This window comes from Octopus sinensis, linkage group LG5 (genome assembly GCF_006345805.1).
Source record: "Octopus sinensis linkage group LG5, ASM634580v1, whole genome shotgun sequence".
In the NCBI taxonomy this organism is placed as follows: Eukaryota; Metazoa; Mollusca; class Cephalopoda; order Octopoda; family Octopodidae; genus Octopus; species Octopus sinensis.
The window spans coordinates 87,614,357-87,683,291 of NC_043001.1; the positions used below are offsets into that span (position 1 = coordinate 87,614,357).

The following is a 68,935-nucleotide window of genomic DNA, read 5'->3' on the forward strand; positions in this document are numbered from 1 at the left end:
TGCAACATATCAGTTACTGGGAAAGACTGAAAGTATTAAAACTCTTCTCCCTAGAGTGAAGGCGGGAGAGATATGTGGTGATATACATCTGGAAAATCCCGGAGGGTCTTGTCCCAAACTTTGGCATTGAATGTTACCCCAACCACAGAACGGGGCGCCACTGCATGGTGCCAAAGATTCCAACATCACCATCAAAATACAGGACCAGATACTGCAACAACTTGGGTTTCAGAGGACCACAGCTCTTCAACATCCTCCCTAAATGCCTGAGAAACCTGCATGGTGTGGATGTGGGCTTCTTTAAAACTAAACTGGATCTCTTCTTGTCGGGGGTCCCAGATGAACCTACCTCTCGGCAGGAGACACAGATGCCAGCAGCGGCATCGAACTCCCTTGTTGACCAAGTGCCACGTATCAGAGGTGGATTCACATACTAGTGTAGCTCATTCAGCGGTGGTGCTCCAGCATGGCCGCAGCCTTCGGGCTGAAACATTTTTAAGGATTTATATGAATATATATATATATATGCTAGCATGGAAAGTGGACGTTAAATGATGATGATGATGATGCTATATTATTTTTATTTTTATGTTTTGGTTTATGTTTTTCATTGTTTGATTTGCCTAATAGTAGTGGTTTTATCTCTAATTTAATTATATATATATATATATATATATATATCAAATGTGAGGATAGAATTCTTTTCGAAAAAAAATTATTTTCTCGAAAAAAATCTTATCAATGGCCAGCATATTAAAAAATACCTTTAACGGTTAAATTTATAAACAATTCATAAATGAGGGCAAATATATATATATATTGAATATATATATATATATATATATATATATATGAAAATATATATATATATATATATATATATGAATATATATATATATATATATAATATATATATATGAATATATATATATGCCCTCAGCCATGCAGAGAGCCACGATCACAAGTTATGCAGATGATACAAAAGTTTCACAGGTAATACAGAACCCTGAAGACACTATGCACCTGCAATGTGAGCTGGACAAAATATACAAGTGGGCTGAAAAGAATACCATGCAGTTCAATGCTGAAAAGTTTCAAGCTTTATGCTATCAGCATGCAAAACTAAATGCAATACCCAATAAATACACTGAACCTGGAGGGATTGCAATCTCAGAGGCACAATCAGTGTGAGACCTGGGTATTTACATGATTAATGATGCAACCTTTCATAAATTGGCAATGAAATGTAGGCAGCTGACTGGATGAATTCTTAGAACTTTTAGAGCAAGAGACCAGGAAACCATGATGGTCCTCTGGAGGACACTTGTCCTAAGCTACTTTGACTATTGCTCTCAGCTATGGTCACCAACCAGTGTCAAATTAATCACAGAACTTGAGGCGATCCAACAAAGCTACAGGAAGATAGCCTCTGTGCAGCATATAAGCTATTGGGAAAGACTCAAGAGATTAAGACTCTATTCCTTAGAGCGTAGGTGAGAAAGATATGCCATAATATACATCTGGAAGACCCTGGAAGGACTTGTCCCAAATTTTGGCGTCGAGAGTTACACATATACTAGAACTGGGCGCCACTGCATAGTGCCAACGACTCCAAATTTGCCATCAAGATGTAAGACAAGATACTGTGATAGCCTGGGCTTCAGAGGTCCACAGCTCCTCAATATCCTCCCGAAGGACCTGCATGGGTTGGATGCAGATGTCTTTAAAATAAAACTGGATCTCTTCCTGTCAGGTGTCCAAGATGAACCAACTTCACGGCAGGAGGTGCAGATGAGGGCACCTCATATATATATATATATACATATGTGTGTATATATATATATATATATTCATATGTATATTATATATATATATATATATATACACACACACACTCACATATATATATGAATATTTATATATATATATATATATATATATATATATAATATATATATATATGAAATCAGAATCAAAATCGAAATCGATCAACATTAATGGAAATTGTAGCTGTGATACCAGTGCCGGTGGCACGTAAGCGAACCATCCGAACGTGGCCGTTGCCAGCGCCGCCCCGACGGGACACCGTGCCGGTGTCACGTAAAAAGCACCATCCGATCGTGGCCGTTGCCAGCGTCACCTGGCCCCCGTGCCGGTGGCACGTAAAAAGCACCCACTACACTCACGGAGTGGTTGGCGTTAGGAAGGGCATCCAGCTGTAGAAACATTGCCAGATAAGACTGGGCCTGGTGCAGCCTTCTGGCTTCCCAGACCCCAGTTGAACCGTCTAACCCATGATAGCATGGAAAGCGGACGCTAAATGATAATGATGATGATGATATGAATATACATGAATATATATTCATATATATATATATATATATATTATATATATATATATGTCCATATATATATGAATATACATGAATTATATATTCATATATATATATATGAATATATGTATATATTCATATATGTATGTAGGTATATATATATATATATATATATATATATATATATAATTGCTCCAGCATTGCCACAGCATTTAGACTGAAACAAAAGAAATAAATATTACATATATATGTACACACATGTCTGTATGTGTGTGCGTATATATATATATGCACATATACATATATATATATACATATATATATGCATATATATATACATATATATATGCATATATATATACACATATATATACATATATATATATATACACATATATATATATATATACATATATACATATATATATATATATAATATACATATATATATATATATACATATATATATATATATATATACATATATATATATACATATATATATACATATACATATATATATACATATATATATACATATATATATATATATATATATATACATATATATACATATATATATATATACATATATATATATATACATATAATATATATATACAATATATATATACATATATATATATATATATATATATATACATATATATATACATATATATATATAACATATATATATATATACATATATATATATCATATATATATACATATATATAATATATATATACATATATATATACATATATATATACATAATATATACATATATATATACATATATATATACTTATACATATATAAATTTATACATATATATATATATATATACATATATATACATACACACACACATATACATTATATTATATTTGCGCACATATTCAGACTGAATCATACGTACTTGTAAAATAAAAATATATATTATTTACAACATTACATCTCTCCCGTTTCCATTCCCATATTGACAGTGTTCGAGTTACGGTATATGCATGCTAGAAACTCCGACTTCTTTACACTGCATATATATAAAAAAAATTAACTATGAAATGATTAAAAATAAACCCAATTAAGTGTGACTGCATACATACATACATACATATATATACACGCACAAAGGAACTTCGCATTGTAAGTTACCGTTTCGTTCAGCTAGCGAGAATTAAAAAGCTGATGTTTTTAAAAACTTGTTAAAAATCTCTTAAAGATATATTAAAAGCTACATTTTAAGCCATTCCGTATCTCTCCATATGTAAATCGTATATCTATATTTGTATGTATATATATATATATTGTTTACGAATGAATTTTGTATTTTTTGTGGTCAGTTAGATCTTTTTTTTTTACCTAAAAATTTTAATAAGTGTGTGTATGTACATATTTGTTTGTCTTTGTGTATGTGTGCATATGTGCGTATGCGTAAATGTTTGTATGTATATAATTGTTTCACTTGACTTTAGTAGAGTGGAGAATTGTATGGTTCCAAGTTTTCATCACTGACCACTTACCTCTCAGAGATTTCAGACCAGCCTGGCTAATTCCATGTTTACTGAGGAATAAAATAAGTGCATCGGTGTTAAAGTGTTTCACTTGCTGTACACTGACACCAACAGAGGCCATGGTCAGTGCAAGAGTGGAAGCTAGTTCATTCACAGCTGACTTACAATAAATATCTGCAAGATTTTTTTTTAATCTTTTTTCATTACTCCCGTGCTTGGTTCCAAATGATTACACTCAGCAACGGTTTGTAAATTATTTATATTTTTAAAAACATTCTTGTACTGACCAACCTAATATTTCCACCACCACCATCACAACACATTAATTTGTCTCCCATAGTGCAAACATGACCCTAATTTAGAAAAAGGAACACCTATTGTTGTTGTTGATGTTAAAACTTGTCCTACATTAAATATTTCACAGTGTCGATATACTCTTACTCTCACTTCTGATTTTTAACCAACGAAATAACCCGATTCCTTCCACCTCTTTTGCCTTTTTCTTGACCTGTTAAAAATAAATTTCTCATTACTTTCTTCTTCTCCCCTCCCCCCTCTCTTGCTTTCTTTTTCATCTATTTTAATATTTTTCTTTCTAGTAAATTTCTCCTCTGCATTCTCTTTCTTTCCCCTTCTCCCCCTTTATTCTTCTCTTACTCTTATTTCCGCCTCCTTCTTTCCCTCCTTTCTCTTTCTCCCCCCTCTCTTCCTATATCCTCATAATACTCTATTCTCTCTTTTCCCCCTCCCTTCTCTGACCACCAATATTCAGTTACCCTTTTTACTCCTCTTCACTTTCTCTCTCTCTCTTTTTCTAAGATCATTAAATTTTGTTCAAGGATAAAATGACTAATCTTTTATTTCCCTACTGCTGTGAGTGACGTAGTGGAAGGAGATGATAAAAGTAACAGGATGAAAGAGAAGAGAGGGGGATAGAAGAGAGGGGAAAGAGAGAGATATGGAATTTGAGTGAAAGAATAGAAAGAGAAAGAAATACGAACGAGAAAGAATTGTATGTAAATGAGAGAGAGAAAGAGAACGTGTGGATAATAGAGTGAAAGAGTAACTTTCAGTCAGAGTGGCTGATTGAACAGGAATTCAGATGTAATGGGGAAGACAGAAAGAGAGAGTGATAAAGTAAAGATAATGAATGCGTGGTAAACAGAGGAGAAGGCAGAGTGTATGAGTGAGACGGGGAGACAAAGAATGTGTGAGGAGAAGACAGAGTAAATAAGTATACTAGAGAGGGGGGAAAGCATAGCTGGAGTGACGAAAGAAAGGAGGTATGAGTGCTAAGTGATGTGAGGAGAAGGTTGAGTGTAACGCCATCATTGATAGTGAGAGAGGGAGAGAAAGAGAGACAGAGAGACAGATGGAGTGTGGTCATTAAATTTCTGTTAAAATTAGAACAAGAGATCTGTGTTTAAGTGTGTGTGTCTATGGAAGAGTAGGATGGGAGCCTATCAAAAATGACAGCCACTGCTGCTGATAGTATATCGCTACTATTACTGCTGCGTGAACAGCAGAAGAAACAATTATTTTCATTACTTTATTACCACTACTACTGTGTTGCAGATCATTACTACTCCATTCTTTACATTCTTCTTTGACTCACGTATATTTTATTCGTCTAATCATTTTAAAATTTATTCTCTCTCTCCATCTGTCTATTTGCCCTCCACTCTTCATTAGCTTCCTTATATCCCTTATTAAACTGTGTATTTATCTATCATTTATCTGTTTTTCTTTCTATCTATCGATTCTTCCATCTATGTATACAGCCATCTCTCACTCTGTATCTAATTTCCGTCTCTACAGACATCTGACTATATGCGGGTGCCTATGATAAGTGCTAGTATGTATCATATATGTAATAGCTAGTTCAAACTGCAAGAATCTCGCTCTTATCTCTACAGGGAATATCAATCAGCACAATAAATATCTTTATTTTTTTTCTTTTTATGTACGTATCAGTCTATTAAAATGTTTTGACAGCAGTACATTTTAACTGTTCACTCATAAGAGTAGCTGTTACATTTGACAGATAAATGAAAACCATCGTTATTTTTGTCCATTTATTTCTTGAATAGCAGAATACATTTTAGGCATTGCCTACATATATATGTGTGTAAAATGTTATTTAACCGCAGTTAGTCATGATCCAAGTGTTCCATATTTGACCATCACGTCCTTTTTTTTTTTTTTTTTTTCACAGACTTTGTATGTTTTAATTCCATACTCTTTCTCGGTTTAAGAACGTAGAATGTAGAGGGATACATTCTTGATTGGTGTTTCAAAACTGCAATTTCTTTGGATGTGTGGCAAGACGGATCAATGTTTACAATATTACTCAGAAAAAAAAATAGAGCAGCCCGAAGTCGTTGTTGACAAACAACAGCAGTATACACGTCATTGATTGGTTGAAATTTACCGAAATACGACAACTTTAGCAAAAAATGACTTCCAAAACACTGTTCAAACAGAAAAGATCCCAGAATTTTCTCAACAATGCCTAGAGTAAAAGATGTTTTATGTGACACATTCTACCAATATACGAAGTTCGAAAGTGTTTAGTTTCAAAAAAATTATTTTTTAAATCTGACGGTCAAAAGGTAAAGATCCCCAAATTTTGAATAACAAAAATTAAATATCACAAGGGGACATCTGGATTTTAGAAATGATTCGGTGGGGCATGGCCAAAAATCGGTTGGGAACCACTGCCTTAAAGCCTAACTCCTAACCCTAAAAATTAACCCTAACTAGTATGCACTGTAAAAACATATGGTTATGTGGATGCATTGCGACCTCTGTATTTAAGTAGTGTCGAAAATATTTTGGAGTACTATGTTTGCGCTATCAGAATTTACGATTTTGCAAATAACTTTTAGAACATACTGTTTCAGTATTATCCCAAAGAGGTGTTATTTGAGGGAGATTTTTGTTGCTATTTCTTAAAGATCCAGCAACCAAGTGGACGTTGCTTTGTGCGACAACTACGTAAGTCGTTGTTGTTTAGCTTTGTTTTAAGGAATCTGTATCCAAATTGCAACCTTCTCATTATTGTTATCATGGCTGTTCAAATTCTACCGAGGTCAATTTTGCCTTTCTTCCTTTCGGCGTGAATGAAATAAAAACCAGTTGAACACGGAGGTTGATTTGATCAACTAATGTCTTCCCCAAAATTTTAGGCATTGCATCTTTAGTAGAAAGGATTGTTATTATTGCGTTGTGTCTGAGGAGAGTCTTTATTATCTTAATGCCTTATTATCTAACACATTCACCAGTTCAATTTCCATTCATTTATTTATATTGTTGTATTTAGGAATGGTCATTTTGCCATTTTAGCCAATAAAAACACACGCACTATATATTTGGTGTTACTTTGCTTCAGCGTTATTCATTTTTTACATTAATCTTAATCTTATTTCGACCAGAGTTCTTTCGTCACACTCCTGTGACCTCATCAGTGGTCCTTTGCTTTCTTCTTTCTTATTTGTGTGTCTCTACTTACTAACGGTCAGCCATTTTGTATTCCTATTGTATATCTGTTTCAACACATGATTTTACATCAAAAATCCTGCAAAACAAAATATATAAACGTATTATTTATATTCTTTTCTTCCAAAATTTCCGTTGCTTTTGCAACCTTAACGATGGATGTTCACTCAGTCCATTGTCACCGAGGTCAACTTTGGCTTTCATCCTGCCAGGATCAATAAAAGTAAGTACCAATCAAGTACTAGAGTCGCTGTAATCGATTATTTCCACCACCTCAATAACTACTGGCCCTGTAGCAAAATTTGACACTTATTATTACAATGATTCTGTTTCTGCTACATATGGCAGACTGGCTAGAGCATCTCAAAAAGAGAATAATCTTCAACACAGCACATGAGCCAGCTTTCATCATCATCATCATCATCATTTAACGTCCATTCTCCATGCTAGCATGGGTTGGACGGTTCGACTGGGGATCTGGGAAGCCAGAAGGTTGCACCAGGCTCCAGTCTGATCTGGCAGTGTTTCTACAGCTGGATGCCCTTCCTAACACCAACCACTCCGTGAGTGTAGTGGGTGCTTTTTACGTGCCACCAGCACAGGTGCTAGGCGAGGCTGGCAACAACCACATTTCGATGGTGCTTTTTACGTGCCACTGGCATGGAAGCCAGTCTAGGTGGCGCTGGCATCAGCCACGTTCGGATGGTGCTTTTTACGTGCCACCAGCACAGGGATCACAACTGCAGTTTCCATTGATATTCAGATGCAAAATGATAATCATCATCAAATGGACAGGATTTGCAAGCAAATATCTCATTTAAATAGTTGTGAGATTCCAACTGTAACAACAATTCAAACAAACAGGATACTGAAAAACCAAGCCAAATATGTGCTTGCTGCAGGAGAAAATATGAAAGAATGCTTCAATTCATGTTCTGATATTTGGAGACAGTTATCTTTTGGAATAAACAGGATGGGGTGGAAAATCGGGTATTGTTTAGCGGTAACTATAAAATTTTTTTAATTTTCTAGGTTGTCAATCTGAGGACAGTGCAGTGGATTCAGAAAAAGTCGGAAGAGTCTAAAGGTGATTACAAAGTACAGCAGCTCGGAAATCTCACTTTGATCATTCTGATAAGATAAGAACTGAATTTGTTGGTGAGATCCAGGCCATGATTGACAACGATCCTTCAAAGTCAGTCAGGTCCATCGCCAGGTCATGGGAGTGTCTGAGTTTCTTATCAGGCAGGTAGTGCATAAAAACATTTGGTATTCTTTATACGAAATGAGAAAGGGCCAATTTTTATCCCAAGTCATGAAGGACAAGAGGAAAAACCAGACAATGAAGCTTTTGAACAAGCTCAAGAATACCATCCAAATGAACATGCTTTGGTTTTTCTCAGATGAAAAAAATTTCTGGCAAGATCAGATGGTAAACACACAGAACAACTGTTGGCTAGCCGTGTCCTCAAAACATGTACTGAGAATGATAAAAATCAAACATCCAGTCAACATCATGGTGTTTGGAGTGATCACTAGTGATGGCAACGTTATGTCTCCATTCATCTTCCCACACGGCCTCACACACAATATGGAGGCCTACATCAAATGCCTGAAGGAGGTAGTGCTGCCCTGAGTGAAGAGGGTGGATGCTGGAAGACCCTATGTCTAAGAACAGGATTCTGCACCATGCCACACAAGCAGGAGAACCCAATCATGGCTATCAGACAATTTCTGTGACCACATCATCCCTAACATCTGGCCACCTAACTCTCTAGACTGCAACCACCTTGATTATTATGTGTGGGGCGCAGTTGAGTGAGAGACCAACAAACATCCTTTTATACCAAAGATGAACTGAAGGAAATGATTATGGCACTATTGACCAACTTAAATAAAGAGAACACCCAGGTTCAAGCCAAAGGCGATTTTATTGAATAAATTTACACTTTAATATTTCAAGATATTTTTATGTAATTTTGGTAAATAAATCTGTTAAAATGAGATGTCAGTGTTATTTCCAAATTTGAAAATTGCTGCCCTTATGGGGAAATTTGAAACTATTACTAATACTGTTCTGAAGTTGCTGTTCCTGTGGCAAAATTTGATATGGTTACCCGTACTGCCATGAAGTGGTGGCTTCAGTGGCAAACTGTGAGGCTGTCACAAGTAGTGTTATGGAACTGCCAGCCCTGTGGCAAAATCTGCAACCGCTGCTGTACTTTTATAGAACTGCTACCCCTGTGACGAAATCTGCGACTAGTAATGTAGTGTTATGGAAGGGCTGTCCCTCTGGCGAATCTGCAACCGGTAATGTAGTGTTATGGAAGGGCTGCCCCTCTGGCAAAATCTACAACTGGTAATGAAGTGTTATAGAAGGGCTGCTCCTCTGGTGAAATCTGCAACCATTAATGTAGTGTTATGGATTTGAGCTGCCCCTCTGGCGAAATCTGCGACTGTTAATGTAGTGTTATGGGTTGGCACTGCCTCTCTGGCGAATCTCAGACATGTCATCTAATGTTATGGGTTGCTCCTGCCCCTCTGGTGAATCTCGGACATGTCATGTAATGTTATGGGTTGGGTCTGTCAACTCTGGTGAATCCGTAATATGTCATGTAATGTTATGGATTGGCCCTGCCCCTCTGGCGAATCTCACACATGTCATGTAATGTTATGGGCGGGCCCTGCTCCTCTGGCGAATCCTTGGCATGTCATGTAATGTTATGGGTTGCCCCTGCCCCTCTGGCGAATTTCCAATATGTCATGTAATGTTATGGGTTGGACCTGCCTCTCTGGCGAATCCGTGATATGTCATGTAATGTTATGGATTAGACCTGCCCCTCTGGTAAATTTCTGTCATGCAATGTTATGGGTTGGCCCTGCCCCTCTGGCGAATCTCCAACATGTCATGTAATGTTATGGGTTGGTTCTACCCCTCTAGTGAATCTCCGACATGTCACGTAATGTTATGGATTGGCCCTGCTCCGCTGGCAAATCTCTGACATGTAATGTAATGTTATGGGTTGGGCCTGCCCCTCTGGTAAATTTCTGACATGTCATGTAAAGTTATGGGTTAACCCTGCCCCTCTGGCGAATCCATAACTTGTCATGTAATGTTATGGATTGGCTCTGCCCCTCTGATGAATCCCTGACATGTCATGTAATGTTATGGGTTGGCCCTGCCCCTCTCACAAATCTCCCATATGTCATGTAATGTTATGGGCTGGATCTTCCCCTCTGGCAAATCTGTGACATGTCATGTAATGTTATGGGTTGGCCCTGCCTCTCTGGCGAATCTCAGACATGTCATGTAATGTTATGGATTGGCTCTGCCCCTCTGGTGAATCCCTGACATGTCATGTAATGTTTATGGGTTGGCCCTGCCCCTCTCACGAATCTCCCATATGTCATGTAATGTTATGGGCTGGATCTGCCCCTCTGGCGAATCCGTGACATGTCATGTAATGTTATGGGTTGGCCCTGCCCTGGCAAATCCCCCCCGTCATGTCATGTCTTTTTAGCATCGAACTGATGAGCTTTGTGGAATTTCTGACCACTTTTTATGCAACAAACGAAAGAATCTATCTTGTATGCTCCAAAGATTTTCAATTGGGTTCATGTCAGGAGATTTGCTCGCCCAAGGAAGCTTTCTCATTCCATTTTCAGTCAGCCATTGTTGATTCCTATTCGCTGTGTGGCATGGAGCCCCATCTTCCATGAATAAAAACTTATTTTTCGTTATGTTATTATGTGAATACATTGGAAGTAGTCCTTGCTTAAGTATTTCAATGTATTTTTCAGAGTTTATGTTTCCAACACATTCAATCAGCTCAGAATGACCATTGCTGGTGACAGCTCCCAATACCATTACAGAGATACCACCATGATTCACAGTTGGTTGGAGTCGTTTCAAATCAAATTCTTGATTGGGAAGCCTGTAGACCCAAACACGTCCACTGTCTGAAAATAATGCAAATTCATCTGAGAAATGAACTGGATTTTTCTGGCATCTCCTCATTTCTTTCTTGGTTGTTCATAATACCCAAGCTTATGCAGATATGTGACACATGTTTTTGGACTAACTTCTAGCTGTTTTGCATTATCAGAAGCCTTTGAACAAGGTTCGTTTTCCACAATTCTCTTCAAACAGCGAAGCTTCCTTTCCAAGGGCCCAGGTCAGCCAGGATGAGAATGTTGATCCTTTTCCTTGACTTTTGAATTGCACTATAATTCTATTTACAGTAGCAAGAGGAATTTGAAGATCTTTGGCAATTTTTTGGTGGCAAAGACCAGCCTCGGATTGCCCAATAGTACAACCTCTTTGAAAATCTGACAGTTCTGCTGAATTTTTTGTGCATGGCATGGTTACTCTTTGCAAATGTTTAATATAATGGCACCTGGAATGAAAAAGAATAATTACATTGTATGTTTGTCTGTCTGTGTTTGTCCCCCACCATCGATTAACAACTGATGCTGGTGTGTTTATATCCTCATAACTTAGTGGTTCAGCAATGAGACCGATAGAATAAGTACTAAGCTTACAAAGAATAAGTCCTGGGGTTGATTTGTTTGACTAAAAAGCAACACTCCAGCATGGCCACAGTCTAATGACTTGAAACAAGTAAAAAAAAAAAAAAGAACATATAAAATAATAAAAGAGGTACTGAAAAGTTCTTAACTTTAAGGGTATCACGAACCATTGTATATGTGTATATATGTGTGTATGTGTGTGTGTTTGTTCCCCCAACATTGCTTGACAACCGATGCTGGCGTGTTTACATCCCTGTAACTTAGCGGTTTGGCAAAAGAGACCGATAGAATAAGTACTAGGCTTACAAAGAATAAATCCTAGGGTCGATTTGCTCAACTAAAGGCAGTGCTCCAGCATGGCCAAAGTCAAATGACTGAAACAAGTCAAAGGGTAAAAGAGTATATGGTTATGTGAATTGTCGCAAAATCACAATAATGTATATCTCAAAATCTAGAGGTGATGAGTGAAAACTGGTTTTGTATCTGAAATCAGCACCTTAAAATTAGGCTAGAACAACTATTTTCATGTTTGCCTCTATTTCTCTATAAACTAGTGTAATTGTTGACAATTTACATTAACCTAATAAATATACATTTGATTTAAAAGAAACAATATTAAAAAAAAAATTCTGCCTGAAAACAAATACTAACTATTGAAACAATGAATTAATTATGAAAGCAGGTCTAGTCCACTACTATTTGTTTGTACAATGTTCTATTGTCAAATGGTGGCTCTTTTGAATATCACATGTGATGCAATAAGATAATGGAACGGATATAAAAGTAAAAAATATAACAGTTCATTTATAGGAAAGATCCTGATAGTTGTTAATGGGTTACAAATGTGTGGTTACTGATCATTGTTAGCTGTTTCTTTCTTTTTTAAAAATATGTTTGGAAACCATGTCTCCACTTTTGTTCACCATTCACCTATATCCCCATCTTTAACCATCTGTCACTTTTCTCTCATATTCTTATAAATTTATATACCCACCAGTCCAGATTGTCTATATTCTCTCTTAGGTTCACCTTGTATTATACTCTGACACCTTGTCACCTTTTGACCCATAGAGTATATTGGTTAAGATACTGGGGTAGGTGGCCAGGTCTTTCCTCAGGCCAGAGCCATTTAGCCAGCATACTTACCATATGCCGTTGCCACCCCCAGCACGAGAACAGTTGGACTTTGAAGGGGGTATGCTTACAGCACCTAGGTTTCCTAAGCAGCCACCCATCTAAGTACTAACCAGGCTCGGCATTGCTTAACTTCAGTGATCAGACGAGAACCGGTGCTTTCAACGTGATATGGCCTGGAGGATAGCAGCAATGGAGTGAGGATTGGAGGAAGAAATATTAACCTTCGCTATGCAGATGATACAACTCTGCTGGCAGAAAATAATAAGGATCTAGAGAATCTTATCCTGCCAGTCAAGAAAGAGAGTGAGAAATTTGGGCTGTACCTCAAAGTCAAGAAAACAAAGATCATGTCAACAGCAGCCACAACAAACATCAGCATCGATTGATAATGAAGAGATCAAAGTGGTTGATGATTTCATCTTCCTTGGCTCCAAAACAAATTGAAAAGGTAACTGTACTCCAGAAATAAGGCAGCAGATAGTACTAGGCAGAGAGGCAATGGTCAGCATGAGCAAGGTCTGGAAGAGTAGAGACATCAGACTCACTACCAAATGCAGATTGGTGAATGCAATTGTCTTCCCAATAGCAACATATGGATGTGAAACCTGGACAGCGAGGCTCACCAATGGAGAAGTTCTTAACCAGATCAAGCCGAAACTGTCGCTAGAAGCTAGGATCACCAAGCATAGATTGACATATTTTGGTCATATTATGCGGAGAAGGACACCATGCTCGGAATGGTCAGTGGCAAGAGAGGAAGAGGCCGACCAAGAACCCATTGGCTTGACACCATCAAGTGTGACACAGGAATGAACATAGCCAATCTATAAGAAGCGACCCAGGATAGAACTGGCTGGAGGACACTGATCCATCGAGTAACTAAGAGTCGACTTTGACTGAGCGGATGGATGATACCTTGTCACCACCATCTTTGTCTTCTTTTCAGCTACTTCCACCCATGTTATATAATGCAGGATAGCCATATATTTTCCCTCTAGCAAGACATCTATGCAGTGTGAACTGGGTGCTTTTAAGTGGCACCTGCACAGAGTCACCAAGTACTTGCAATAAGTGGCAGGATATTGTGAAGGAAGTATGATTAAAGAGTGCAGAGGGAGGGGAGTGAGTAGCAAAAACCTAGATATATATAGATTTGGAGGGCTACTGGATAGCAATGATACAGAGGAATATGGCTGTGAGGACAGGATTGGGGAGTGAGAATTAGGCATAGTGCATTAAGGAGGAAATAGCAATGATACAGAGGATTAGTGTATGAAGGGGAAATATGAGGGGAGATGTAGATTGGTTTGTTGGGGTAAGGTGAGTGAAAAGCTTTCTTGTTATGTGTGGGTGGAACTCGCAGGTTGGGGGCTAGCAGAACACAACGATACAGTGGTACAGGGCCAAGAGGACAGGACTGGGGAGTGGGAGGTAAGCATAGTGCATGAAGTAGAAATGTGAGGAAGAGAAGAGATGTAGTTTGGTTTGTTGTGGTAGAGTGCGTGAGAAGTTTTCTTAAGTGTGGATGCGACACACAGCACTTCTAGAACTCAGTTTTGCTGACATGGGCGGGTCTTCTCTAGAACTTTATATTGCTGTACATCTCGGTCCATTGTCATTTCCTCCGTGAGGCCCAACCATCTGAGATTGGTCCTTACCACTTCAACCGACATCTTCCTGGGTCTCCCTCTTCTGCGGGCATCATCCTCTTCCAGTGATCTGCATTTCTTCATGCAGCTGTCCTCATTCATACGCATCACATGTCCGAACCAACATAGTCTTCTCTCTACATTTGATTCCTCTTATGCCCAACTTTTCTCTCAATACATTTGCACTTTGCTGTACATGTGCACTGATGTTACACATCCAATGGCACATACTACCTTCATTTCTCTCCAGTCTATACATGTCTTCTGCATTCAGAGCCTATGCTGCACTATTCTGGAGTATATCTGTTCACACACAAGCATCATATAGTCTACCTTTCACTCTGAGAAAGAGTCTTTTTGTTGTCAACAGAGGTAATAGCTCTCTGAACTACCCCCACCCAATTTTTATTCTAGAAGCAATACTTTCAGAGCATCTTCCCCATTGTTAATTTGGTCATTTAGGTAACAGAAACTATCAACCTCAAGAGAGCCTCTTGAGCATTTGAGAAAATCTAAGTCCTGTGTACTCTTAGTGCTTATTGTTCCTGCACATGTCACATACAAAGATGACTTTATCTGTTTATCTACCCATGATTCCACTGCACCTCTTATGTGTCCATAGTTTACACTGGGTGCAGCCAATGGGATTTCTTCCAACTCCTTTCCTATATACTGAGCAGGGCCAATGACTTTGGTTTTAGCTAGGTTAACTTTAAGGCCCTTTGATTCCAGGTTTTGTTACCATACCTGGAATTATTCTCCAATTCTGAAGTAAGAGCAAGGTCATCAGCATATTGCAGTTCCCATAGGCACCCAGTTTTGAATTCCTCTGTTATGGCCTGGAGGACTATAATGAATAAGAGCGGACTGAGAACTGAGCCCTGGTGAACCCCTACCTGTATGCTAAATTCATGGCCGACTCTCACCTTACTGACAGCACCTCTGTACATGCTTATAAAGCTTTAACAAGCCACTCCTACATGCCTAACTTCCTTAGAGACCACCATTTAACAGAATGGGGAGCTTTCTCCAGGTTGACAAAGATGAAGTACAATGGCTTACTTTTGGCCAAGAACTTTTCCTGCAGCTGTCTCACTAAGAAGATGGCATCTGTGGTACTCTTCCCAGGTACAAAACCAAACTGCATCTCTTCTAGTTTAATTCTATTCCTAATCAATTGAGCTATAATCCTCTCAGTAACTTTCATGACTTGGTCTAGCAATTTAATATCTCTGTAGTTGCTTCTATCTAAGGAATCACCTTTACCCTTGTAGCAGCTAACTATAATACTACTACACCAGACATTGGGGATGGTGCCTTCCTGAGTAACCTGATTAACTATAGGGGTGACTAAGCTGTATCCCACACCACTGGAAATTTTAATCCTCTCAGCAGTGATTTCTGATGGCCCAGGGACTTCCTGTTTTCATGTCCTTAATTGTCTTATCTATTATGCTGCTATCAACTCTGATGTCTCTTGTGACCCACTTATAAAAGGTTACCCATGCTTGGTATAAAAATATGCATGGGTATATTAGAGAAACTCTAATTTCAACAGTGCATATGGAAGGAAAAAGCTCTTAGTGCATGTAATACAGGCTCCAATTCGTAGTGACGGCATGTGGCTGAGAGGTTAGTGTGTTTGGCTCATGATCATAAGGTTGTGAGCTCGATTCCCAGCAGCACCTTGTCCTTGAGAAAGACACTTTATTTCATGTTGCTCCAGTCCAATCAGATAGCAAAAATGAGTAGTACCTGTATTTCAAAGGACCAGCCTTGTCACATTCTGTGTCACACTGAATCTCCGAGAATTGTGTTAAGAGTATGTGCGTCTGTGGAGTGCTCAGCCACTTGCATATTAATTTCATGAGCAGGCCGTTAATTGATCAGATCAACTGGAACCCTCATTGTCGAAACCAGCAGTATCAGTTTATAGACTTAACTTTGTATATAGGACCAAGGGTGATTTTTTTCAAGATATTCTTTCTGTCTTATATACCCTCAGTTACAGTAATTGACATGTCATTGTGACTATGTACAGTTTCTTTGCAGAGACATGTAACATTTCAATTCTGGTTAGGTGCTGACTCCTCTTCATATGGTGCTCCTTTCCACAGAATGTTATTCAAATGATTAAGAAAAATTCATTCATATTCTACAACTGCTCACTCACAGATGATGAGAAGTATTCCAATCATAACAATTTCATATGAAGGAAATCCGGCAGCTATTTCTTGCAAGTTGAGCAACCATGTAGAAAGTCCTTCAAAGAGTATCAAAACCAGTTAGCATGCATTGACATCTTAAATGAGGAAAAAATATTGTTAGGCAATGGTACAGCCGGCAGATCAGTCAAAAGTTTCATCTGCTAGAAAACCTATTTCTTTCTTACATTTTCTATTTAAGTATTTCAGAGAAGTGCTTGATGTGAAGAGGTAGGAATTACTAAGGGAGCTTGTGATAAGTGATAGGAGGAAAGACTGGTAGTATTTTGGTTACATACAAATCAGGTCATCCCACAAGTAATGTCCAAATTTTGGGTAAGGAAAAAAGCGATCTAATTATACATTTTATTAAAACTTAAACCTGTATATAATTCCCATCATTATCAATTACTTCTTTCCATCTACTCATCAGCTTTTTAATTTCATTGGTGAAAAACTCTTTTGGTTCTGATGAGAAGGAAGAGAGGTCAGTTTCAACCTCTTTGGGGCCTTTGAGTATTAATCCATCTAAAAGATTCTGTAAGCTTTGAAACAATTGGTAATCAGAAGTTGAGAGGGCTGTGGAATAAGGCAGGCAAAGGATTTTTCCCCAGCCTAGTTCCTTTATTTTTTCTGATGTAATCTTTGCAGTGTGGGCCTTGCATTATCACGATGAAACACCATTCCATTAAAATTTGCCAAAGTAGCATCCAAAACACTAATTTTTGCCAATAAGTGTGAGCAGTAATTGTTGCATTAGTTGGTAGCAGCTCAAAGTGGATGATCCAATGCAATCTCACCAAACAGAAAGAACCTTTTTGCATGGAGATCCTTTTTGGGTTGTGGCTTAGTCTATTCTCCACAACTAAGCCATTGCCTGCATTGCTTAGCATTTTCATAAAAAAAAAAAGTCACTTTTTCATCACCAGTCACTAACATGTCCAAAAGTGGTGAAATATGTTAACAAGAGTGAAGAGATGAGTAGCTGTCCACTAAAATCATGGGGAACCCGTTTTCCGAGTACCATTCCAAACTGTTGAAGATGGCAGTGAACAGTTGAATAGCTTCAATTGAGTTTGCTTGCCAAATCTTCAACTGACACAGCATTATCCTTCTCAATCTCTGACAAAAAAAGCTCATCAAATTCAACAAGGTGTCCTATTCACTGCATCTCTCTTAGTTGAAATCACTATTTTTGAACTTTGCAAACCATCTTCTGCAAATTCTTTCGTTCAAGTACTCTTCCCCATAGATAGAATGGATATTTTGGGTTGCTGCTGCTGCACTGTTTCCCCTTTTTGAAATTATCAAGCTTTATGTGCCTTAAATGCTCCCTCAATATGCCCATCTTTGAGGGGTTTATTAGTAATTAATAAAAAGGTGGTGGGCTGGCAGAATTGTTAGCATGCCAGTATTTCGCCTGCTGTTATGATCTGAGTTCAAATTCTGCTGAGGTCGACTTCGCCTTTCATCCTTTTGGAGTTGATTAAATAAGTACCAGTTATGTACTGGGGTCAATGTAATCGACTTAATCCCTTTGTCCTTGTTTATCCCCCCTGTGGGCAATAAAGAAAAAAATATTAGTAATTAATTCAGTTAGATTAGTCTGTAAAAAGAAATTATATTAAGTTAAAGGTTTCCAAGTATGAGTATCAATCCATACCATTTGATAGAGTATTGTAAAATTTGATAGAAATTACATATAATTCAGACATTATTTATGGGATGACCAGACAAATATACTTATGTTCCATTATAAGAAAACATATTTATTCATGGTTGCGTGGTTAAGAAGCTTACAACTCAGTCACAAGGTTTTGGTTTCAATCTCACTGTGCAACACCTTCAGCATGTGCCTTCCACTACAGCATCCAGGTTGACAAAGCCTTGATGAATTTGCTAGAAAGAAACCCATAGTAAATATATGTGTGTGTGTTTATAATTGTGCACTGTGAAAGTCGCAACCTATGGGTGGTGTTGTCTTCAACTTCTGTCATCAAATTGTCCATTTCTCACCTTCAAAAACCACTCACTTGAAAGTTAAGGGTTAGTAACAAGAAGGGCATCTGGTTGTAAAGTAATGCTTCAACAATATATGAGTCTCATGCTAGCAAGAAAATCATAAAATGACTGAACAACAACATTCAACCTAGGTCACTCCTTTACTTTTTCTCCTGTATATTGTGCTGTAATGAAACAACTAAAAATTGTCAATTCTCTCTCTCTCTCTCACACACACACATGTAGTTATGAGTAAATTTCACATTTTAAAACTTATCAAAGAAATAAAAACACTGAAATATATAACGATTTTAAAAGCAGCAGTTCATATGAAAATATGAACTTTATTAACATAAATTCAATATTTTGTTATATATATATTTATATATACATACACATACATGTGATTGCATGTATATATGTATTTTTGACACAAATGTATCTGTATATGGTTTCATTGTTCATTGTTATGTAACTGTATAAATGTGTAAGATAAAAATGTAGAAATCACTTAATATGCGTTTGGGTTTTGTTGCTTTTTGTTGTTTTTCTGAGTTTGTATATTTGGTCATTTAAAAAATAATAATGTTGATGATTTCTCAAAGAGGCACAAAGCCATGAATTTGGGAAGAGGGTATGATGAATTAAATCAACACCAGTAGTCAACTGGTATTTCATTTTTATTTTCTCCAGAAAGATTAAGGTCAAATTTGATCTTGTTAACGTATGATCTCAGAACATAATGGAATATAACAATACAGCAAAGTATATAGCATGATCTGCACTGGCTATCAGTTACTATGAAAACAATAGGAATAATAATGCTTTCTATCATAGGTACAAGGCCTGAAATTTTAGGGGATGGGGCTAGCTGATTACATCAACCCCAGTGCTTGATTAGTACTTATTTTATTGACTGAGAGGATAAAAGGCAAAGTCAACCTCGGCAGAATTTGAACTCAGAACATAAAAATCGGATGAAATGCTGTTAAGCATTTTGTATGGCATGCTAACAATTCTGCCAGCTCAATACTTTAATAGCAGTTTTAAATTTGACACAAGGACAATAATTGTAATGAGAGGAATAAGTCATTTACATTCATCCTTGTACTTGACAGATACTTTATTTTATTGATTGCAGAGGAATGAAAAGTAAAGTCAACCTTGGATGAATTTGAACTTATAAAGTACAAGGTTATATTTTTAACTGGTACATCATCATCATCGTTTAACGTCCACTTTCCATGCTAGCATGGGTTGGACGATTTGACTGAGGTCTCGTGAACCAGATGGCTGCATCAGACTCCAATCTGATCTGGCAGAGTTTCTACAGCTGGATATGTTTCCTAATGCCAACCACTCCGAGAGGAAAAAAAAATCAAATTTGAAAGGTAGAGTCGATTCTGAGTGAAAGTCAAAACCCTTGACACCAAAGGGACCTAACTAAATATCACAAGACATTTTTTTTATCTGGGGCTCTATAATTCTGCCATTTACTGTACTTTCTTATAGAAATATTTCTAACATTGGAACAAGACAACGAATTTTATAGGTGAGGGTACAGTTGATTAAATAGATCCAGGACATGACTGGATCTAGTTAAAATTTTTTTAATTGATATCACATGGCATTTGAACTTCAATAATAATATTCCTTTCTGCTATAGGCCCAAGACCTGAAATTCTGGGAGTGGGGACTACTCAATTTCAGTAACCTTAAAGCTCAACTGGTACTTATTTCACTGAACCTAAAAAAATGAAAGGTAAAGTTGACCTTGGCGGAATTTGAACTCAGAATGCAAAGAGTTAGAAGAAATGCCACTAAGCATTTTGTACAAAGGGCTAACAGTTCTGCCAGCTTGCTGCAATAATAATAATAACAGTAATAACAAAAATAAATTTTCAAGATAAACTGAAGAGATATATAAAGATATATTCAATACATATGAGAAGTATCTATGTATGAGTGTGCATGCATAATGTGTGTGTTTGTGCATATGCATGTAACATATATACATGTGTGTGTGCACACAAACACACACATAATTGTGGCTTGGACAAGGTTTTCAACAATCAAATTGTCAAAGTAATTTTATTTTCATTGTTTAATTAAATTTGCAAATTTTTTTTATTTTGTAAAAAAAAAAAAACCAAACTGATTTTTTAGCTGTTGCTGATACAGCCAACATAATTTGTTTTTAGAATTATATGTGTGATGTAACATGATGCGATATGCAGTTGTCCATGTGTGTGTTTGAAACTGGATGCATGTGCAACCACAAGTGTATAGGAATTGGTATACAATTGTGTCTGTGTGTATACCAACTAGTAGATGTGTACTTAGCAGTGACACAGAGGAAGGAGGAGGAGGGGAGACAGTATGAAGGACAGTGAAACTGTAACAGTGTCCACCACCACAACCATCATCGCAGTTCATATCCAGTTTTTGGTCTAATTCTTTAAAGTGAAGTATATAATGATACCTAAAACAACGAGAATCACCACCACTATCAGCAGCAGCAGACATAACTTCTTACGGTGCTTTTTCTGGAAAAGAGAACAATAAGATTATTCATTTTTATACATACTTGGAATGGAGGGAGTGAAAACAAACTGGGGAAGAGTTATGATATGAGGGATCATGGAGGATTCACATAATGACAAACAAGTGTTAGCAAAAGTAGTAGTTGTATAATCACAGGTTAGCCCGGATAGAACAATCTCATGGCACACAGGTAGCTATTTGAATGATGAGGTACGATTCTATAGATTCATCTTTCAAGTTATATCAGGTCTCTGCCTAACTGAGGACTATACTGCATGCTACAATGTACAGTGATGAATCGTGAAGAGTGAAGTGTGAATGTCTACACACATTCCTCTCTCTCTCCAGTATTTCTACCTATTTCAGGCTCCTTCACATAGATTTTGGTGGCAACCACAGCAAAGGTAAGCACAGACTGTCACAGCAATGCATTTGTTGTTCTACCCTAGGGAAGTAGCTACAACATTTGTTAGGACTGGTCAGAATTTCTGGGGCGTGACTAAAAAGACAAATGCTAGAGCAATATGGATGCTACAGCATGGCTACAGATATAAAGTAGTTAGAAGTATTAGGGCAACAATGGTCCTACAGTATAGCTAAATACTGATGCTTAATCATACAAAAGTTCATGGTAGACTCAGATCCACAGAAAGCAGAGAGATGGTGGAGTAAATAACAGCTGACAGGGAGCAATAATCAAGGAGTAAAAATATAGATTATACCCCCCTATACCACACAAACCCCAATTACTAAAGAAACCATTAAGATAAGTCATCCTTTCATTTATTACAGTGACTTCTGTTCCATTGAACACAAGTGTTTAGGCCATCATCCTCCTCTTTTAACACCCATTTTTCATGCTGGCATAGGTTGGACGGTTTGACAGGGTCGAGGGACTGCAACATGCTCTGTTTACTTTGGAATGGTTTCTAAAGCTGGATGACCTTCCTAATACCAACCAGTGTTTTGGGTGCTTTTTTTTTTCCATGGCACTAGCACTTGTGAGGTCACCATACTGATTGCATGATTAAGATTTTCCCCAATTGAATTGGACTACACTAGAAAGAGAAGCAGCTTTGAGACAAAAGGTTTAAATAGGAAAGGAGGAGCCAGAATAGAATAGGTTTCTTACAATAGAGGAGCTACAGAACTACTGACTAGGTTACATTTCTTTCTATTACATATTTTGATTCACATCAGAAGACCTGTTGCTACTTTTCCATCTCAAATTCTTTACAAACACATTTTTAATGAGTGTACTCTGTGGTAGACTTATATTTACCAAGTCAAAAGAGAAACACAAGAATTATGTTTATTCTTTTAATATTGGTACATTCAAGCTGATACAGATTAAACACAGCATATCAATGTTTATGATGATCAAGTATTAAGACAATAGAATACTCTTAAATTTTGAATAGAATGAAATAAGAGCTTAGTAACAGTAAATGAGATTTATGAACATACATGCATACTCACACAACTGTACCAGAAAAGAGAACATCCACATTCACACACACATACATTAAATGTTGGTGTTTGATATATAATCACACACACATATATATATATATATACATATAATATATATATATATATAACATATATATATATATATATACATATATATATATATACATACACACATAAATGCTAACATGTCTGTAAGAGTAACATATCCATATGTACGTGCCTATGTACAGACCTGTAAGCATATCTGATTTTGTTTCAGTCATTGGACTGTGGCCATGCTGGGGTATCACTTTCAGGGATTTTAATCAAGTGAATTGACCCCAGTACTTTTTTTTAAAACCAGGCAACTTATTCTCAGTCTTTTATGCCAAAGGCCAACGTGCTAAGTTATGGTAACATAAACAAACCAATACCGGTTGTCAAGCAATAATAGTGGGGGACAAACAAAAACACACACACAACAGGTTTCTTTCAATTCCTGTGAACCAAATCTGCTCACACGACTTCAGTTAGCCCAGGGCCATGGTAGAAGACACTTGCCCTAAGTGTCCTGCAGTGGGACTGAATTCAGTGTCATGTGACTGGGAAGCAAATTTAACACACAACCACGCTTTAATTTTAAATGAACAAAAACAGAAGGACAATTCAGATGAACTGAGAATGTAACTTCACTTCTTTCCACCTCTTTCTCAGTTGCATACACTCCATCATCATAAGATAATTATTCACTTCGAACCATTTCCATTACGTCCACAATGTAGTTATCTCCCTTGCATTCATTACCTAAAACGTGTAATACGCAGCCACTCTCCGTTCACTTGTACTCCACCTCTCATGTTTACACACCCAATAAATTTCATCATCCTTCACAGATCTTCCACATCCAATGCTCCATGTCTCAATACCACATAGACTGCCAAATCTTAACATAGGCTTCTTATAGCAGTCTACCTTCCACATGGATAGGTAGATAAATAGACAGATATAGAGAGATGCTTTTGTTGCCAACAAAGGTAACAGTGTCCTGAATTTCTTCCAGCCCTTTCTTAATTCAACTATCATTTCTTTACAACTATGTCAACATTAAATAAATGATGACTCAAGTACAAATTATCTACATCTAGTATACTATCTAAACAGTTGGAAGACTTTAAGGTAAAAAGTCCTTTGACAAGTCTTGCTGAGCAATTTATTCTGATCAAAGAACAAGTATGGAAATACAAAGTAAATATGTTGACACAAACATGACTGTGTAATAAAGAAAAAAAGTAAAAGTTTGCTTTGCAAGTACAAGGTACCCAGGTTTGAGTACCTTATGTGGACCCTTGAGTAGGTATCTTTTACTATGATTTTGAGTCGACTAAACTCATGTGTGCAGAATATGGTACACACAAACTGCATGGAAGCCCATCATCGTTTTTAACATCTACTTTTCCATGCTTACATATGCTGGATGTCTTTCCTGTTGCCAACCCTCACCCATTTCCAAGTAAGGTAATATTTCCTCAAGGCTGGATATATTTCCATGAAATATTAGAAATGAATGACATTGCTTGTATGATAGTGAGACACACACAACTTCTGTCAGTCCACTAAGAAGACATGTGCCCAAAGTGTCATGCAGTGGGACTGAACCTGAAACCATGTGGTTGGAAAGCAAACTTCTTACTCATAGTCATGTCTGTGCCTACAATGGGTCTTCTCCAGTATAATGTCCCACCAGCAGTTGTGAGTCTGTCATCTTTGAAAGGTACAGCTGTCAGAGACCAGCTTTCACTGCTTTTTTCCTATCCTTTCCTTGGTCTTTTTATTCTGCAGGTTCCTTCCACTTGGATCTTCTTTACCCAACTACTGTGCAAAGTCTGTGTGTGTCTTTTGGCAATGTACAACAGCAAGGTAACTAAAACAGGTGGTCTTAATAGTCTCCTACAGTATTGTTTCCCATGGAGTTAGGTTTAGATACTTTAGCATTACTATCATCAGAAATATGGCAGTTCAATGATTGCCTGTAACAACTGATGCTATTGTTTACTGGTTGATATAAATCCCAGAGTCATGGGTACCTTTTAATGGATCTAGTTCACCTTGATGAATGATGAAGCAATAGGACTTGAAGTGTTGGAGAAATTGGCTGGTAAGTGATAAGTTGGTAGCTGGCAAGGACAGAGAAGTTGCAATTCTTGGGAATGAACAGAAAGATCAGGAAAAATTATTGTAGGGAGAACAGCATGTATAAGGGCTAGTACTGGGGCACAAAACTTAGGGGAAATAGAAGGGATATCAGTACCTTTGTTGGATTGAAGTGACTGGAGGTTTAGCACTTGGCATGTATATGTACAGAATGGACTGAAGAAGAAACACTGACTATAAGCAAATTATGCAAAATACAATAATGTACTTATCTTCTTGTTTCAGTCACTGGACTGTAGCCATGCTGGGCCACCATCTTGAAAGGTTTTATTTGAGTGAACCAGTTCTGGTCTTTATCTTAACCCTATTGATCTCTTTGCCAAACTGCTAAGTAACAGGGACATAAACAAAGCAACATCAGTTGTCAAGCAATAGTTGGGGGGGGGGGAAACACACATGTATGTGTGCGTGTGTACATGATGGGCTTCTTTCAGTTTCCATCTACCAAATCCACTCACAAAGCTTTGGTTGATTTAGAACACCTACCCAAGGTGACATGCAGTAGGACTGACCCAAGGAACCTAGTGATTGGGAAGCAAATTTACCACACAGCCATACCTGTGCCTTTAAAAAAATTACCTAACAAGCATGGGATCCAAACCTACACCCACATTCATGAACTAGAATATTCACTGTTCTGATTGAGCCTGGCATCTTGGATCATTTGGCAATCCTGATATATCCTAATATAAATATTTATCATCATCATTTAACAGAATATATATTTTTAAATGTTTAGTTAAGAGAGAGTTGAACCCATGACATTCACAAGGGTTCTGAAACTGATGAGATTGATAATTTAAAATCCACTTTTCCATCCTTGCATAGGTCAGATGGAATTTGTTGAGGCAGATTTCCTACAACAGGATGATGTTCATGTCACCAACCTCCACCTGTTTCCAAACAAGGTAATATTTCTCCATGGCCAGAAAACTGGAAAGGAACAACCTTGCTTCTATGACGATGCCCATTTACATCCATCATGCGATGTCTAGACATGGGTACATACAAATACACTATATATATATATATATAAAATATATATGGCAGGCTTCTTTCAATTTCAATCCACCAAATCAACAAAGCTTTAGTTGGTCTTGGGCTAAGACACTTGCCCAGTGTACTGCACTGTGGGACTGAACCCAAGACTGGACAGTTGGGAAGCAAGCCTCTTTACCACACAGCCATGGCTGTGTTGGTCGATATAATTAATAATCAGTTTGAGCAACTGTGAATACAATGACTACTAGAAAGGCTAGAAAGGACAACACAAGAGAAATGAAGCATTATGCTAATCCCTTATTTGTCAAACTTTGTTCCTCCTATGTTGTCCTTTTTGGTGCTCATTGGATATACACCATTACACTATATATTTAACATCTAGACGAACCGTCTTGATTCAACCTCAGAACTCCAACTTTGAACTCTACATTGGATTGCTGCCCAGATTAGTTTTGATATCCTTCAACTGAACAACTATAATTAGTTTTTTTTTTCTTTCATGAAATAGTGTGGACAAGAAAAGAATTTCAGAAGAATAACATTCTTGGGGGGAAGAATATGTACAGTTATTAGTGAGGGGCCTAAAGGTGAGATACTGAATGTGTGAGTAGATGGGCCAACTTTGGTTAAGTAGTCATATAATCAAAACTATTTCGGTCATTAACATCCTATCTTTTTAAGGGGATCTAGCATTACACTATCCAATGTGTCCTTTTTTATTTTAAAAGAATATAGTGTAATTTGAAAGAGATCTGCTAGTTCTAGAAAGTCAAGTAATCATGTGGAGTCTTCCTAGTTTGCCAATAAAATGAGCATTGGGTGAAGGTGGTATGTGACTAGCATTTCCAAGAAAGACCACTGTAGCAGTAATAGAAAAGACATAGTGAAGATACAGGACACCTGTATGTTAGAGGCTGAAATAGGTTGACGAGTCTTTGTCAATCTGCCATATGGCTTCTTTTTGTACGCAATCTAAGATGCTTGCTTGTGCAGCAACACAAACTAGATGAGGAAGCAGTACTTTTATTGTGGGTCTCATTTGAGCTTTGCAGTGGACCTGCATCAGTTCAAAGTTGAATATTTTCTAATCCTGAAGTGGAAAACAAGTCTTTGGAATGTAGCTTTTATATTCTAAGTAAACAATCACCAGTAATACTGCATCTCAGTATTTGTAGCAGTTTTGACATCTTTTATCGATTATTATTCAAGATGGTGAAGGTACAAGATGATTTCCTTGGTATATACAATAACTGTGTCTGTGTTGTTGAAACAAAATTGCCATGCCCCCATTAGAAAAGATTTCCAAGGTTTTAGTTCATGAAAGTAGCATAGGTTTGATACAAAGTATCAAGGTTGTATATGAATGACATTTGTGTTTAGAAGGTTAAGAAGGAATTCAGAGCAATAGCTATATTGGTGAGGGTAGTGTTGTGGATGACAGTAAGCAGGTTGGTAATATACAAACGGGGAAACTGTGGAACCATAAACTAAACCTTAGGGCATACGAAAGCTAGTGTAGGTCAGTGTGGTGAGGTGATTTGAATCTACAGAAACCAAGGAAGGAGGAGGACTTGAATTGTTGGAGAAGGTGATTGTTAAGTGACAAGTTGATAGTTGGTAGTGAGAGTGAGGGTGCTCTTCCCGGAAATGGAACACACAAAGTTTTGTAAGATAAGGATAGATTCCTGTGTGGATGGAATTGCATGGATAGAGAGTAACACTGGAGCAAAATATTCAGGGGTAAATGGAAGGGATACTGTCAGTGCCTTTGTTGGATTGAAATGACTGAAGGTTTTGTACTTGACATATATGTACATGAGGATTGAAGAAGAGAAGTTTAAAGAAGTCTTGTGGAATTGGAGGCAAAGTGGGCAGCAAATATGGAAGCTATCTCTGCAAGTGTGTTACTTACGGAGCCATGTCGGTTGAAGAGTGATGATTAGCAGGATTCTGTAAATTTGGTAGATATTCTCTTGGCAAGGGACTAGAAGGATCAGAGGCAAGAGGGCTTGCAGGCTGTGCGATGCACAAAAAGTGTGCTGTTAGAATCTTTCTCCAATGAAAGGAACTGTCCAAAACCTGACCTTCATCAGGCTGTGGACCAGTTTCACATTTGTGGAAAACATGAAACATTCCAAAAAAGAAACTAAAAAACCTAAATCAATAGCAAAGTTGGTTTAGATATTGCACTCTGCCCTTCCAGGGTCCCTATCAATAATGTGATTTACAATAAAAATAATTTAGCATTTGATGTACCTTATTTGGTTTGTAAAGCAACAAAGGCTGGTTTAAGTTTTAAGGACCAAACATTGGCTTGTTTTAGAATGTTATTCCCAACAGCTGCTTCTATTTTATACTCCTTACCCATACTTAAAGCTACTTCATACAATTATTTCTCAATCACATATCATTCCAACAATATCTCACACTTCAAAAATAACTGCACATTTATATTAACGTTTGTGTACACTCAAATGTGAAAATACCTCCACTGTAGTAATTATCTCCAAAGAGAAATTCTCATAGACAATGTATGAGGAACGCTATTGAACTGGGTTGTGAATGGTATTAACGAGCTGTAAGACATTTCTGCATCATTATGCTTTGTCAGACTGACACAGAATCCTTCATTCTTAGGTCAGTAAGCCTTACCAATAAGTACTGTTTTTATACGTGAACAGCAAATAAATTTGCTAGCATGTACAAAGCTTTGTCAAGCTGGAATTAATTAAAGGCACACTAAGTAGTAATACACACACATTGAACTGGGCTAGATAAGTTTTTGTTAGTTCTGGTGTTAAGTAACTGAAAGTGTCCTGTTTTAGAAGACACTATATTAGAAAACAGTCTCTGAAAGACCTGGATACTATGACTGAAAGATAGAATAATAATTCAATAGATTACTCAGTCACTCAGCTTCAGTGCATTAATTACTTTAATCTCAGACCTACAATTCTTGCTTCTCCAGAACCACAGTCCCTGTGTGTTTTATCTTTAGTCTCCAACAAATAAAACAGAAGATTAACCAACCCCTCCCATCTATTACAAATTAACTCTGGGCTCGCTTGATATAGCTATAGGCTCTAACCCACATCCTTCTTAGATAAGTAAAGGGAGAAATTGAAAAGAAAAAGAGAGAAGTATAGAAGGAATTTCATGCATTAGCATTGACAATTAAGATAGTGATATACAAGAAAATAAATGAAACTGCCACTCCACTGGCTAAAACTGCTTTCTGGTCAACAAAATATCATAAAACTCACCTGATGTGATGCAGCTTTAGTTAACTGCTGCATTCCACTTTCAACTCGTGAATACCCATTATCTACATTGGCTTCAATGGAATCTGGAAAATAGCAAAAAATTATTTAATATTTTGTATTTGTATTTGGTTTGCAAGATTCTTGATGTGAACTTGTGCATTAAAACAGATTTTGTTGTATCTTGGAAGGGTCATTATGCCAATAGTAAAAACAAGTACTGGTTCTATTTCACTTATTTGTCAATTGCTCAACTATTTAACCACTTAACAACTTATGTCATAGGACTGCATCCTATGACATATGACAAAGAAAAACAAATGAAACTCACCTATTACGTCTCCCTGTTCATGGACCAAGGTCCCAAGTTCTCGAAAGATTTCATTCACATCCAGAATGTCACCCTACAATACACAGAAACAACAATACAATAATTTAATTATTAATTTGAGTATGTGTGTAAATATGAATCTCTTTATTAGTTTCAGCTAATGGACTTTAGCCATACCAGGGCATCACATTATATCAAAGAAAATATTTCCATACATATTTCTTTATAAGATGCGGAAAGTAAAATGAACGTTGGCACAAGGGGAGAAAACTCTGTGATATAAATATCCACAGTTATTTCTGTTCGAACATCCTTGTTTAACCTCACCCTACGTGGACACATTTGCTACATACGTTGAACAAACCATTAAGCGGTGCTTAAGGTCCCAGTCAACTTGATTTCCATTTATATATCAAAATCTCTTTTCCATGCTGGGATGGATTGCCTAGTTCAACATGAACAGACGAGACAGAGAGCTGCTTCAAACACCAATGTCTGCTTCAGCATGATTTCAACAGCTGGTCTTCCTAATGCCAACCACTTCACAGAGTGTATTCAAACATTGTTGTAGCAACGTTTCTGCCAATAAAATTTCTCTCCAAGTTTTGGTAAACGCTAAGATATGGTTGTTCAAAGTACTGTACAATGTGATTAACCAGGAAATGTATGGTAGTGAGGCAAACTTCTTAACTACACGGTCATATGCATCAGCGTAGCGGAGTGATCTAAATTTAAAATCATTTCAATGTCCACTTCACCATGCTTGCATGGATCAAACGAAATTTGTTGAGGCAGATTTTCTAAAGCTTGATACCCATCACGTTGCTTTTCTTCAACTGATTCCAAACAAAAACAATACCTTCTATAGCCATTTGAATATGAACAGCACAATGGCCAGATAAGTCTTCGTGACAGAGGATACTTTTTCTGAAGGCAAAGATTGACAACAATAGCACAATGTCACAGGCAAGAAAATAGATGCCACCCAGCCTACACACACAACAGGCTTCAGTTTCCATCTGCCAAATTCACCCATGAAGCTTTGGACGGCCAAGGATTATAAAAAAGACATATGGCCAAGGTGCCACACAGTTAGGACTGAACCTGAATCCATATGGTTAGGAAGCAAACTTCTTAACCTAGAAAAAGTACACATCTCAATCACGTGGTTTCAGGTTTAAAATGGTGAGTGAGCCTCTATAAAATACTGTGTGTAAGGATATTATATTTGGGGGAAATATGAAAGCATTATTTGGGATTATATATATATATATAATGTATGTGGTGTCCCACCTCCAGCTGTCTTATCCTCTCTTCTCTCTCAAGGATCAAGGCAGTGTCTTCTTCAATAATTTCCTGTTGCTGCATCAACTGTTCTTCTCGCTGTTGTCGCTGTAGTAGGGATTCCTGGTCATCCTCCTAGGGAAGAGAGAGAGAGAAAAAAACTCAACACCGTGACATTATGGAAAAGCAGCCCCCCACACACACACACGAATACTTAGTGCTATTCACAAAAATACTATACAAGTATTATAACACATATGCATACTTAGATACACATGCAGAAACTAAGATTAATGTTACCTACAACATGTGGTACAATAAATTACATGTTCAGTTATTGGGTGGATGTATATTAGTTTGCAGAACAACCAGAGTAACATGGAGTATGAGTAACCTTGGTGTGATTTCAGTTTCCAACTGAAGCAACTTCATTTTATTACTGTCACTGAGAGCTTCATTGAGAATGGTATATCTCCCATTATCTCCTCTCCATTAAATGTTTATAAATTTTTGTATGTAGTTAATCAAAGCAAAATCATTTAAATTTCATGGAGCTCAACTTCACTTTTCAATCAATCAGATCATAGTACCAACTCCCAAGCAACAAAAGAAAATTGGATTTGTGGTTGATATTTGTAGAACAGTTCAGGAAAATTTCAGTTATTTCCCTTGTTTCAAGTTTCTTAAGGTATCCATCCACCTGGAAATATCTATTAAGGGGATGAGTATCCAATGGATAGGAGCGAGTAAGCAATAAATGAGTGGGGAGGAGGAAGAAGCATACAAATACACACATATGTACAGTGTGTGTGTGTGTGTTCCTAAACATAGGTATATAATATATAACTTTATCATCATCATTTGTTAGCCAATGCTAGCCTGAGTTTGATGAATATATTATTGAAGCATTGTTTTACAGCTGGATGCCATTTCTGTTGCTAACTCTTACATGTTTTCAAATAAATGGTCTGTTATTTCACGTCAATAAAGACACCAAAAAGTAGATGATTTGTCGACTTTTGTAGAGGGTAAATATAAACAAGCATACATGATGAGGTTCTTTCAGTTTCTATCAACCAAATTCACCCACAAGTTGGTCGGGAGTTAAAGACGTGTTTAAGGTGCTGAAGCTTTAGTTCTCATAGTTGGACAAGTCAAAGGATTAGAGAAACAAATATCCTAAATGTGGAAGTAAATCCAAAAGTTGGAAAGTCAGAGTAAACTTAGTAAAAGTTTTAGAGTTAACTGTGAAGAAGCCAGAACTACAATCAGGAAGGTGGCTGTGCTCAATATGTAAAAATAAGGAATAGGTAGGAGTTACAAACCAAACGCAAAGTATGGGCCCACAAAAAATGCAGAGAGATCACAGACAGGCTGACAACAAAAACTCTCAAGCAGATGCACAGTAATAGTTAGCAGGAAGAGCACCTATGAAATATATTCTTTCCAATGATCAGAAGGTTGATGGCTTTTATTACCTAATTGAACTAATTAGCAGTAGAGGTGGATATTCTGAAAGTATAAGTAGCTGGAGTAAGAACGAGAAGGGAAAATTTCAGAGAATTGTTACTGCTGCTGGTAACAAAGGGTTTCTGTCTCTGAGTGAAGGACAGATTGAACAATGCTTATGTATGAAGGGCAATATTGCATGGCAGCAAAATATGGACAATGAATGTGGAGGATGTATGAAGGTTGGAAAGAAATGACACAGCCTGATCAGCTGGATGTGTAGAACAAAAAATCTGGATGAAAGACAAATTAAATGTAGTTCACTAGAGAGAAGACTGTACTGCTACGGATGCAAATGAAGAATGATAGTTGGAGTGAGCAGTGACAAGCTATTTAAGAGGAAGGAAGTAACAGAGGAGAAAGACCTAAGAAAATAAGAGAAGATTTGCTGGAAGCTGATCTTAGAGTGAGCTTCATGAAGGAGATATGAAAGGACCACCACAATAAGATGTGCTTGAAAAACACTCACTCAACCCATGCAATCATAGAAAAGCTGATGTAAAAATGATATCTAATCACACACAATAGGATTCCACACAATTTGCCAACTATATTCCATTCACAAGGTATCATTCAACTTAAGGCTAAAGCAGAAGAGACTTGCCCAAGATACCATACAGTTGAAAGAAATCCAGAAACTCATGGTTGCAAGCCAAATTTTTTAACCACATGGCCACACCTGCACTATGCGCGTGTGTGTGTGTACATATATTCTCTCTTTATCAGCTTTTTCCTTCTTCAAGTAAGATTTCATCAAACAAGGTACTTACCTCAAAATCGATTAGACTCTCTCCTGGCGGGGGTCGCAGTGGTTTTGCTGTTCGAACCTTCTCGGCTGCTTTCTACACACAGGAAACAACAAAACAGATTAGTCAAAATAGCAACAATAACTTTTAACAGGAACAACACTACATTTTGTGAGAGTGTTATAGTCATTAATGACTTCAGAAGAGTATCTAACTGGTATTTATTTTATTGATCTCAGAAAGATGAAAGTGAAACCAACCCTGGTGGAATATACACTCAATATAACTAAATACAGGACCGAATGATATAATGCAAGGCATTTTTCCAATTCCTTCTGTAAATTAGTAGAAACCATTTATATGAAAATACAAACACGTCAAGTTATGACATTCAGGTTTTCCCACTTGCATTGTTCCTGTGAAGTGAGCAAAGTATTTAATGAAAATTAAAAAACACACACTGTATGCTAATACATACACGCAAGCAGAAAATGCAGATAATTCATTTACAAATATCACATGCATACAATCCTCATGGTACACATATTGAGTGCCTGCATACATTATATACACATGAATATGCACACATATTGGGTACACGAATATATGCATACACATTCTTCCTATAAGAATTACTTGGCAGTGATAATGTTGATGGCCATGTATGTCATAACTTAAACCTTCTGTATATTCTAATAAATATGGCCTCTAGCTAGTGAATATTAGATCATGGGGGGAAAATGTCTTGCAATATATAATTACGAGCAAAATGCTCCCCCGTCCAATGGACGGTGCTGAATCATAAGCAATCAATGTTTTCTTTTTATTAAAAAATAATTAAGCATGCCTTTATTTCAATAAAATTTTGGGTTTTGTTAAAGTTAAGGCAAAAAAAAAAAAAAAACTGCTTGAGAAACCAAATAGTCTTTCCTTCCTTCATGCCAAGTTTGAAGAAAATATCTCTTTTGCATCTTACTTTTTTGGTCTCTTAGATATACTGCATTTTGTGACATTATTTCAAGCCAGCCGGCTTTTTTGGCGCAAACTGCACATGCTTTTTTCTCCTGTACGCATAGTATCGATCGCAACAGCTGATGTACTTGCGCGTACAAATGCATGTTCCCACAGCTTTATCGATCGCATTCTCACCTGGAATGGATTTTTGTAATTATTTCAAGACTTATACATGCCCTGATACCGTCGGTATCTACATATCAAATTTGAGCGCAATCAGATGGAGGATGCCCGAAATCCTAGAAGACACACACACACACACACAAAGACAGACAACGGATTTTATATAATAGATGGTGTGTATTTACTTACATTTGTTGCAAATTTCATCAGAGTCAACTCTACACCTCTATACAGCAGTCATTATAGCTATATGTACAACCTCACACTACTTTGTATTCCACACTATTTCTATAACATACACAACACTTGATGTGTAGCCTTATGACTCTTTTAATGTTCACCAAGCAGTCTTTGAGTGTTTTATACTGTGTACTGCACATGTATTTTCATTGCTGCCTTTCTGTATTTGCCTTATTGCTGCTTTTTATCCCTTCTTTTACCCTTTTCCAATGAGTTACAGTGTATCTGAGTACTGTATGCAATAAGATTGTTATGTATAATGTTACAATCTGTATACCACAAATATTACTATAATATATACAATAATACAACAAATCTGTATACCATAGATGTTGTAATATATACACCTCCTAGACCCCTGTATATTGAACATTATTGAGACAGTTGGAGAGAAAAAAAAAAGGAACATTATTAGTTCTACTCACTTTCTGAAGTTCAGTAAATTTTTTAAAACTTTCTTCGAAATCATTCCGCAACCTTTCCAATTCAAACTTTCTGTTCTGAAGAATGGAAAAAACAGAGAAATATATAAACACTAGTCAACTCAGCTGCATGAACAACTTAACATTTGGGTGTAGGCAATTGGTAGTGAACCACCACCTGAAATGTGGCTATCTATATAAGAAATGAATATGCTTTATGATCAGAAACCACCTGTACTAGATCTAATGAAACTTTCATGTAAAGAGATGTTAATTACCTCCACCTCAGTGAAGGCAGAGGTATTGTTTTCAGTTGCATTTGTTTGTTTGTCCATAGACAAGATATCTCGAGAACTGCTGGATGGATTTGGATGAAACTTTCAGGGATGTTTGGCCTTGTGACTGGCACAAATTGATTAGATTTTGGGATTGATCCAGTCCTGGACAAGGATTCTGGATTATTTTCCCGTTTTTTTTTGTTTTATTTTTCACTTAATTTTTGAGAGTGTTCATTTTTATTTGTCATTTAACCAGCCACTTAATTCTACAGAAACTACAGTTACATGCCGATTCTATGGATCTTATAAAGTGAATGCCAAAAAGATGTTTGCTGCAATAATTAACTGTGTAAGAACATTGAACTTGGCTCTGAATGTTAATAGTCAGATTCACATTTGAGCATGGTTACACTCCATTGATGAAGTTTAACTACTTCAGTCATTCATAGCCAACTGGTAACTGCCATTCCTATAGACAAACAGCAAAAAACACATTTGCTGGCACATGCATAGCTTTGTCAAGCTGGAATTACAAGCAAACTGAGCAGTAATGATTAAAATTAAGTTGTGTACATTTATATTTAACATGGTCATGTACACTCAAATGTGGAAAAAAAGTCACTGCGTATTTCCTTTAAAATGCTATTCTCCTTATAGAGTATGTAGGAACAGAAACTGGGCTTTGAATGACATGATTGGACTGTCTAATGTGTTTCTGCTGTAAATGAGTGAAGCAGTGTCGGTTGATGATGAAGTATAACTACACAAAAGCATATCTGACAGTCTGAAGATGTCATTCAGAGCCCAGTTTGATGTGTTCTTACAAAGTCTATAAAGGAAAGCATCTCCAAGACATTTATCACAAAAAAATTTCTTTACATGTTTTAGTGTACATGGGTGTGTTAAATATAAATATACACAGCCTTAGGAAGGAATATATTTATGTTATGCAAATTACACAAATTATATTCACAATGGCCTGGAGGTACTGATTCTTCAGGTGGAACAGGCTGGGGTGATGAGTCTTTAGATGATTCAACTATTATTTAGATGAACCTAAACTTAATATATGTAATGTCTATAATAACCGCTTTTGATCACTTATTTTGATATGCATAATCTTTTGTAGATGCTAAGTCAAAGACATGTAAAAAGAAAGACTGAATAAAAACATGCCACTGACCTGCGTAAGTTTACGATTTCGGACAATTTTTTTTACTAGATTAGCAGTCTCTGTAACAATTTCATTTGTAGATTGAGAAGTTTCATGTCTGAAAAACAAACGTAAGTATTTATTAGGTTAGACATTGTTCTCTATATTAGGTAAGAACTGGAATCTAAAATGATAATGAAATTATTGTGTATAGTGTTCAGGTGCACTATAGCTCATCAAAAGTGCATGTATAGTACATAGAATTATGTACAAAAGTCAGGAAAGTGAACAGTGTAAGAGTCATGATATACATGTGTGCATGTGTATAGAAGGCAGGGATATCATGTGTAGAGTTGGTGAATTTCAGGAAGCATGGAGGTTTTGAAGGGTGCAATGTCTTGTCAGCTAACAGCTGATGTAGGTAGTTTGTTCCATACTTTAGTAACTGAGTGTGAAAAAATGTTTCTGAAGGTCATGGGAGCTGTGCTGTTTTCTGACTTTGTAGGCATGCCCACATGGAGCTAAAAAAAGTGCTCAAGGTAGTTGTTGGCATATTGGTTGATAATTTTGTGGATGTTTACCAAGTCAGTTGCCAGATGTCTGAGCTTCAATGTATCTATGCCCAGGGAAGCAAGATGTTCAGAGTATGGTAGATACTTGATGGTGGGTATTTGCTTGGTTGCACATCTCCGAACAGTTTCCAGGAGGTCAATGTCCCGAGCAAGATAGGGGTTCCAGACTGGTGATGTAAATTCCAAGTGTTACTGCACCATAGTCATATATAGCCTTAAATAGATAGCTGGAGAGCAGCTGACAAAGGTCTTGTTGAGTGATGCCAAGACACCCTCAGCCTTCTTGACAATTTTAGAGATGTGCTTTGTCCAGTGTAATATCCAGATCATGTTCACAAGAAGACTTCTTGATATTTGTGTTGTGTAGAGAGTATGTGGATGCAGGGTTTTCTTCCCAAAATGCATGGTGGTACACTTGTCCACAGCCAGCATGAGTTGCCAAGTCTGTGATCCATCGTTGCATTGTGTCCAGGTTCGATTTCAAGAAAGATCTAGTGTTCAGGATCTGTCCTTTTTATCTCAAGATACAGCTTGATGTCATCTGCATATTTCAGTACTGTGGCATTCTTTAAGTTGGCATCTATGTCATTAATGTATGCAACAAGCAAAAGGGGACCAAGAACAGATCCCTGCAGGACACCAGATGACATCTCATAGGATGAAGAATGCTGTTCTAGAACCATGACTGCCTCTTTTTGGCTGGGAATGAAGGACTACAACCAGTTAAAAAGATCATCCTTCACACCCATTGCAGAGAGTTTTGACAATCTCTTGAGTGGCACAGAATTAAAAGCTTTAGCAAAGTCAAGTTAAACAACATCCACCCATGATCCACCATCAGTGACCCTGGTTATGTCTTCAAGAAACTATTAATTCATCACAGCTGCTGGAGTTAGGGATAAATCTAAATTGCAAGGACTGGATAAGGCTGTGAGAATTCCAGAAGCTCTAGAATGCTTCTCTGACACAGATTCCATCAGTTTGGTAATGTAGCTATTTCTAAATGATTGAGTAAGATTTTGCTAATAAAGGAGTCTCTTTTATCTCTTTTACTTGTTTTAGAAATTGAACTGCAGCTATTCTGGGGCACTACCTTAAAAGAGTTTTGTTGAACAAATCAACCCCAGTAGATATTTTCAAGTCTGATACTTATTCTATCAGTCTCTTTTGCTGAAATGCTAAATTAAGGGGACAAATGCAGCAGTTGTCAAGTAATGATAGGTGACAAAAACACACACACATATGTACATATGCATTATAATTAGCAAAAGAAAAATATAATTTCCAACTTTGACAGAAAGTTACAGATTTGTACAGAAAGAATACACAAGTGGGGGGCTGAAAAGTTCCTGGCTTTAGGGTTATTGTAAAGGGCCTGGTTGGAAGTCCGACCTTCTGAGTTCTTTAACAAGACTTAGAAAAACTGAAGAACCACTGCAATAAGTGTGTGAATCTGAGAGGGGAATATGTTGAATAAAATCATAATTAACTGATCTTTCTGTATTTTCTTTTATCTAAAACCAGGAACTTTTCAGCACTCCTCATTAACTAAATTGAGTTCCTCACTCGTTTGTAATACAAACTGCACAACAGGAAGGTGATGGAGATCATGTGAAGTTGATACAAACTGTAAATGGTGTGATCTGGTGCAGATGTGTGTAGTTAGTTAGAAAATATTAACAGTGTGATTTGATGTGAGATGTGTGCAAGTATCACAGAGATGGTGAAGTGAAATGTATGCAGCTATTACAAATTGTAATGAGGTATAATGTGTACAGTTAAAACAAACTAAATGGTATGATGATACATGAAACGTGTACAATTAAGACAAACTGTAAATGGTATAATAAATCTCTGAGCGAGGTACAAACAGTAGCTGCATGACATCATGAAGTATATTTGCCACTTAAATGTGGCTAACCCTTAAGGGTGGATACTACTGTAGCTTGTAGCCCCAGGAAGACACCTCCTCCAGCTGGCTATTGACACATTGCCTATGCCTTATCAGTATTTGCAAAGCTACAGTAGCATCCACCCGTAGGGGTTAGCCCCATTTAAGAGGCAAATATACTTCATGATGTCGTGCAGCTACTGTTTATACCTTGCTCAGAGATTTATTATTGCTTGTTTACACTTTTTCGAGTTCAGTGACATTTCGTCACTGGAAAAAAGATATATTTGCATTGGGAATCACTTCACATCAACAACCTGTGATTGTCACACACTGATGACGGGTCAATACCCAGAAACTTGGGTCCGTGTGCATCATGTCAGGTTGGAGATGGGAAGGATGGCATCCCATTGCAGATACTGATAGAGCACAGAAAGTGTGTCAATAGCTAACTGGAGGAGGTGTCTTCCTGGAGCTACAAGCTACAGTAGCATCCACCCTTAAGGGTTAGCCACATTTAAGTGGCAAATATACTTCACATTGTAAATGGTATATTATGAATGAAATGAGTGTACTTAATAAATACTGTAATCATGAGGTCTGTGTAGATAATACAAACTGTAAATTGTGATATGATGCATAAGATATGTGCAGCTAATATATACTTTAATAGTGGGTGTGTGGTTGAAAAGTTTGTTTCCCAGCCACATGGTGTTAAGTTCAGTCCCACTGTGCAGTACCTTGGGTAAGTGCCTTCTGCAATAGCTCCAGGATGACCAAAGCCTTTGGATTTGGTAGATGGAAACTGAGATAAGCTTGCGTGTAAATGTGTGTGTGTGTGTCTATCTTATGTGTGTGAGTATGTTTGTGTCTCCCTATCATGACCATGTAATTTTGTAAAGGAATGTCATTCATTTCCAATATACAGTGAAAACTTATCTGACCATGGGGAAATATTACCTTACTTTGAAGCAGGTGAGGGTTGGTGACAGCAAGGGTATCCATCCATAGACTTTGTCCAACCCATGCAAGCAAGGAAAAGTGAACATTAAAACACTGACAAAGATGAGGTGTGTAGTTGACACACAGTGTAATGACATGTAATGTATATAGTTAATACAAACTTTGAAGATAATCATTATGGTGACCTTAATACTGATGACAAAAAGAGTAAAGAATGAGATAAATAATTTACAGACTCACATTCTGTCTCTTAAAACATTACTGTCTCTTTCGGTGCCAATAATCTTCATAGCCTTGTTCAAATTATTAGCTGAAATGGAAATTACCAGCATTATTATTAAAGGAAACATCTAAAAGAACAACAAAAATAACTGATATACAGGTCTGTTATCAGTCAAAAAAGATGGAGGATTCTGAGAACTTGTAAATTGAGTGACAGAAGACAACTGATATGGACATTTTGATGGGTAGGTGTGACAGAGAGAGTGTTAAATATAGTGTCTGAGAGCACAACTGTATTTTCCAGCATAGTATGTAGTATACTATTGACATAGTATGAAGTATAACCATTCAAACTTTGTCACTACATTTCCAAATCCTGCTGCATTTCATACATAGAATTTTTGGTCCTCCAAACTCATTTTGCTGTAGAAGTTGGCCTACCTTTATTGGCTCTAAATTTTGGTCTGAAAAAGTCAACCTGTATGCCAGAAAATATGGTAAATATAGTCACTATACACATCAAGGAAACATCAACAATATTATATTGTCTTTATTATTGAACAGCACACAACAAAGTTTCACCAACTTTGTGATTCTTTGATTTCACAGTCTCTAATGATCTTTCAAAGCAACTACACATCCATAACATTTCAAGAAATATATACCAAAAACTGAGCTTATTTAGATCTGTTAAATACTTAAAAACTGAACACTGGATCTTACACTCAGCTAAACTGTCTAAATCAGTATACAATTCATATATCAAGGACACAACATATTCTAGGTCACTGTTTGTGAACCATGTGGATAGAGCAGAGAGGGTGAGTCCCTGCTGAGCCTGCTGTTGTATCAAAATAGGAGATAGTGTGTAGAGACATCATCATCATTGAAATGGGTTCTAAGACTGCATTATGCTCTAATGAATGCTTTGACATAATTAGGAAGGGCATCTAGCTGTAAAAACTAGCAAATACTTTACAGCACTGCAGGGTACTTCTTTTTTGGCACTAGCACTAGTGAGGTTGTTGTACAGCTTGCAAGGCTAAGATCCCTTTGACTGAATAGAGAAGAATGTGGTTTTATGCTAGATGAGTGGTTAAAGAGTAAAAGAAGCCAGAAAAGGTTCCGGTTCCTATTCTCACATTTAATCACACACCAGTTAATACAGCAATATAGAAAACAAAGATTTACAACACTTGACCCTGCAAAAAAACAACAACAAAAAAAAACCCAAAAAATTTTCATGTTCCACTGAAAATAAGGCAAAAGATGTATAGTTACTACTAGACAATTTGTCTATTATAGGTATTTATATTTATTTAACTGACCTAAGAAAGTGAATAAGAAGAGGACCACCAGTCAGACTTTGCTATATATATATATATATATATATATATATATAAACAAGTGTCAGTAGATTTTCTTGCTATGGTTAAAACTCCATTCTAACTAAATGTAAATCACAGACATATTTCACTGTTGTAAGCAGGAGTATCCCTGGTTAACTGATGAGTATTTTGAAGGCTTGCAGTGCAGTTTCATTGACGACATCAGACACACAGATCATCAGAGGAAGGAAGAGGTGTCATAATTTGCCTTATTCAGGTGGTGTGGATAGAGAATCAGACTGTCAGTAAATGGCTGATTACAATTTCCAATCTGCTGCCTGTTTTGATGCATCTCAGAGCAGACATATTACAGCTGTTCATTTAGAGCACAACAGGTTGTGAGATTAAGGTACAATGCTGAAGATCACATGGTTATTAGTTCAGAACTCATTCCTATCATAGTTATGTGACACAATATCATTCTCAGATGCAGATACGACCATGTGCTTAAGGAGTTTGCTTCCCAACCACATGCTACTGGGTTCAATTCTACTATATAGCACCTTGGGTCAGTATCTTTGACTACAGCCTTGGGCTGACCAAAGCCTTGTGAATGAATTTGGTAGAGATAGAAACTGAAAGAAGCCTAATGTGTGAGTTTCTTTCTCCCTCATCTTCACATATAATAACTTGTAAACAATGGTCTTACTGTCCACTGCGAAAACATGTTTGAGCTTTGTGACATGTCTTCACATGAGATTTTTGTAAACAAAAGGCTCATTCGTAGTGCTGTTTGTTTCCAGTTCTTGACACAGCTCTGGGGTACCAGTTGTTTTAGACTGGAGGATTATTTTTCAGGTTACGTCCCCAAAGTCCATCCCCTCCTCGCCGTGGTGGGGACGCTGGCAATGGGTAGTGTCAGAGCTATGCCGTCGGGAACTTCAGTTCCTGGTGGGGTCACCCAAGGCGGATTGGTCTGATACCAAGTGGTATTAGGGCCACAAACCGGCAGATGGGGCTCTGGTGAAAACCCTCGGAGTGCCCGCTTCGGCAACCGGCGGCTCCTCGGTTGTTCTGTCCCTGCATCTGCAGACAATCTGTGGCAAATAGGATGCCTCCACATGCAGGATTGTTGGGGACAGCTTGTAAAATCCACATATTCCCATGAAACTTCTTCCATGAGTAGAAGAAGCCGATTCAATCCGCCCAGGGTGAATGTCGCCACAAGACAAGACAAGAAGGGGAATTATTACCACGTTTAAAAACAAGTTGGAGTGTCAGGAAGGACATACAGCCATAGCTAACTCTACTCCAACATGTTGTCCGACTCATACAAGCATGGGAAAGTAGACATTAAAACAATGTTGATGATGAGTTAACTAAGTTCCAGAGGTAATAGTTAGCAGTTTTATCCATCTGATCTACAATTGCATGGATGAGACAGTTTATGTGTTGAAACAATTGTTAGTAAAGCTGAGTGGCAGTTGCTTTTAACCTTGACCCCCAAAACCTTGAGTAAAAGAGTGGAGCAAGTTTGAGGCAAATTGGAAGCGAGGTGTTCAGAAGATATAACAATCTCCAAACTTATGTCCACATGGTCAGTAATAAAGGGGTTTCATGTCAACCAATGATTAAAACAAAAAATGAATAAAGCCTTATAAAAGGAGTGAGAAAAGGATACAATCACATTCATGTCAGGAAAATACTAAGTGTAAATAAAGCGAAATTGTTTCAGCTGAGAAATCATATCACCTACAAAACTTTTTCATGGCCACAAGAGAAAGTACTGATTCATATAAATTGAGACAGACAACTAATTGTTTGAAGAGGAGAGGATATAGGGTTGGTCTAACTGATTCCAGCATTAATTTCAACTCAAGGTGATGAAAGATCAAATGGAGTATGTTGGGATGTAAATTATGGAAGAAAGGAAGGATGAAGTGCAGGCATGGCCATGGGGTTAAGAAGCTAGCTTTCCAACCATGTGGTCTTGGGGTTCAGTCCCACTTTGTAGCACCTTGGGCATATATATTCTATTATACTCCCAGGCTGACCAAAGGCTTATGAGTGGATCTGGTATATGGAAATAGAAAGAAACCATTTTTGGGGTGTGTTTGTTTCTGTGTACCCTTGTCTTGATGTGCTGATTGTAAATGAGCATCACAGTCATACAAGTGATGTTGTTTGTTTCAACTCTTCCATGAACAATATGTCTGGCTATGGGGAAATATTTCCTTGTTTGAAAACAGGTGAGAGTTAGCAACAGGAAGAGCATCCAATTGCAGAAAATCTGTCTCAATGAACTTCATCTAACCTATGCAAGCATGCAAAAGTGAACATTAAACGATGATGATGAAATCAAATATTGTTCTTTCAATTATCAAAACGCAATCTGATCTGTTAAGTGAAAAACTTTTACAAGATGCAACTGTAAAACCAGCCATCAAAAAAAGTTTACGTATGAAGACCGTGACAGATTTCTTCATTTGAAGTATGTCAAAAAGTTAACCTCTTAATAGCTGACAGGGATTAGTACCAATGAGTAAATGACAGCAGATTAGCATTGATAAATAGTGTAAAAACAGAAAAGTCTTCTAAACCATTAATTGTTTTACTTGGCACAGATTAGTCAGGTCAAACATTTGACCAAATAAGGCTGATTTCAACTAATGAATGAATGCCTTTTGTTTTATATCTCATCAATGGAGAAAGAACTGGTTTTTAACTCAGAAACAAGGATCTTTCATAAGAATTTATACATCAACTGGTTGATCTATGAATCTTTGCTCCCCCCCCCCCATTTATGCACACATACTCATACATGTTCTCATGTATACATCATTTTATTTGTACTTATCACATGCTAAAGTTCTAGAATGTTTTCATATTTCCACAGTTCCATTAATGGCCAGTAGCTGTAATTTCTAACTTGTGCCTTTCCACGTTTTGTGAAGCCCAATTGCTCAAGATTGTTACTGAGGCTTTTAGTCACAAGTCCAGGCACCCAATAACTACAACTATAAACCTAAAGTTATAGTCTGGATAGAGTAATTATAGATTTCATGTTGGTTCATCCTATATATTTTCTTTTCCATTAATTTTTAAACTTTTCTTAAAATCAGTTGACAACTGATTTCTACTGCTGTGCGCAATTTCATCATAATCAACGTTTCAAAACACAATCTGATCTGTTAAGCTTTAATTTCACTGAAATCTCAACAGGAACATTCCCCTAGTACTTTCATCTGACGTGTGATAATGCTTTCCATGTAAAAAGCATCTAGTACACTCTATGGAGTGGTTGATGTTAGGAAGGGCATCCAGCCATAGCAACCAAACCGAAATAGACAAACCTGTTGCAGCACTCTGGTTTACCAGTCCTAGTCAAACCGTCTAACCCATGCCAGAATGGAAAATGGACACTAAATGATGATTAACTGTGTGCATGTATGTGTTATTTTCTCTTCCTGATAGGAATTTTAAAGTTTATTTTGGCCAGCCTCCTGCTTGGTAGCCTGGTTGTAAAGAAAATGATCCTGTTTTCTTCCTTCATGAAACAATTCAGCTTTTAAATTTAAAGATCTTGCATACATTTACTGTTCAAAATATTGTGATCATCTGTAGCTTATGAATTATGGAACTGCATTTTCCCCCAAAAAAAACCCAAGTTCAAAACTTCATTACAAGCAGGTTGGTACATAAGCTGTTGGGTATAATACAAAAATTGTATTTGAGATACTGGATCTTCAAATTCCTCTTCAACAATTATCTTCTTTCTCTGGCATTTTTTCTTTCTTTCACATTTGTCAATTGACTTCCACAACAGAGCATATTTTCATTTTGTAGTCTCCAAATTAGGACACCTATTTTAATTTGGTTGATGTTTTTATTTTTAGATTCCACCAATATTCTTAAGATTCACTGGCTCCCTACCCCATATATTAACCATTAATTTTTTTATTTTGCCTTTTTATCTTCAGTTTATTCTAAATTATAGTTAACTACTTAATGACTCATGAGAAGGCAATATCTAAAGATTCTTTCATGGCTAGCAACAACGCAACATGATTAATATCTTTGGTTTTAGTGTTACATAACCTACATTTGCTGTCAGCCTAGGATTTCTGTCTTTTGTGAAGAAAGTACTTAGTGGGGATTTTTTTTTTTAATTGTGGATTACATGGAAGTAACCTTCAAGTTGTGAAGTTATAAAATTGTCTCATTCATTTCAGTCTTTTGTCATGATTTATTCCTTCTGTAGCTTGAGTGTTTTGCTTTAATTACCCATGTATAATCTACTCAATGAACTAATCTATGTTTTGATTTTCTAACAACGTTCAATAGTTACCCCCCCACCCAATGCACCTTGGAGAGAAAACTGTTGGTGTTTTTTTATTTCATGCCTTTCTTCAAGTTCATTGTAAATTCTGATGTCATTTTTATTCTATTTATTCTAATAAGCTTGGGTAAGCTTTTTTCTTTGCTGGAGATGCTGCTTCCGTTTGTGTGTGTATGGCTGAGATTTATGTAAGTTCTCCCTGCCATCAACCCTCATTTGTTTCCAAGCAAGATAAAATTTCCTCATGGGTTGACTGTTTCACAGAAAATCAGAATTGACTAACATTAAGTGTACGATAGTGACTCATTTACAGCTATTGGGCAATGTCAAGACATCAAAACAAGGAGACACTAATACGCATGCATACACACACAATGGCCTGCTTTCAGTTTCTGTCTGCCAAGTCCGCTCACAATGATTTGGTTGGTCCAGTGTTATAGATAAAGACATTTGCCAGTGGTGTCATGCAGTGAGATTGAACCTGGAATCACAGTTGGAAAACAAACTTAACCACACAACCATGCCTGTGTGTGTATGTGTGCATACACATTCAAACATGCATATATGCATGCAGACACACACACACAAAAGCATATATATGTACACACATATACGTATGACTGCACACATACATGAATCAGTAGATTGCAGATAAACTGGTCTTACCTCCATTGTTTATTTTAAAAACATTGTTTCCAATTTGTTTTAATATTTCGTCTACATACAGGTTACCTGTAGAAAATAGAAAATTAAATACATGTCAAGATTAATCAGCTCATATCAGAAACAATAACAATACGATTAATTTATTTTGCCACAAGGACAATATTAAAATACCAGCAGTATCTTGTCTTTAAGTTTGACAGTCACAAATTTAGGAGGATATATTTGCTGAAAACAGTCCTACCCATGGTTGGTACTTTGACTCTCCTTACCCACACAGAAAAATGTGTTTTAAAGATACAGTGGCAGAATTTGAACTCAAAACACAAACATACTTATATATTGCAAGGCAATTTTGTTTAGCTTTTGATTAAGCTATTTCACCTCCTTAATAAATTAAAATAATCCTTTTTACTATAGGCACAAAGCTTGAAACTTGTAGGGGAGAGGGCTAGTCATTGACCCTGAAAGGATGACAGGCAAAGATTGACTACAGCAGAATTTGAACTCAGAAAGTGAAACTGGAAGAAACATGGCCAAGCATTTTGCCCAGCATGCTAATGACCCTGCCAGCTTACTACCTTTATAGTAATAATAATCCTTTCTACTATAGGAACAAGACCTGAAAATTTTGGGGAGGGTGTTGGTTGATTACATCAACCACAGTACTCAAGTGGTACTTATTTTATTGACTTCGAAAAGATGAAAAGTAAAAATCGACCTCGGTGGAATTTGAACTCAGAACATCTTTAAGACAGATGAAATGCCACTAAGCATTTTGTCTGGCATTGCTAAAATGATTCGGCCAGCTTGCTGCTTTAATACTTTCTACTATAGGTATAAGACATGTTCTTACAATTCTGCAACCTATTGCCTTAATAATAATAGTTTTTTTCTAATTTTGGCATAAGACCAGTAAATTGAGGGAATCCCTCTACTTGATTGGTACTTTGTTTTATCAATCTTGAAAGTATGAAAGGTAAGGTTGACCTCAACAAAGTTTGAAATCAGAATGTAAAGAGCCAGAAAAAAATACTGGAAAGCAACTTTTCTGATGCTATAATGATTTTGCTTACTCTTTTACTTGTTTCAGTCATTTGACTGTGGCCATGCTGGAGCACCGCCTTCAGTCAAGCAAATCGACCCCAGGACTTGTTGTTTGTAAGCCTAGTACTTATTCTATTGGTCTCTTTTGCTGAACCGCTAAGTTATGGGGACGTAAACACACCAGCATCGGTTGTCAGGCGATGTTGGGGGGGACAAACACAGACACACAAACATATACACACACACATACATCCATACATACAACAGGCTTCTTTCAGTTTCTGCCTACCAAATCCACTCACAAGGCTTTGGTCAACCCGAAGCTATAGTAGAAGACACTTGCCCATGGTGCCACGCAGTGGGACTGAACCTGGAACCATGTGGTTCATAAGCAAGCTACTTACCAGACAGCCACTCCTACACCTATGCTTGCTCATTAATCACTTTTAACTTAGCTACAGATATACATTTTGTGGGGATGAGGAGGATATAATTGATTAGATTAATCTCAGTACTTGACTGATATGGCATTTAGCTAATCTGTATTAAAAATAGTTTACTTTATGGCAAAATAATAAAATATATTAGGATTTCTGATTTAAACACAAGGCTAGTAACTTGGAAGAGAAGTAGTTGATACCATCAGTCCCAATACTCACTAAGAGCACCTTATTTTATCAATAGCAGAGGGACGAAAGGTCAAGTTGACCTGGGTAGGATTTGAACCTAGAATGTAAAGAGTTGGAATAAATACTACAAAGGATTTTTGCCCGATGTTCTAACAATTCCCCCAGCTTATCTTTTACTTGTTTCAGACATTGGATTGTGGCCATGCTGGGGTACCTCCTGGAAGGGTTTTAGTCAAAGAAATTGACATCCCTGTATGCATTTTGTATGTCTGGTAATTATTCTATTGTTCTCTTTTGCTGAATTGCTAAGTCATGGGACATAAACACTGGTTGTCAAACAGAAGGGAAGGAGACTAACATAGACACACATGATAGGCTTCCACACAGTTTCTATCTGCCAAATTCATTTACAAATACATTTATAGTCAAGAGCTATAGCAGAAAACACTTAGCCAAAATACTGTATAGTGAGGACTAACCTGAAACAACATGGTTGCAAAGCAAGCCTCTTAACTTCCCAGCCATGCCTCTGACTAAGTTCAAATAAAACGTCTTATAATGTAACTAGCTGACCATGTGCCATCAATAATGATGGCTAATTGTAGTATCTCTCTCTATATAAACGGCAGTTTGTGTGTGCATTTTCTGTGTGTCTGTTTGCTTGTACCCTCACCCTAACCACGGCTTTCAACCGATTCTGATGAAACTTGACACACACATAGGCCAATGTCATAATTCAAAACTAACGCAGCGAAAATTTTGAAAAGTTCCCCCAGTTCTGAAAAAAATCGATAAATTCGACATGGGGTCGAGAATCAGAAACACAAACCGCAAACGGTCTAGGGGACGCAGCTCCACCTTTTTTAACTAAAAAAAAAATTTACCATCATTTTGTTCCATTTTTTGGCTATAACTCTAAAAATGCTTTATAGTTATTTCCCCTACAAACCTGAGCAACGCCGGGCGATACTGCTAGTCTTATATATAAATAAGGTACATAATAATCACACAAACATTCACATACTTCCCTTGTACACATACATATACTCAGAATTGAAAAGCTGATTTATTTTTTCACCCCTTCCTTCCTTATTCATCTATCACCCCTTCCTTTCTCACTCCCTCTCAGTCAGAGCTATTACTCTCACTACTTCTCCTTCACTGAACTACTATTTGCTCTCCACCTCCATGTCCAGTCAGATTCTGGACAAATACACACACACACACACACACACATATATAAAAACACTATGCTCATTATTGTATTAGATGACAATTTTTTAAGGTTTGCAGTTATAGATGTCAATAATTAAGTGAAATCATCATCTCTATCACGAACCACTATACACCATCACCATTATTAGCTATATATCTACAGGGCAGTGGATTGACAGAATCATTAAAACAGATAAAATGCCTTGCAGTATTTAGTTATAGCTCTTTACATTCTGAGTTCAAATCTCACTGAGGTAAATTTGCCTTTCATGCTTTTGGGGTTGATAAAATAACGTACAAATCAAATATGGGGGTGGGGGTTATGTCTTGACTAAACTCTTCCCTAAATTTCAAGCCTTGTACCTACACTATACTGAATTATTAAGCTATATGAATGATTTTTTTTCACCAAGAAACAAGTCTGAAGTTAATAGAGTCACCACCAACGTTGACCTAATCTCAATATTTTCTGACTGGTTTCACTCATTGGTTTTCACAGGGAACACAGTTGCTGAGCATTTTGACTCCACTACTTACTCTTGTACTCACTTTATTAATCTCTACTGAATGAGTTAACATTTTTATAGTTATATGTTTTGTTTCAGTCATGTGGCCATGCTGGGGCACTGCCTTGAATTTTAGTTGAATGAATTGACCCCAGTACTTATTTTTTTTGTAAAGCCTGATACTTATTCTATCAGTCCTTTTTGCTGATCTGCTAAGTTACAGAGACAAACACATGAACACCAGTTGTTGGTGGGGAACAAGCATATATACAAAAACACACATACATGACAGGCTTCTTTCAGTTTCCATCAACTAAATCCATTCACAAGGCATTGGTTGGCCTGAAGCTATAGAACACACTTGTTCAAGTGGGACTGAACCCAGAACTATGTGGTTGGTAAGTAAACTTCTTACCACACAGCCATGCCCTAGTCAACCCATTAACCAACAACCAACATTTAATATTCACCACCTCTCTTCCATTACAACCTCTATTACCATCATCTCCATCTTGCTCCTAGCACCATTTCTCCCATCACATTCACACCTCTTGTCTTTCACCTTATTGGTCATCACTCTCTCCTATTCACCCTTTTGGTCATGTTTACTATGAGACAATAGAAATAATATAGAGAAGAGTGGAATACTTTTGCAGGAGACAAAGCAACCTTTCTAGTGCTGCTATCATATCATCGTCCTCATCATTTAACGTCTGTTGTCCAAGCTGGCATGGGTTGGATGGTGTGACCAAAGCTGGCAAGCTGCTGGAGCTGCATCAGGCTCCCTGTCTGTTTTGGCATGGTTTCTATGGCTGGATGCCCTTTCTAATGACAACCACTTTGCAAAGTGTGCTGGGCGCATTTATGTGGTGCTGCACAGGCATGTTTACATGGCACTGCACAGGTGCTTTTATGTGGCACTAAAATACATTCTGCAGGAAGAATGATATTTAGCCACAGTGACCTGCTGTGCTTGAGGAGACCTATTGAGTCAAGTACATCAACATCAAAATAAAAATCAAATGGAAATTGTAGTTGTGATACCCATGTTGGTGGCACGTAAAAAGCACCATCCAAATATGACTGATGCCAGCGCCGCCTTGACTGGTTTCCATGCCAGTGGCACGTAAAAAGCACCAACCGATCGTGGCTGTTGCCAGCCTCCCCTAGCATGTAAAAAGCACCCACTACACTCATGGAGTGGTTGGCGTTAGGAAGGGCATCCAGCTGTAGAAACACTGCCAGATCAGACTGGAGCCTGGTGCAGCTTCCTGGCTTCCCAGACCCTGGTCAAACCGTCCAACCCATGCTAGCATGGAAAATAGACGTTAAACGATGATGATGACGATGAAATGTGATCATCTGATCTTAATAGCAGGGCAGTAACTCTGGATAAAGACAGACTTGGAGTGTGATGACTCTATCCATGCCAGCAGGGAAAGCAGATGTAAAATGATGGCACAAAAGTATTTGTAGGTTTCTCTCAAAATAGTTTTAGGGTTAAAATTCTCAGAATATGTAAATCCAATGATTTTTACAATATATTTTGGATATTGATTTATATTTAAATAACCAGAGAAAGACAAAAAAAAAAAAACAAAAACTTTCTAATATAGAATTGCTCAATTCATATGCTATATGATTATACATAACATGTATAAAAATATAAAATATAATATAAATATATAACATAATGATATAAATGACATGTGTGTGTGTATGTGTTTATGGCTGAGTATGTAAATCTTATCTTTTACTGGTTTCAATCATGACTGCAGCCATACTGGGACACAGCCTTGAAGGGTTTTAGTCGAACAAATTAACCCTAAGACATTTTAAAAAAATCAAGTACTTATTCTATTGGTGTCTTTTGCTGAACCGCCAAGTTACGGGGATGTAAACGCAACACTAGTTGTCAAGTGGTGGTGGGGGAACAAAGACACACACAGATATATACATATATATATATGTGTATATATATATATATATATATATATATATATATGACAGGCCTCTTTCAGTTTGTCTACCAAATTCACTCACAAGGGTTTGGTTGACCTAAGGCTATAGTAGAAGACACTTGCCCAAGGTGCCATGCAATGGGACAGAACCCAGAATCATGTGGTTGGGAATCTGTGTATTTTATAAATATAGATATTATATAAAAACTAAAAGTGGGGCAGGTTAAGACATGTTAAAAATTTGAAATCAAAATATCATCATCAGGATAAGATAAGGTTTAATCTCTAGGATAGCAATGATAAAAATAATAAAACATTTCAATTTCAGGAAATTATTAAACCTGCCCACCCATGAGCAGAAATTACCCCAAAACTGCCAGAACAATAAATGCCAGTTTTCAGTGAATGAACAAATACCAGAATCTGTTACCAATCTTTTGTGCGGAAACATTAATACTTTGTTTTTTTTTGTGTGGGTTGAACAAAAGCTATCACTGAATGATAGCTTTTGTTCATGCATTCTTCATGCATGTGCAACATTCTGTGGATACAGACTTCCCTCATCTATAAACTGACTCACATGATATTTGCTCAGAGACATTGAATGAGAGAGAAAACTAGCCATGTCGGCAGCACAGAGTTGGGTATCAGGTCAGTATCAAGTTGACCACAACTCATATCTCACTACAGGCACTACACAATGTCAATGGCCAAGACACTGAAAGCCTCAAGACTGTATTACCATTTTCATGATAATCAACATCTTAATGTTTCTTCTTCACAGATAGAATGGGAATTTTCTGGTTACATTGTCTGTGATATTAATTATATTTAGCAGCTCATATATGAAGAGTTTTAGACATCTTCAGTAAATATACAAGCAGAATGTTTGGAAAATATTCACATATCGTAGGTGTAGGAGTGGCTGTCTGGTAAGTAGCTTGTTTACCAACCACATGGTTCCAGGTTCAGTCCCACTGTGTGGCACCTTGGGCAAGTGTCTTCTACAATAGCCTCTGGTCGACCAAAGCCTTGTGAGTGGATTTGGTAGACAGGAACTGAAAGAAGCCCATTATATATATATGTGTATGCATATGTTTGTTCCCCCCAACATTGCTTGACAACCGATGCTGGTGTGTTTACGTTGCCGTAACTTAGCGGTTCAGCAAAAGAGACCGATAGAATAAGTACTAGGCTTACAAAGAATAAGTCCTGGGGTCAATTTGTTCGACTAAAGGCGGTGCTCCAGTATGGCCACAGTCAAATGACTGAAACAAAAGAGTAAAAGGGTAGATATCCATTGTTTCATATTTGGTTTTGTTCCTCACAAAGTGTTTGATGATGATAACTAGTGAGACTAGTAAAGGTTGCATACCAAGTATATGTAAGTTTAGGCTCAGAAGGCAGGGTTGATAAAAATTGTACCAATCCAAGGTAGCAGATTGGTAGAACTGTAAGAATGTTGGACCAGATGTCTTGGCTCTTTGTGTTCTGAGTTTAAATCTCACCATTGTATACTTGGGTGGTAGATTTACCCTGCAGGCCAGTTTAACACTACTACCGGACACCTTGGGTGCCTTTACCAGAGTCCACTTTGTTGCATGCAATTAGGTCAGGTTTCCAGTTTGAGGCTACCCTCCTCCCTCTCTCCTACTGTTTTGAAGGCCCTGTAACAGGTCATAGGCACTGCCCTCACTCCTGATTAACAGAAAAAAACCCCCCAAAAACTTAAACAGGCAATGCGAGATTTTTACTATTTTGACTGTATGTGTCACAAGTGATCTAATGAATCTTAGCCTGTCAATCGTCTGAATTATTTTGTGTAATATTATTTTCATGTTAAAGTGTAAATAGGTTAGGATGAGGTGTACATAACATCATGACTCAAGTCTGTAGAGTTGGATTTTGTGATAATCTTCCATAAACTACAGCACTTAATTTTCAGTATTACCACAGTAAACTGATCGGTTATAAGAACATTATGCATGCTTCTCTATATAATTCATGTATGTGCAGTTTAGATGACAACAGTATTAAATTGTGGGGATATAAGTATGAAAGAATATTCTTAGTAAAAATCACTTTAGACGAGGTTTCAGTAAAAAATATCTGCTAAAAACCATTAACTTACTGTTTTCAGGGTCAGTGTTACGAGTGTCACCATAATCTGGATCATCTCTGTATTCACGAACAGTAGAGCCATATTTACCAGCCTTCGACATGGTTAAGCTGTGTTAGGGTGTCTTTGATTACTTGGTTAGCAAAACACTAGAAAAAGAAATGAACATGTATATTAGTTATTGATAAACACACACACATTATATATATATATATATATATATATATATATAAGTTCAGCAAAAATTTAGATTCGAATGAATATGGTACTTAATTTAGATGCACCAGAATTTTGTATGGTGTTATCCATAAAAATTTACTGGGTGATTATAATCAAAATAAGCAACAAGAATGACACCGGTAATTTGGTACAATTGTTTCACACTACATCATTTTATTAAAAGTTGTAAGTATTACAACAGATTTAAGATGCTGAGTGCTCATCAGCCAATTATAGAGGCTTTCCATTAATATAAAAGCTTTCAAATCAAGTAGCAACATTATAGAGAAGGTAGATATACAGACAAAGATGTAGATTTAAATTTTAAGAACATATGGGTGTGTGTGTGTGTGTGTGTGTATATATATATATATATATATATATATATATATGTGGAGGCGCAATGGCCTAGTGGTTAGGGCAGCGGACTCGCGGTCACAGGATCACGGTTTTGATTCCCAGATCGGGCGTTGTGAGTGTTTATTGAGCGAAAACACCTTAAAGATCCACGAGGCTCTGGCAGGGGGTGGTGATCCCTGCTGTAGTCTTTCACCACTCTTTCTTCTGTTGGCGTGCTCGCTTAGCCAGCAGGATGGCGTCATTCGAAGGCTAAAACAATGCGAACGCATTGTGACCAGCGATGTGTAACAACATCTGATGGTCTGGTCGGTCACGTGATATATATATATATATATATATACATCTATAAGTAACTGTAATGTATATAACATACAAGTGTGTGTTTGTATTATCATTTTAACTTCCACTTTTCCATACTTGCAAGGGTCACATGACTACAAGGATAGAAACATTGAAAACAATGGGATCATACCAAAATGATAATATTTTATTTAGCAGTAAAGCTATTTGTTAGAAATTAAAATGAAAATAGGATGCACCCTTGCTCTTCTCAAAAGATTTACTGGTGCATATGAAGTAAACTGGTTTCAAATGATAATTAAAATGTGTCAGGATTTATCGTAAGCTTACTTCTAGTAATAACGATATTACACATCACTATTGCTTGCCAAATTATATACAATATACTAATGTAGTGACATAGGAGATAGATTCAACTGTTCTCTCCCAAAATCTGTTAACTTGTTTATGGTTATAATAATATTGAATGTAATTCATTTTACATCATTTTAATGCCATCTTTTCCATGCTTGCATGGGTCAAATGGAGATTGAGATAAATGTTCTATAGTCAAGTGCCCTTCTCGTTTCCTAGCAAGGTAGTATTTCCCCATGATCAGACATATTTGCACAGAACATTAGAAACAAAATAACATTGCTGGTATGAGAGTCACACTCATTTACTACTACTATGTGATGTTAAGACATGAAAACACAAACATACACACACATAAGGCTTTTTACAGTTTCAGTCTACCAAATCCACTCATAAGGCAATTGCTTGACCCAAGGATATAACAGAAGACACTTGCCCAAGGTTACACACAATAAGACTAAACCCAAAACTATGTGGTTGGGAAGCAAATTTCTCAACCACACAGCTATGCTTGAACCTATACATCATATATAGCACATAAATGCAATAATAAATATTACAATATCAAAGCCAGAAATTTTTATAGAATAAGTACTAGGCTTACAAAGAATAAGTCCTGGGGTCAATTTGTTTGACTAAAGGCAGTGCTCCAGCATGGCCACAGTCAAATGACTGAAACAAAAGAGTAGAAGAGTAGATATCCATTGTTTCACATTTGGTTTTGTTCCTCACAAAGTGTTTGATGATGATAACTAGTGAGACTAGTAAGGGTTGCATACCAAGTATATGAAAGTTTAGGCTCAGAAGGCAGGGTTGATAAAAATAGTATCAATCCAAGGCATTATAATCAAATGAATTAGTCCTCCATATATTATTGATAGTTAAATTTACTGACCCAGAGGAATGAAAAGCAAAGTCAACCATGGCAAAATTTAAGCTTAAAATATAAAGGCATGTAGCTAATTAATGCAAGATTTCAATCCAGCACTCAATTGTTTATGTCACTTCATTGACCCATCTAGTAACAGTTTCATAGTTTGGCACGTTGCCACAAATTTACAAGGAAAGAATAATTGATTTCATTGTGTTGTATTATGGGTACCAATCCCATGGCAATGGAAAGAACAGAAGGCTTTGGCAGACTATGAACAGGGGATGAAACTGAAATCAAGACATTTCATCTGGTTCTTGCATCCCTCATCACTGTAATGAATTTTAACAAAGGCACAAGACCTTAAAATTGAGGGATGGGTTTAGTTGATATCATAGATACCAGTACTTGATTGGCACTATATTTTAGTTATCCCTGGAAAAATGTAAAATAAAATGAGTCCCAATAAAATTTGAAAACAAAACTATGCCACAAAGCCCTAAACTCAACTTGCCAGGAGCATAAGTTTGGCTCTACCACAGTATACATCTCATTATTGACAGTTTTATAAGTTTCTGGTCGAGAAACTGAAAGGGCATTAATGTTTACCCCAACACCAGTACAGCAGTATGTCAAGGATAGCAATGTCCAACTCTTAGCAGCTCCATTCACCCAGCTGTTAAAATGTACTATGAAATAGTACACTTCTCTATTTCAAGTAGTAAGACTGTTGTATACAACTGATAAGGGCTTTCACACATAAATGCACAATTAACTGAAATGCTTCCTGGATATAAAAAACTTTATAACAAATACAATGAATATAAATGTACCAATCTATGGTGTCATTTGGATAGTTCCCAACAGTTATTTTAAAACATAATTAAATTTGGAGTAATAGATAGCAGTGTTTATCTTTTAAGTTGTAAAAACATTTGAAAATGTAATTCCAAATATTTTACAAACTTTAAAAATAATGGACAAATATACATACAATCCTGTTTATACAAGTATCCACACATGTGTACAACTCTGTACACATAACTGTGCATGTGCATATCTGCACCACTAGTGTAGCTGGAGTGGGATGGGACGATCCACCCTGGCAGCACTTTTGGGTTGTTGAAGGCAATGTGTGCTTTATGTAGGGCCTGGTGGGGAAAACTGAAGGGCAGCCTCAAGTGACACACACACTAGCTAAGCTAGTGATCCATACTCTCTAATTATGTTTCCTTGCAATATCCTACCAGATATATTGATGTTTGAATCTCAAAGGTTATGTCCTAGCACTTACCACCATCTATATCTCTCTCTTCCTTTACTCAGCCATCCCATTTATATTCTAATCCCAGTCCTTTGTGAGTATGCATGGCACTTTGGCACCATCTCTATCCTGCTGTTTCCTAAACTCTCCTTCTCCTGCACTTCTGTTAGGTTGGATAACCATGTATTTCCTTTGCGGCAGTGCACCTGTTTCTGTCCTCATTCCTGATCTCCCTCTCCCCGGCTGGGTAACCTTGTACCTCCTCTACAGTAAGAGGCCTGTTTCTGTCTAATTATAACCTTTCATCATCTGACACAAGATCATCACCTCCAATGCCCCCCTCCCCTCTCAAAAGAGATTTTTTTACAAGTACTTGGTGACCCAATCCATACTGTAAAGTGCTGAGTGGTTGGTGTTAGGAAGGGTATCCAGATGTAAAAATCCTGCCAAAACAGTTGCAGAAGTCTGGTGCAGGCTTCTGCCTTGTCAGCTCCTGTCAAACAGTCCAAGATCATCACCTCCAATGGCCCCCCCTCCCCTCTCAAAAGAGATTTTTTTGCAAGTACTTGGTGACCCAATCTATACTGTAAAGTGCTGAGTGGTTGGTGTTAGGAAGCGTATCCAGATGTAAAAATCCTGCCAAAACAGTTGCAGAAGTCTGGTGCAGGCTTCTGCCTCGTCAGCTCCTGTCAAACTGTCCAACCCATGCCAGCATGGAAGGTGGACGTTAAGTAATTGTAGTTATGATGATATATATAATTGCATACACCCAAACACACATTAAACCAACCATGCACTGTATACACACAACCAACAATAGACTAGGTCCCAAGTTAAAATAAATTCCATTGCCAATTCTTTCTCTCTTAAGAATTTAATCTAAAAATATGTCAACAAAATTCTTGAAATTCTCCAAGAGTTTTCCATGATTAAGGTAGCAAGGTTTGGAAACTGCTTACACAAAGGGAATTGAAATATGTCCATTCCTCACCCAGTATTTATAATGGTATTGTGTGTATGGATTGCATTAGGACTACACCATTCCTATAAGATATTGTTACTGTAACACCTTTCTGTTGGTGAATGATGAGCATTGATCCAATAAGTATTCAAATCTAAGAAAATGGGCCAGATTAGAACAGTATCTGAACTAATGAAGTGATACCCTGCTAAAATAGCAGCCAAATCTCCCCCAAATCACAGTCTACAGTCCTAAAGGAAGGACACATTGGATCATGTTGGCCAATATATTCTCTAAAATGCGGGATGGTCTTAGTTACAATGCCTTCGATAAGTTTGGTCTATTATTGTTGACGTGGGGCTAAACAATAAGTACAGTTGACTAACAGATGAAGAAATATTAAAATCGCCAAGAGACCATTTTTGCAATCTCATAGTAAACTTATCTAATTGGAATTTTCATTAATGGGACACGGGAATATTGGACGGTTTACGCATTTCTCAGTAACGAAGGGTTTTTTTTTATCTTTTTAACGTATGTAAAACATCTACCTGGGTGTTAATCTCAGAGGGTTCAATCTACAGCTCCCGCCGAAGTGCGAGGCAGTTGTAAATTGAACTCATGATCATTATGAATTGATGGCTTTACGAGTCTAACCTGTATTTGGATGTATAAAATCTTATTACAAAAAATCCTCCAGAAAAACCACTGTATTATGAAGCTCACTTTTATTTGTTAGTGAAAAATGAATTATGTCGGGTGTTTAACAATTGGCTGTTAAAGTACATGATAACATCCAACCTTTCAAGTTTTTGACCCCACCGCCCCAAAAAACAAACAAAAAACTCGCACTCAAACACACGTTTATTATTGTCGGTTAAATGGTTATGTTGTCACCAACCATGCTAAGAAGGGAACACTCCATCTAAAACAAAAAGCTAAGAAATATGCTCAATTTCTTATATACGATTATAATAATTAACCCCACCCCTCATTTTCTGACGTTCCCCACTTGTCCTGAATATATACAATATTTTGGAATTATAAAAGACCCCTGCACATATGCGTATGTTGTGACGTTGATGCTTTTGCCGATAGCATTAGCAATGTAATTAAAACCATTTCGATAAATTTAAAACAATAAAAGGACATGAATGACAGACAGACAATACGTAAAAGTGGTAGACTTTGCCTATAGTTGAGGGTACTTCATGATTTAATTCAAATTCCTCTTTGGCTGACTTTTCCTCTTCGTGTGGGCTCGATAAAATAAAGTTTCAGTTATGTAATAAGGTAGGTGGCAGCTACGATCCCACCCACAACCTTATAAAATGTCTGGCATTGTGCCTTAGTGGTAAATAATTAAAAGTAATTGAAATACACTCCCAAAAACTGGACTGCAGAGATAGATGAACCACTTCCTTTAACCATAATAAATTCACAACATCGCGGTTCTGAGTTCAACTGTAGCTGAGCGTAGGTTTTCATAAATTACAACTTCCACGTCGATAAAACAAGTACCAGTAACGTACGGCGGTATCAGGAATTCAATACTTTTTTCTTTCTCATACAAGACCCCTAACTACGAAGTAAAAACAACCACAAACATATACTTGTTATTCACATGTGTGCAAGGTGTGTGTGTGTATAAGAATCACATAAGGTTAAGTACATTTTAAATACACGAAGAATTTTATCTATCTACTCATTTATACGAGTGACATAATGTAACTTTGGCTTCTTGTGTATGGAAGAAAACAGTTTCTCAACTAATATAGGTTAAAAATGAACTATGGAATCTAGAGAATCAGAAACTCTAGCCATGCTATTCTTATTACTCCCCCCAAAATATCTTATAGGACCCGGATAATAATAAACACTGAACTCAACTGTTTTTACTTAATACAGGGGGAAAAAGTATCTAATAATAAAATAGATACAATTACATCGTGATTATATGTTATCAAAAATAAATTATAAGTAATAAAAGATTAAAAAGGAAAGAAATAAAAAGACAAAAAAGCTGCTCAAAATTAAAGCAATGATGTCACAACAAGACACGAGACTGGAAAACATTGACAGAAGAAAAAAAAAACAAAAACCAAACTTGTTAAAAAAAGCTTTACGTGAAGACATTTGAAAAAATATGGAAGAGGTAAATATATGTGAAATGGTATATAGTGAGGGTAATTTTTCAAAAAAAAAAAAGTTTACCTTAAAAGCGAGTGAAGTAACTCGGTAGTACGATACTACATGTCATAGAGGTTGTGTCATTTAAACAACTGCTGCTGGGTTGAAAGACCTAACACCAGTCAGGTGATAAATAAGTAGGTTGGAGTTACTTCCCCTCGCATTCATTATACTTTCACCGTCGTTACCACTACCACCAACATGATCTGATAACTACCAAAGGCCGTTCTGTCGATTCTGTTATTGTTATTTTACGGGCTGATTTTTATTTTACATACACACATACGCATAGTTTACAGTTCCAATATAGGTATGATCAACAAAAATGTACTCCATCCAGTTAGATATAAATATCATTTAATATACCCAATTATATATATGGGACGGCAAACTTCGTCTTTCATCCCTCCAGAACTGATAAAATAAAATATCAAATACTGGGGTCGATGATATCGACTACTTCGCTTCGAAATTGCTGGCCTTGTGCTTTCATCCAATGATATGCAGCGAGCTCGTATAATCGTTTGAGCATCGGAAAAGAAAATCTTTGCTGTATTTTTGTCGGCTCTTTACCTTCTGGGTTCAAATCCCGCTAGGTCATTTTCGCTTTTCAGTTCTCCGGGGTTTTTATGAAATAAAATGCTCGTTATGTATTAGGGTCAGTGGGATCGACTGCCCCCCTTACACCAAATTTGCTAGTCTTGTTCCTAAATTAGAAATGCTATTCAGTTAGTCATTTTGTTTTTCTTTATATATATATATATACATTCATATATCTGAAGAGTACAACAATAGCTAGTTAGTCATGGCTATATGTAATTCAGTATCCTTTGTTTACACACCCTCTCAAAATTTCCTCCTGCAAAATTTTATGCTTTGGGAGGGGTGAATGTTTAGCATAAAATAAAATCTCATTCATTATTTGTTTCAAAGTATTGACACAACATAGACTGTTTACTTCTTTGTCCATTGTTCAATCATTTTTACGTTGCTAATACGTTCCTTTACTGTCATATGATAGAATTAATGTTAGCTTTTTATTTATAATTTAAAACAACATTGATATGTAATTTTTACCCACTTCCCTTACGCCTCACCGAATTTTCTCTTTAAATCGGTGTTTATATTTCATTAAATTGTATTTCATTTTCCCTACTGAATTGTTTGATCATGAAACTCCGATAATCAAAGATTTTAAAATCTAATTTAGTAACGCAAATATCAACTTTTGTTGAAAATATTTCGGAAAGGATAAGACTATAAGCTTCGGGTAGTTTGACCTATAAAGTGAAACCAGTATGTTAATAATATTGACATAACTTGTTAAGTGAGATATCCTGTCTCAGTTGTCATTTGGAAATACCCACATTCTGACACTATCAAGCAATATCGACCAGTATTGAAGCTACTGAGGAATAGCCGAAATTAAAAGATGAGTAAAGCATGCTAGTCTCACAGTCTGTTTCCATGAGTCTATTCTGCCACTACCGTTATTTTCTTTACGAACCATTAAGACACTCTGAACATATGGTTGTAAAAGTAAATCAATAAAGGTGAATAACTGATAAACTTACAGGAAGTTTATAGGCACAAGGCCAGAAATTTTGGAGGGAGGGGGATTGTCGATTACATCGACTCCTGTGCTTAACTTATTTTATCTACCTCAAAAAGAAGAAAGGCAAAGTTGACCTTGGTGGAATTTGAACCCAGAACGTAAAGACTGACGACATGCCACCGAACATTTTGTCCTATAAGCAAATGATTTTACCAGGTCACCGCCTTAATATGATTAATAATACGACAATAACTGTTAATTTCCAAGTCGTTTTCGTCACATATAGTCACATATTTCCAGGAATAAAACTAGAGAGTTTTGCACATGTTCATATGCCCGTTAATATATTGGTTTCAAATTTTTGCACAAGACCAGCAAGTTGTTGTAGAGGGGGTACGCTGGTTACGTCGACCCCTATGTTTTAATGATACTTCTTTTATCAACCCCAAAAGGATGAAAGGTAAAGTTGACCTCGGTGGAATTTGAACTTCAAACATAAAGACTGATGAAATGCTAAGCATTTTGCTTGGCATGCAAACGATTCTGCCAGCTTGCCGCCTTAGTACCCATTAATAAATTGGAAAAATAATCGTTTCAAAACAGAAAATAATAAAATAAAGGACGTTCACATTGGAGTGTAGGAGATGTTAAGTTCCTGAAACACTTGCTATTCTCATCTCTCTTTCTCCTCTCATCACCCACTACTGTGATTATACTCTCCTACTACAGACAAGGGCAACCATTTTAGAGACACAGGCTGCAATGATTCATTATCAGGCAGGTTGCACCACTAAAAAGAATCAAGGTAATTTTATATTAGGGCCATTCTGTAGGGTTCGCAGGTTACCGTTTGGGATACGAAGGGTATGTAGCACTCAATACAGGATGCCCTACCTCTCAGCAATCTGGTATAAAGAGGCTGTCTTTCAATATATAAAGGTATCTTGACATCTTAGAAAACATAATGTGTCCTTTCTTATGATAAATAGCCATAGATTTTGCCACATTAGAGACACCAATTTATCCAATTAAAAAACAGTTTGCTACTCAGTCCCAAAAGCAGCTACAATTCCCAAGAGACAGAGAAAAGGCAAACAATAGAACATTCCTGAAAATGTATCTATGACAGGTCACCTCTGAGGCTCTCACAAGTGCTACTGGCAACATGGAATCCAGTACAACCTGTTGCAGGGTCGGGTTGTCACCAACTAAACCGGCACCCCCACCAGGCTACCCTGGTGAGGAGGGTTGCTAGAAACCCAGCAGAATTAAAAACAAGACTGCTGATGCAAATGACAGCAAGAAGCTTTACCAGCTTATGAAGCAAGTTTACGGGTCTAAGAGCTCTGCATCAGTTCCTTTGCTTTCCAAGGAATCTTCTATTCTATTTACTAAATCAACAGAAATCATAGGTTGCTGGATTGAACACTTCTCTGAACTCCTAAACCGTGAGTAAGTTGTGGATGAAACAATGATTGATACTATGAAACAAAGACCTATCATTGGCTCCTTAAATTCCATACCCTCAATAGATGAGGTAATGACATCAATAAGTAAATTGAGCCTTAATAGGGCACTTGGAAGGGATGGAATTTGTGCTGAGGTCTTGCAAGGTCCCTTCATGAACTTATTAGTGTAGTCAGGAGGGATGGTGCAATGCCTAAGGATTGGAAGGATGCAATTATTCATCCTCCCTATAAAGGAAAAGGGGCCAGAACAACGTGAGGTAACTACTGAAGTATTGCTCTACTATCATGTGCTGGCAAGGTTCTGGCAAATATACTTCTTACCTGCCTGAATGGGTGTCTTGTAAATGATGTCCTATTTGAATCTCAATGTGGCTTCCGATCTTGTAGAGAGACAATGGATATGATTTTCACAGCAAGATGGATGCAGGAGAAGTACTATGAGCAGAATATGGATCTTGTCCAGGTATTCATTGATTTAAGGAAGGCCTCTGATACTGTAAAAATGGCCTTGCTATGGAAAATAATCAGCAAACTTGGATGTCTGGATCACTTTGTATCTATAATCAAATCATTTTATGATGGGATCACTTTGTACCGATAATTAAACCATTTCATGACAGTTCAATGTTGGAGGTGGTATAGTGGGATCCATTCCTGTGGAGAATGGTGTCAAGCAGGGTGACATCCTTGCTCCAACTCTCTTTTCTTTGTACTTTGCTGCTGCTTTTACTCATGCTTTTGCTAAGGTTAGCTCTCTGGGAATATATGTCAGGTACCAATCTTCTGGCTGCCTCTTCAATCTGCATCGATTTGCTGCTAATTCAAAAGTTTTCCAGTTTCTTATTTGTGACCTCCTTTAAACAGATGACTGTGACTTAGTCACTCATACAGTGGATGACATGCAAATATTTATGAATCATATTTCTGCTTCTTGCAAGGCATTTGGACTCAGCATTAGCCTGAACAAAACTGTTGTAATGTTCCAGCCTGCAGCAGGAAGTGTACTGACACCGCTCCTTTACTCATGTGAAACATGGACCCTTTAACTTCATGTAAGGGCCTTTGAACACTTTCATCAGCGATGTCTCAGATGTATTCTGAATGTTGGCCGGACCTTAAAAACTCCAGACACACAGGTCCTGGGGACAGCTGATATCTTGAGTATTGAGGTGATGGGGCACAAGCACTGGTTACATTGGACTGGACACCTTATTTGAATGAAGGATAGCAGGATCCCTAAGCAGATGCTATATGGGAAACTTGTTAATGGAAAGAGACCTCGGCAAAAACCAAGGCTGTGATTTAAGGACTGTGTCAAGCCCTCATTAAAGGCCTGTGATATGCAGGAGACTGACTGGAAGAGCAATGCCTGTCATCACCCTAGATGGAGGAGGCAGGTTAAGGAGGGGATCAACGCCTTTGAGAGAGCATGTATTCTGCATGAAGAACTTAAGCATGCTGCTCAAAAGTGCACTGCTAGTGTAGTGAATGGGGAAAGCTGGGTTTGCAATGTTTGCAGTTGTGTGTGCTTGTCAAGAGCAGGGCTCATTAGCCACTAATGGAGCTGAAAATGCAAAATCTAAGTTAGTCCTAGAGTGTACAATATTCCTGATAGTCAGCTATAGTGTTCCTCGGTCATGAGTGAATGGTCATCATGTATGTATGTATGTATCTGTGAGTGTGTGTGTGTAAGTGTAATGTATATAAAGATAAAGAGGTTGATAGAAAGAAGTTATTGTCTCTAGGTCAAATTCCTTTCAATGCATGACTGAGTAATGATCTTGGCTTGCCCACTTGCAGTTAAAGGTGCACACACACACACACACACACACACACTGCTACTTCTAAACTTAATTATTTCAGTGAAACATTGAAAACAAGCCTTATTTTATGAAACAAGTAAGGAATATGTTCCAAAATCTAAATTTTGAATTTAGTTTTAATTATAAAATTACATCTCTCAACAGCTAAAAGCATTTCTTTTTCAGTTTCAGAATTATTACATATACGTTCAAATGTTTTTCATTAAATCAAACCTTTTCCTTTCTTTCTTTTTTAATATATTTCATCATTCCGTAAAACACTTGAAATTACTTTAAGGAAGCAGGGGTAAAATTGGTAACCGGGGCAAAATGAGTAATTTCTGATTTCTGTTTTTTTCCTCAACCCATTATATTGCAAATATAGCATCCTCATTTTGTACTGTTGCATCATCTCTAGGAATAAAAATTGCTCAGTATAGTTGTTGTTCTTGTTGAAGCTGAGAGAATTTGAAACATATCCTCAATTTTGACCCAATTGTAACTGCAGTATTTAATAAAATACCTGGATAATTTTTGGTGTTTAATCACCAATATCCTTTTCTCTCTTTTGCATACTAATATCTAATTTGATAATTTTCAAGCTTCAAAAACAAAAAGTCTAAATTGGGGTAAAATGAGCAACTACATAGTGCATAAATATATATGGAAGTGAACCATTCAAGCAGATCATAAAGAAGCTTTAAAGAATATTTTATATGGAAGTTTTGATTTAGTTGAGTCTTCTTAATGTCACATCATGCTGTTTTTCCTTGATTTTCTTTCAATTGACCAAGATATTTTAAACTTTTCTTGCATTTCTGATCTTTCTGATGTCTAAGGATGGATGTTTATGTGTATGAGTCTTTTCAAATGTAATACTAAAAAAGTGAAGAGACAAATTTATCTTATTTTGTCTTACTCATTTTAGCCCATCTAAATTTGTCTTTTATATGCTCAAAGAGAACAGTGATAATTTTCTGAAATAATGTTCTGAATATGTTATTGTGATTTTACTGCTTTTAGAGAAGGTCCTTGTTTAGTTGACATAGTTTTTGCGAGGTAGTGGACATTTGCAAAAAATATATTTTTTCCAGAGCCAAAAGAGCAATAAATATTACTTATTATGCTCCATCGTGAAGGCGCATGGCTCAGTGGTTAGAGTGTTGAGCTTATGATCGTAAGGTTGTGAGCTCGAATCCTGGACTGAGCTGCATGTAGTGTTCTTGAGCAAGACACTTTATTTCACATTGCTCCAGTTCACTCAGCTGTAGAAATGAGTTGTGACATCACAGGTGCCAAGCTGTATCGGCCCTTGCCTTTCCCTTGGATAACACAGGTGGCACGGAGAGGGGAGGCCAGTTTTTGTTCCTTTTCCAGCCATGCCTGGCTCATAAGGGCCGGTTTCCTGGTTTCCTTGGCGTATAGGTTCCCCACCTGGACGGGACGCTGGTCTGTTACAGGTGAGCTGCTAGATGCAGGAGGAAAGAGTGAGAGAAAGTTGTGGTGAAAGAGTCAGCAGAAGTTCGCCATTACTTTCTGCCGGAGTCGCGTGGAGCTTAGGTGTTTTGCTCATAAACACACACATCACCCGGTCTGAGATTTGAAACCACGATCCCTCAACCATGAGTCTGCTGCTCTAACCACTTGGTCATGTGCCTCCACCGGGGAGGCCAGTATGCATAGGTGACTGCTGGTCTTCCATAAACAACCTTGTCTGGACTGGTGCCTAGGAGGGTAACTTTCTAGGTGCAATCTCATGGTCAGTGTCGTGACCGAAGGGGGTCTCAGATTATGATCCATCTACCCAACACTGGAAACTGAAAAAGCAGACTTTCAGAATAGCTGTCCCACATAAGTTTCCTGTTTTTGTCAGGATTTACCCTTTTTTTTATTCACACAGTGCAAAACAATAAAGGGAAGCTTTTTTGAAAGAAGAATTTTAAAAATCCATGTCACCCCACCCCCACTTTGGAACAGCAACAACCACTAAAATGATCTTACCCCTTCTTCCTGCTTTCATTGTACTTTTCACAATGAAGGAAAAGTCAAACACTGCTAGTGGATGTGTGAAAAACAAAAGTTTTGTATTTTGTAAAGCATATCTATAAAGCGACATTTTCACTTATTTATTTGAACTTTCCCTGCTAACTCATCAAATTCAATTACATGCAATGGATGGGTTTTGAGATGTAAATTTGATAATTTTCCAAGTTTTTAATTCTTGTGTATGAGGGGCCCACTGAACTTGAAGTGCCCCGGGCCCCATCATGGTTTAAATTCAATCCTGTGTGAAGGAGGGTAGGAGTGCTATTCAACCCTTCTTTTTTGTAGGAGAAATCAATAAAAATGGAATGGAATGGAAGCTGTGTTTGGGATGAGATATGTTGTGTGCATGAGAGAGAGAGAGAGAGAGAGAGAGGAGAGAGAGAGAGAGAGAGAGAGCGAGAGAGTGAGAGAGAGAGAGAGAGAGAGAGAGAGAGGAGAGAGAGAGAGAGAGAGAGAGAGGAGAGAGAGAGAGAGAGAGAGGAGAGAGAGAGAGAAGATGTAACTATTCAGCCATTAGGTTGAGGCAACCTAATTAAATGATCTGGTCACCGCTAGCCTTGTAAAATATTCAACTAATGATCAAAATATCATAAGTTCAAGTATTCAGGATATTCAATATTAACAACATTCATTTTACCTCAATGTTTATATAGTATAACATGTATGTATATAAATATATATCTCAATATCACATACTTAATGTATGTGTGTTGTTAAACACTAGTAGCCATAGTATTTCGTCTAAGAGAGGCACCTTTAAAGACATATAGAAGGGCTGACTGAAGGGTTCATAGGCTGGCCAAGATATTCTCATGGAATGTGACCAGATCAGGTTTATTTTTCAACATAGTCTCCCTTGAAGTCCACACTACTTCCATTGGTGTTGCAGTGCTTGGATCTCATTTGTGAAGAAACTTTCATCATGATGGTCAAAAAAGTCATCAACAGTAAATATGACATCATCATAATCAGATGGGTCCAAATTAGAACAGGCAAGCTGGTAAATCTGTTCAGAGCCACAATCATGCATAGCAGCCGTTGAAATCAAGGACTTGTTTGCTGATGAAACAAAACACCTTTTGTCATTTTTCTTGGGCATTTGGTCTTGATAGCTGTTCATAATTGCTTCAGCAAGTTGTAACAGTACTCTCCATTGATGGTGTGGCCCTTTTGAATATATTCAATAAACAATGCTTTTTGTATCCACAAAAACTGAGGCCATCATCTTCCCTTCAAATAAAATGACTATAGAAACACCCCTCCTCACCTGCTCTTTACAGCAGGTGAAGAGGGGTGTTTCTATTGCATGGATTGTCTCTTCGTCTTTGACTCAAAGTGATGAAGCCAACACTCATCCTGAGGAAATGTTCAAGGATCTCCCTCAAACAATGACTGATTTTCTCATGATGTGATCACACTTTTGAGGGGTGTCAGAAGATGTGACACCCTCTGAGTAGAAACCTTTGACATGCCAAGTTCATTGTGCAGAATTGTGGAGGCACATGGCCTAGTGGTTAGAGCAGCAGACTCGTGGTCGAGGGAGCACGGGTTCGAATCTCAGACCGGGTGATGTGTGTGTTTATGAGCCAAACACCTAAGCTCCACGTGGCTCTGGCAGAAGGTAATGGCGAACTTCCGCTGATTCTTT

General features: G+C 37.2%; 2 protein-coding genes and 1 pseudogene across 4 annotated transcripts in view; all 3 read right to left on the reverse strand.

The window, feature by feature from the left end:
• Positions 1-4,493, reverse strand: part of LOC115212324 — a 17,322-nt gene extending 12,829 nt beyond the window's left edge. Inside the window, exon 1 of the mRNA XM_029781188.2 lies at positions 3,863-4,493. Coding sequence (XP_029637048.1) covers positions 3,863-3,974 — 112 coding nt within the window. The 5' untranslated portion in view covers positions 3,975-4,493. The remainder of the gene's footprint in view (positions 1-3,862) is intronic.
• Positions 4,494-13,080: 8,587 nt separating this feature from the next.
• Positions 13,081-13,198, reverse strand: LOC115212502 (annotated as a pseudogene).
• Positions 13,199-21,009: 7,811 nt separating this feature from the next.
• On the reverse strand, positions 21,010-60,649 carry LOC115211852 (syntaxin-7). Of its 3 annotated transcripts, none has more exons than XM_029780575.2 (11): positions 60,440-60,618; positions 53,909-54,045; positions 46,423-46,488; positions 40,108-40,177; positions 36,472-36,559; positions 35,014-35,088; positions 33,236-33,307; positions 30,966-31,091; positions 29,673-29,745; positions 29,345-29,427; positions 21,010-21,418 (listed from the first exon to the last, which is right to left on the reverse strand). In XM_029780575.2, exons 2-11 carry the CDS (start codon positions 53,997-53,999, stop codon positions 21,323-21,325), a joined length of 840 nt encoding a protein of 279 aa, XP_029636435.1. In that variant the 5' UTR covers positions 54,000-54,045; positions 60,440-60,618; the 3' UTR covers positions 21,010-21,322. The 3 variants fall into 3 exon arrangements, with proteins under 3 accessions (XP_029636435.1, XP_036358766.1, XP_036358765.1); XM_036502872.1 differs by lacking the exon at positions 21,010-21,418 and adding an exon at positions 26,968-28,097 and having other exon boundaries at positions 60,440-60,649; XM_036502873.1 differs by lacking the exons at positions 21,010-21,418; positions 60,440-60,618 and adding an exon at positions 26,962-28,097.
• Between the last annotated feature and the right edge of the window lie 8,286 nt (positions 60,650-68,935).

What these genes read in the sequence shown, in the direction of transcription:
- LOC115211852 (XM_036502873.1), bottom strand. Translation starts at nt 53,999, where the DNA reads ATGTCGAAGGCTGGTAAATATGGCTCTACTGTTCGTGAATACAGAGAT. An exon ending in TAACACTGACCCTGAAAACA is followed by an intron (nt 46,489 to 53,908) that starts GTAAGTTAATGG and finishes TATTTTCTACAG; the next exon opens with GTAACCTGTATGTAGACGAA. An exon ending in GAAATCGTAAACTTACGCAG is followed by an intron (nt 35,089 to 36,471) that starts GTCAGTGGCATG and finishes TCCATTCTTCAG; the next exon opens with AACAGAAAGTTTGAATTGGA.